The sequence below is a fragment of the Papilio polytes genome, unplaced genomic scaffold (genome assembly GCF_000836215.1).
Source record: "Papilio polytes unplaced genomic scaffold, Ppol_1.0 DF824058.1, whole genome shotgun sequence".
Taxonomy (NCBI): Eukaryota; Metazoa; Arthropoda; class Insecta; order Lepidoptera; family Papilionidae; genus Papilio; species Papilio polytes.
The window spans coordinates 1,314,807-1,386,895 of record NW_013525146.1 but is presented as its reverse complement, the minus strand read 5'-3'; the positions used below and the strand labels follow the sequence as shown (position 1 = coordinate 1,386,895).

General features: G+C 39.2%; 1 protein-coding gene and 6 non-coding genes across 7 annotated transcripts; 5 read left to right on the top strand and 2 right to left on the bottom strand.

Annotated features, from left to right (window-relative positions):
- Positions 1 to 20,221: 20,221 nt before the first annotated feature.
- LOC106100287 (BTB/POZ domain-containing protein 19) lies at positions 20,222 to 33,844 on the bottom strand. Its single transcript, XM_013279108.1, has 10 exons — positions 33,252 to 33,844; positions 26,328 to 26,484; positions 25,876 to 26,038; positions 22,205 to 22,338; positions 21,773 to 21,932; positions 21,555 to 21,696; positions 21,404 to 21,481; positions 21,148 to 21,265; positions 20,901 to 21,073; positions 20,222 to 20,822 (listed from the first exon to the last, which is right to left on the bottom strand). Exons 1-10 carry the CDS (start codon positions 33,440 to 33,442, stop codon positions 20,621 to 20,623), a joined length of 1,518 nt encoding a protein of 505 aa, XP_013134562.1. The 5' UTR covers positions 33,443 to 33,844; the 3' UTR covers positions 20,222 to 20,620.
- On the bottom strand, positions 25,756 to 25,827 carry Trnag-ucc. The gene has a single exon. It is a non-coding gene; the product is annotated as a tRNA-Gly (tRNA).
- On the top strand, positions 33,068 to 33,139 carry Trnae-uuc. Its single transcript has one exon. It is a non-coding gene; the product is annotated as a tRNA-Glu (tRNA).
- A 133-nt stretch (positions 33,845 to 33,977) lies between the features above and the next one.
- Trnan-guu lies at positions 33,978 to 34,051 on the top strand. Its single transcript has one exon. It is a non-coding gene; the product is annotated as a tRNA-Asn (tRNA).
- A 4,704-nt stretch (positions 34,052 to 38,755) lies between these two features.
- Positions 38,756 to 38,827, top strand: Trnag-ucc. Its single transcript has one exon. It is a non-coding gene; the product is annotated as a tRNA-Gly (tRNA).
- A 2,665-nt stretch (positions 38,828 to 41,492) lies between these two features.
- Trnam-cau lies at positions 41,493 to 41,564 on the top strand. The gene has a single exon. It is a non-coding gene; the product is annotated as a tRNA-Met (tRNA).
- Positions 41,565 to 63,624: 22,060 nt separating this feature from the next.
- On the top strand, positions 63,625 to 63,695 carry Trnag-gcc. The gene has a single exon. It is a non-coding gene; the product is annotated as a tRNA-Gly (tRNA).
- Positions 63,696 to 72,089: the final 8,394 nt, after the last annotated feature.

The following is a 72,089-nucleotide window of genomic DNA, read 5'->3' as shown; positions in this document are numbered from 1 at the left end:
ATAAGTTGTAAGTTTTATACTTTTTTCGTAAATAATTTTGCATTCTTCAATAAAATCTTTCAATGGATTTTTCCTTTTGTATATAAATTTTCATTTTTAGTTTTTATTTTAATTTTCTTCATAATCTCGGCAAGCTCCTCCTCCTTCCTGTTCTTCCTTTTCAATAACACTAAACTATATGTTGCAATGTCAAACAGATAATTGCACCAGAATGATTCTGAATAAGCATAAAGTCAATGTATACTGATGTTATAGAAAGAATTTTTTTTTTATGTATTTTAAAACTCCTGGATCGATTTAAAAAAGTCAGTATTAGTAACATAGGCCATATTTTATATTTTTTAATTTCACGCAGCCGAAATCGCGATCACCAGCTAGTTATAATAAAAAGTACTAAAGTTACTACTTGTAATAAGAAAATATCAACACTAATTTCATACTTTGAAATAAAAATTCCATATTAGAACAGTTATGTTCTGCGCGCGCCATATCACTGGGAAAACCGCTTGCTTGCATCCGACATTTTTTGTTGTTGTAAATTAAAATTCAATAAACGGATAAATAGAAAGTTTAAAATAATGTAATAACATTTTATTTAGTGATGTAATTAGCGTGCTGCACCGCGGGCTGCGGCCGAATCTTCCAGAACACGCTAGAATCAAATAGAACCGAGTTTAAGGAGAGCAACGTTGCGGAGCATTGTGCGGATTGAGCGCATACATTAGACATCAACGCCACAACGTGCAGGTGACGTTTGTCCGAATTATTGTTTTATTTTGCAATAAAATTAACGTTTTATTTATATTATTACAACAATCCTTTTTTTATAAACTAATTTTTGTATTTATGATAGGATATACGTTATGTCATAATGATAAATTATTATGAAAGTCCGTACACAGTTACTTTATCCTAGAGTTTGCGTTATTTTTTAGCTTTAACAGCTTAAAAATTGATGTGTTTAGATTTTTACGAATAAATTCAAAATAAAGCGAAGGGTGCAGGGGGGGAGTGGTGAAGGCTTCGCGGCGTGTCACACGAGGCTGCGTCAGTGCGTGACTCAGCGGGCAGCCCGGATTTTTTTTATCGACAGGTTGAAGTAATGTTATGAAAACCTGCAGACGCCGAATGTTATGAAATATATCTGTGCCAACATTATAATAATTGTTTTATTTTTATGAATTTGTTTATATTAGATAATAATAGAGTTTTACGAGAAACGTGCAGAACTGACCCAACGCCTTTCACCCTCATCCTGTTATTTAATTAATTACTCGCGCCCCGATTACTATAGTACAAATAGGACATGCACAAATCATTTCGGTATTGCAATTGGCTATTGAATGTTAAATAAACACTTAAAAGTGAAATGAGTGTAACAAAAAAATTCCATGACTAATAAAATCCGGTCATATACTTTGCGTTTCTTTTTGTTTTTTCGATAAATTGCATAAGATATAATCACGTTAGGAATTACTCAGCAAAAGATGGAACATATGTAGGTGTTTGTGTAGAGTGTCGAGACGAGTGCGGCGAGCATCGGCCCCAACTTCACCAGACAACCACAATCCGTTGATTATATTTTGTATTACGAGTTAAACTATAAATTAGACAGGTTAGTAGGCAGGTACCTTTGGCATTCATAATCCCGAAAATACAGAAAACCAACCACTTGTACGCTAAAGTGTAATCGTCAAAAGACTGTTCTTTTGTAGATTATTAAGAAGAGATTTTAACGTAAAAACTATACTTGAATGTATAATATTGAATCCATTAACTTACAACATTCTTGCCTAGCAATCTAGGTCGATACGTTCCCTTTCCACGGAGTTCTCAATCGTGCTTTGGTCACCGGATGCAGCACCGCCTATATAAAAGCTGACGAAACAACCGACATCGTGGCCTCAGACGTCAAGTTAACGGGAACTCTGGAACTCAGAATCACCGTTTGATTTCATACCGTTGTGAGTCACAGCGGCGTCTCAAGGACTATAAATTTAATAAGTAGTGTCAATATTTCGATAGTGACCTTCCTTTTTTTGTTGTCGTGAATAGAAATGTTTGAATGACTCGTACAAAAGCGTCGCCAGTTGCGGGGGTGTGCGGTTGAAGACTGACCCGACATCATAGCGGGTCACGGCCGCGCACAGGTGCCGAGACGAAGGTGCCTCACGGCTGTGTGTTTTCGTTACCTGACTTGATATTTACTTAATGATAAATCTTAGATGTACGTCTAATGATGAGGCGGCAATTCGTGTTAAGCCGTGAGAGGAGATGCAAATTGAAGAAGAACTTACTAACAAGACGTAAAATAAAATGCTGACAACTAAGAGCGTGCGGAGGATGAGAGTCTGCTAGCACAAGACGCTGTTAATAATTATAATATAATGAACAACATATTTCTGCAACCAATAAACACACCATGGTTCACTTTCATTGAACATTCCCGGAGTGGCCGAGCGCCGAGGGTATGCAGCGCGATTGCCACAGATGTCTACATACTGAGATACAAATTAACCGGTCGTGCAGCTGTCCCGCGCAGGCCACGTGCCTAGTGGGGCAGGCAAGGGCAAAGGCCCCGCGACGTGCGGCCGCGCGCGTGCGCCGCGGCGTGACGTCACGCCGCGTCACGTCGCGTCACACCGCGTCACGTCACACGCCTCCACCGCCGCCTGCTTCTACTGCCACATGTTAGTTATTCCAACAGTTCTATCTTTGTATGCAAATCGACGCCTCTGATAAATAGTAAGCCGCGTCGCTAATTTATAATGTCTACATGTATTTTGTATCTCAAATGATAAACTCATTCAGTAGAATTAGGATTCATTACTTTTATATATTGCACAACTAGATAGGTCATCTGCGCCACAGATTGTCTACATGGTCTAATTTAATATAATTTAACGTCCGGGATACTTGCGTACAAGAACGTACGGCTGTCGGCGCTGGCCCGGCGGCGTCTCGCGGAGGTCCGGCAGTGCGCGCGTCACTCCGGAGACTGCAGCAGGAACGCCTCACATATGTCGGGATCCTGACGCACTGGGTAATTATTACGACGTCTTGTAAAATACAGTCAGTTATTGAGTTTTAGAATGTTTCTTTGTTTATAATGTATTAGAATGATGTAACGAATGTAAATGGTAGATTGTAACTACGGGCGGCGGCGACGGTCGATATGGGATCGGCTGCGGAATTTTCATCACTATTAATTCTCGGTTTTAAATAAAATTATGTTACACTTATTGTATACTGTTAGAAATAGCAAAAGTACGATTAATTACTTAATTATTTTTTATGTAAAAAAGAACTTTGTACCTCTACGATAGGATGTTGGTAAGAATATGTTCAATATTTATGGCCTGTACGAACATTCATTTTTCTTTTCATTTGATTTCATACATACATATAGTGAGTATAATAATTGTAAGTGTGTAGTTTTCACTTGCATCGCGCCCCACATGGCGATGGCTAATGGCGGGAGTAGCGTGTGAAAATAGTTGCGTGGAGATGAGGTGGGCGAGGGGGAGAGCGCAGAGTCGTGGGGTAGGGGGGGCAGGTGAATGACAGGAGCGGTCAGGAGCAGGACAGGTCGGTGGCAAGCCGGGCAACCTATGAATCACATTCCGCCGACACTAAACTCATTGCCTCATTGTACTAGGAAACTATTAAGTAAAGGGCGGTTCAGGCCCTACGTCGAACTCATTGTCTTGCAAAAAATAAGGATTGTTGTTACAAACAAACAATGCTTCTCTTTGTGGTTGCGGCGATTTTAACAGATTAGGAACAATGGGGCAAATGATGTTTGGCAGCTTGGTCGCTAACGGGTGGCAACAGGCCGCACGCCGCGCCGCTCGCCGTGCCAGGTATCAGTAAAAACAACAAAAAGCTCGCAGTGAGCAGTGAGTCACGCACTTAATGTTCACGCGATTACAAACTAATCGATTTACAACGATATTGCTAATGAGTTGCACTTGCCAGCTTTTTGCTCCCTAAGCCGGGTTTTTGTAAAAGTATAATATAGGAATGTTGTCTTAAATAAAAGATAGATAAAACATTTTTAAGAAATAATATAAACGGTTAAGGTGATTTTCACAGTAAATGCTAACAGGCTGCGACCTGCGCGTTGTCTTTGTACGTATGATAAGTAGTATTTGTTTGCAACAGTCATTTAGTATTTGAATAGTGTTGTAATGTAGCTCTCATTATCACATTTGGCGTCTTATTAAAATGTAAGTAAACAACGGGAAAAAATATTGCAGTTTTATTAAATTGAGAGAGTGTTACATATAGTGTGTTGCGGAAAAGATGAGTACGCTCCGCCGCGGTCTATGAATCACCAGACGAGATAAAGGATACACAAAAACTGAATGAATGCTGCAGCGTGCGGGATGCCGCGACGGCTTCAATGGAGGCGGCGGGAAAAACTGGGCGCCGCCGCCGGATGCTGCGCCGTGACGCAGCCCTATTCGGTTCCTGTTAATCGTGTGACGTCACAGGTTTGCTTTGAATGGCACATCGCCTACGTTTAATTAGTGATTTTCACACTTAAAAAATTTTGTAAGCTTCATCTGTATTTAGTATAAATACCATATATTCCACAAAGGCGAGGTATGTATGTAAATAACAAATCATAAATTATTGATCATCTGAAGACGCAAATGAAGCATCATAAAACTGTTTTTTTAATCTACAATTTTATTATTACCGAGTTCGATGAAAATAATGTTGCGTATGAATGAAACCCAGTACGCTAGCAGTAGAGGCGATGTAACAGATGTGTGTACTCACTCTACGCTGCTCTATGCTTGTACACAACATGCGCAATTTGGAATTCATTCATTAATTATGAGATGACAAGTAAGGTTTGTCAAAGTAATTAAATAATCACAGCATGTTAGTAAAGTTAATTTAACATTAGGTACAATTTTATTCTCTGGCGTTAAGACAAATATTGAATAACAACGAGAGGCGTGCAAAATGTCTTTTGGATCTTTGTGTATGTGATTGTGCGCGTCATCAGCTGCTGCGATGTACATATTGTTATTAAAAATCTTGCGTATTTCTCTGTTACACGGACGTTTATGTTAAACTTTAACGTGTGATTTACGCACACGAATAAAAAAGCAGATTTACGCCAAAGATGTTTTCCAATGCGTCTATTTATGTTACTTATACGTATCTCATTTAAAATAAAAAGTTATGTGGACATTAACTTGTGTAACTTAGGTAAAGACAAGTGATATTATTCGACTAAGTAGGGCTTTATATTAAGGAAATAATTGTTCAAAAATATGTTGTATTGCTGACATCCTACTGCACAAAGTAGTGTGTTTACGCTTTACTACATTAATATAGATTAGCAAACTTGTGACTAAACTAACTAAAAAAGTTGTCACTAAACGGTTATGTTGATAAAATTATACTTCAATGTAATAAAGTTGCAAAGTTATTTTTAAAAACTAGGCGCCGCTCGGCCCCGCTCAGCGGCGGGTCAAGGCTGATCAGTAATCAAGGCATTCTAACGCAACAAGTGGATTTCCCGCAGGTGCCTACGCAATCGGGTCTTCAAATATTAGTCTTTTGAGCTTTACGAGACGTCACAACATGCTCTTATGTATTTATGAGCTTTAAATAACATGCGCCGCGTCATTAAATGGATTTCCAGGAGACAGATTCTGCTCGGAAGACTGAAGACAGATTTTTCTACATTTTTTGTGGTATATGAATCTATATCTATACAAATGTTATAAAGAGAAAGGATTTGTATTTTAGTATGTATTTAAATAACTTAAAAACCCACCCAAGTAGTTTCAAAAATTCTTACCCTATTAAAAAGGCAACTTATCACTGAGTAACAAAGGCTATTTTTTTAATTCCATGATAATAATTTTAGACAAGCTGGATACTCAGAAACGACAGTCTTGCTAATAAACAAACTTTGTCTTCTATTCTTAATATTAACCGCAGTGTGTGAAACAATACCACAGTAAACCTCATTGTACTACCAACTTTCAATAAACCGCTAAGTAACATAATGTTCGTAAAACATGGAATTCTTACCACGATTGAGTTGTTTTAGCTCACAATATAAACAATAAGAATCCTTGATTTACGAATATTACATTTATAAAATCTAGGAAAGTTTAAAGTTACATATTACTAAGTAATACTTCAAATAAGTAATTACTTACATATAAAAAGATTCACCTTACTGTCAAGATAGACATGTTAGCAAGGGTAATGAAACAATCAATAAAAGAATAACACTCATACAATACATGAACCAGTGAATGAACGATGTAATGATGAATGATGAATGGTGAATGAATGTCGTTGAACAAGATCAATGTAAGGTATCTGCGGCGCGGCGGGCGATCACTGACCACGAGTGCCGTCGGCTCATTGACTAACTGCACAGGAATGCGAACCTTTTCCCAGATTCAAAAAAAACTTACCGAGAATTGTTGCAATTATTGTTTGCCGACAACCAACTCAATGCTGTATAGAGCTATAAACCCGCCGCGTGTCCCAACATGTTAAATATTATCTCATAACACTTGTTTACCTGTTTTCTTTATAAACAACTGACCACTAATTGATTTATTATTCATGAGTTTGTCTGGGACTTCCTAGGTTATATCTGTTTGCATATTTATTACGTCCATAAATAGATACTTGTTTGGTTTGATTTTATTATAGAATTGAAGAAGTTGGTCGATCGCAATTTATAGAGGATTTGCATTGAGGTCGAGTCGCGGTCGCGGTCGCGGTCGCGGTCGTTATGCGACATGCCCCAACGAACCGGTTATATCGGTGACAGTTATCATCTCTTACTGATATTAGATTTTCATATACTTGTAAATAGCTGCTTTTTTGACCTGACCTTTAACAACTTTGCATAAAGAGAGAGAACTTATACTTGAGCCTTATACGTATACTTAGTTTAAGTTAACAGCGGCTCTTTGTGGCTTATGCCCAGTTAACTTTAGATAGATTGCAACACTGGTTTCGATCACTTGACTGGAATCATGTTGACTGAGTATTACAAAGTAACTATGTGATATTATCGTGTCTATTCAACTTGTTGAGGGCCAATTATGTATGCGAGCGGCAGCAGCGTCGGGGGCTTGGCATGCGGGAGGGACGGCGAGGCGGAGGCCTACGTGACGTCACCCGCGTGTGCCGGGCCCGGGGAGTCACCGGTTGCTCTGCTCCATCAGATACGAGATTACCTCGCGGTCTTGTCTCCGCTTTCCCTTAAGATCGCTATCGAAGAAAACTAATGTTTTATATTTCAAACGATTTCGACTATAAAAAGGGTTATCTATCCAACACCGAAAAAACTAACTTATAATACAAATAAGTTATAGCTCAACGTTCCCGACGGTCTGCTAACATAAACTGAACGGGAACTTTACGGGAACGGATTTAGTAGATACAGACATACTTTGCTCGTAATTTCACTTATGTTGGAATACCATATTATATATAGACCCTAGAGGAAATCAAGGTTAATTACTAAAACAATCCGAGATAAGTATTATACTGGTATAGATAATTATAATTATTTATTATTATTTAATAGTAATATTACCCTGACTGACTAGCAATTTACGAAAGTAAAATAATGTTTTTTTTTAATAAATTTAAATAAAATAAAACAATTCGAACTTGCGCCGAAATGCCGTATGAGAATCGAATGTTCTGTGTTACCTATAGTGATACAAATAACCTGTGAATATTGAAATCAGAAGCTGTTATTTTGATCGATAATTCATAGGTGTGCTTCATCACTTAAGTCATTAAAATTGTAGGCTCTGCATTAACATCATTTGTAACCCTTCATAGCAAAACGATGGCCTCAGCTAAGTATAGGAGGCAGCTATTATTAATATGGTCATGATTGAAGTAGGTTCTCGGTTCTCTACGGTCAAGGCAGTTGCTCTCCCACCTTCCTCTCCAGGCCGACGCTGATCTTGAAAGGCATCGAAAACGTGCGGTTGCGGGGACACATTGTAATCAGCATTACGTATCACACAGGTTGACGCTGCAATGACGTATGCTCCTACTACAGGGTAAATATCCGTTTCTCTTGGAAGGCAATGATTTGTCAATTCTAGAGATTTCCCTTGCAAAAATACTTATGTATGTAATGACCTACAACAATGGCGTCATTTTTTGTATAACAAGTTCCCCATATGTACTAATATGGTAGATGTATAAAATGCATTGACGTAATGTTCGTGGGAATCCTACAGCGGCACGAGCAGCAATTCCAGAGCATGAGTCGTGCGCTCCGTTTCAATGATTCCTGCTATTTTATGATGCAGATCCTACATTATACTTACATCTTACTAATGTTATAAATTCTTATGGATGGATGATTATTAAAGCTTGTAGCCTAAACGGCTGAACGGATTTCGATGAAATTTGGTATAGATGTAAAGGATACTTTTATTTTAAATTCCACGCGGACGCAGTTGCAGGTGAAGGCCAGTGCTCAATAATTAGCTCATAGTTCTGTACAATTAGTGTACATTTTTTCTTTGTCAAAATGTTTTAATTACTTGTATTTGATCAATTTATTTTTTTAAATCTCCATTTTTACACCGTGAAGTCTATAACCTTAGCTTGGGGAAGAGGCAAATGATTATTAGACGGAGATAATTCTGTTTTTATTTAGTAACTGGTATTTCGATGGTTTTGGCAACATCATTAAAAGTTTAAATGTATTCATCGAACACCTGATTGTCTCCGAGTGGTGCACGTGCGAGGCACGCGCGGCGCACGCGGCATGCACGCAATGACTCATCTGAATCTGGCCCACTCTCTCTTACAGTTCAACAAACGTCAGTAGAACTCAAACTCAAATCTAACCAAAATAATAAGTGGGTATGAGATTATGTATGTTTGCTCATGATGCATGCATCCGGATGTATATAACCAGAATGTAATCACATTTCAACTTTGAGTCAACTAGCAGTCAGTTGGGACGAAAGGTTACTCTAGCCTGCATCTGTTGAAGCCAACTATTATAGCAATGGCCGCAGAAAGCTATAAAGTCTATGTAAATTGGGCTTTAAAGCAAGTTAGCTGAACTTTTTACTTTATGCATGTTCGTCACCTAGCGACTCTGTGTACAACTGGCGCTAACATTTACTACAAGGGAAAGTTACCTCACAGCGGTGACGGAGGATGGTCACCTCAGTGATTCGTCATTACTACATATGGGTAATGGGATTGAGTAAATGGTTAATTAAATAAACATCACGTTAAATAACTATGCAGTGAAATCATTGACCGACCGACGATTAATTTAACCAATTGTTTTATACGTAAATAGGTGATTTGTAAAATGAGACCACTTCACAATACAACTTTTACATTCGCCGAATATGAGCAGGGGCACCTCGCGGCTGATTTGTTATGTATTGATAACATTTAACGTTGATTCAAGGAACATAAACTATATGTCCTAGGTAGGCTGGGTATTAAAGTATTATTACAATACAAATTTTTCAGCTTCGTTATGCATTGACTATGTTAATAAATTATAATTACAACTTTACAAGTTCTCACGCTGAAACGGACTTAGGTTGCATCTTACTATCTTACTAATAATATAAATGCGAAAGTTTGGATGAATGGATGGACGTTTGTTGGAGTTTGAAGCCCTTACTGCTGAATTGATCTAGATGAAATTAGGTATAGAGTAGGGGATAGTCTGGAAGAACACATAAACTAACTACACTTGTTTTTTTTTTCAATTTCTCACGGACGGAGTCGCAGGCGAAAACTAGTTTAAGAATTTTCTACTTAAATGTATTAGTTCATTTATATTGTGTCACTGCTGCAGTGGCGCCACCTGAATGCTAATGCGAAGGCCGCATGTATTCATATCGGTGTCGGTAAACCCGCGTGCGTCCTGCGACCGCCGCCCCCCGCCCGCAGCCCGCCGCCCCCTGCCTTCCACACCAAACATTAGAGGAAACGTAAGGTAACAGTGGACGAGGAAGCAGGTAAAGAAATATTGTCTCATTTCGTTTCCAACGCGTCGCGGGGAAACGGCTCGTGACGGGCGCTATGACGCGCGCCGCTTCCACCATGTTATACAACATTATTATCCTCCGCACATACTTGATCAACTTGGCAACGCTGACCGCCCTCGCCGCCGCGCCGCCGCCCCCGCGCCGCGCCGCGCCGCGACGCACCGTCATCGCGTCGTCGTGCTTAATGTTATGTCATAAGTCATGTCTATGTTATGATACTTGAATCATTTCAGATCGGGCTTTGTGACCACTGGAAGTCTAAGAAATTATTAATAAAAAACACAAATTAATCTCCTCTAAAAATCTCGAGAAATGTGTGTGAAATTGTACCACCTCTATGATAATTTTATACATATCCTAGGAAAAAAAAATGCCTATAAAACGAACAAAAAATGTAACTATTTGTGTCACTAACTAACAGTAGCTGCGATTAAAATTCGTTCAGTTAAACCAATGAATATAAGGAATGCGGTTTCCAGTGTGCAATCGCAGCTCACATCCTGCACGCACTATACATTATTGTCGTAGTAGTTATAATAAGCACAAGCGACTTATTTCCTGCTCAGCTGCTTCGATAATTGATTAGTTCTACATAAGGACACGGCCTTGCTCGGTGTCAACAACAAGTGAGCTGACGGCATGCGCCGCGTCTGCCCAGAGACCACGACTCGCTTCCGACACGACTACAAACACCACCAGTAGAAACAGTTTTCCTGTAAAAATATATTTACTGTGTAGCATTAATAAGTGGCGATATTTCGTGTAATGTCAAGTATCGTTGAAGATTTAGACCTAAGCTATTTACGACATGATTACTTCGTCATCTCGTGGTTACAAGATACAAGAGGAAATGATACATGGTCGTATCGTATCGGCATTGCGCGGCGCAAGCGAGCACGCGACGCGGCGTGACGTGCCGACGTCGGCGCCGCGCTGTCTGCGCGCATCGACCCGTCGCCCTCCGCCCGCCGCCCGCCGCCCGCCGCCCGCAGCGACAGCAAGTCAAGTGCGCGCCTCCGCACTAATTAGCTCGTATATTCACCTACACTGCTGTTACTGGATTCAGCATGCCCTAAATTCAAATACTAACTAAACGCAATTATGTACTGGCATTGATATATGCTTTTTTATCATGCGATGATTAATACTGTCCAGGTCAGCGACGTCCTCCTGCCGCATGTTGGTGCCTCACGCGTCGAGGATAACGTGATACTTTTCTGGATGATTAAAAGCTGAATTTTATCAATTCCTAATTAGATAACATACAATTTCTTTAATTATCATTTTTCATTCCAGATAACTGTGATACGAAAAAGATTCAATAAAGCGCGGTACACTCATAGAGGTCGTTAATTTCCCGGTAAATGTAATCGCTTGCGAATTTAAGTTAGCATCATAGTTAACGTGTAACGAAAACTTGTTTCCATTCCACATGAATGGTCGGATATCCCCACATCAGGTTGCGACACGAAAGCTGTCGTACGGTCACGCGAGTGCGGCGTGGCTCGTGGCTCGTGGCTCGAGGCGCACGCTCGACCACACTTTGGAGGAAAGCAATGATTCAGATGGTGTAATGTTACTCAAGGTCTCGCTGCACGCTCACTGACAGCTCATCATTAAGCAGCGATATTTACCACGAGCTGTTGCCCACGACTTCGTCCGCGTGGTATTAGAAAACATATGAACTATATAAATTACAAAAAGTTACGTATCCCTCGGGAACCGGACATTTCTCGGGGATGAACCTCATCCCATGTGTACTCCAGACTTTGTTTTATATCTGTGCCAAATTTCAAAAGGATATGTTGAACCGTTGCAGAATGATCGAGTAAACATTAAAAAACTAAATTAATGAATCCCACAGGAACCGTAACTATTCCCGGAATAAAAAGTACCCTATGTGTTTTCCCAGACTATGCTCTAAACCTGTGCCAAATTTCATGGAGATCCGTTCAGCCGTTTAGGCTACAAACGCTAACAAACATCCATCCATCCATCCATCTAAACTTTCGCATTTATAATATTAGTAAGAAGTAATATTTATATTGGAAACTAACCGTAAGCTAGCGCAGCGTTTGTTGATGTACTTTTATATAATGTTTTAGAATTATTAGTCTGTGTTTCAAACCATTATAACATCGTGCTTTTTACAAGTCTCTGTATCCTACAGTAATATTTGTTTTAATTTTTTGCAAATATTTTGATATTTAAATAATAACAATTATGTATTGTTTTGTATAACATGATATGACGTTCTAGGCTAGCTTTATTTGCTCCCCCTTGCCCCTCCCCCCTGGCAACGCACAATTTACAAGGAGTGACAAGTAATAATAACAAATACTGTGCAACAATAATATGCAATATTGTTGCAATTAAAAATTGCGAAATCTTTTGTAACACAAGCGGGGGACGAGTGGCGGATATCCCAGTCGCAGCGGAACTGGTTCCTCGCGTACGAAATAAAACTTGAATTTGTTTGATTCCACACAACAGTGTGCATGGGTGTTGCCAACTGATGATCTAGGCTAGTTACCATTACTGTAGTCTTATACGTACTTATTGTACGTAGAAATCTAGACAGAGGTGGAGAAAGTTAGAAAACAACAGCTTAATACAAATTATTAGAAGATTTTACGATAAACAAAGTAAACTAATTTTAATCAAGAGAAGTTGCAGAACAAGTACGATAAACAAACATACAAGACATTTGTATAATTTAATGCGGTCATAGAAAATGATCTTCACATAAATGCATACATGTGTGCATTCGGCGTATATGCTCGTCACTTTCACTCATATATTGAGTCATAACTTGAGGATAACAGTATTAGTTATTTATTATAATGTTTGTTGCGGCATTTCCATGTAAGATACGTCAATTTACATTTGTAAATACTCCGAGTCAGACATCGACATATTTGGTACAAGTTAAAACGACGATTTACGCATATTTGTGTTTCATAGAATTTATTAAATGATAAAGTCAATATTATGGTTATCGGTCATTAAATGTGCTCTAATAATGTACTTCTACGAGATATTTATTATTTTATACGAAGAAGATTCTCGATTGGTTTTTTACTGTTAGTTCAGAATGTGTTTCGTGTGTCAGCGATCGCTTCACTAGTTTGTCACCTTATACAACAGAAAATCCAGTAGTGATACTCATATCTTCACCTTATTGATGTCAGCACCGGTTTTTTTTGAAACAATGGAAAAAAAGATTCCATGAAAATCGGTTGACATCAGTATGTCATGAGTAATGTGTGGCGGGGTGTCAGGTGTGCGTGGCTCGGGGGCGGGGGAGGAGGCGGTGCGGGGGGAGGGAGTGTGCATCCCCGACGATGGCTGAGGTCGGTGTTTGGGTTTTACAGATTTTCCAATGAGTCACGCGAGCCGCCACGCGTCGTTTGCGTATCTGCTCGCCAGAGGGCGTTGCATACATTATGTAATTGCATCGGCCGCGAAGCTTGCATTAACTGCACTCCATTTTTAAAAAAATTATATTTTTACTATTGTGCTAAGTTGTTAAGTAGTATAGATTTGTAGAAGAAATTTGCACTCAGAGTCTCCCTTGATCAATTAACGACTTAAAGTACGAACAAAAAAGACGAAACCTAGAAACCGAAAACTCGCCTCAGTCATAACCAAAATTATTCAATTACCTCAAACCATTAAGTCGGAATTAAATTGGAAATCATTGAATTTCGTTCCTGTGTAACGTTAAATATGTCCTTACGCAAGGGCCTGTAACTAAGTTAGATAAGTAAGAAATGTTTTAAAGTAGGTTCGGCCGGATGCTCTGCGGTTTGGTATCGGTTGAGGAAAGCCGCAGCCGCCCACCTCCAGTGAAATTAACTTTATCATGCACCAACATTAGTGATGGCGCGCTCACCGCTTCAACAGTCTGTTGCTGTGTGACTTGTATCAGTAATTTACAACATTAACCGTCCGCTCATGATGTTACCATATCAAATCACAAAGTGCGTAAGTAATTTCCCAGAAATGTTACAGGATAAGTGATGATCAGAAAGTTACATACTAACGTTATATGTAACAAGTTGCGGACGTCATCGCACATCCGCTACATTGCCCACTTTCAAGTTACAGTCAGGACAGGTCAGGAAAATTCCTCGTGGATTGACGTCAGCGACGAACGCTGAAGTAGCGGGGCCGTGTGAAAGCTGTTCCGGCAGCAAGTGCATAGTTAGCTCGCTAGATCGCAGATGGCGCGGTAGGCGCGGGGAGCGAAGGGGCCGCGCGGGCGGTTACTTCCCAGAGGAAGGAAATCATTCCACTGCAATTAGTCTCCGTGGGGTTGTCCCGGTACACGAAGAATTTTCCATACAATTTAATCGGTGTCACGTAAAATACAAACGGCGCCGTTACATGTTCTAAAAGTAGAAAACATTAATTAACTATAATGAAAATTAACAATGTAATAACACAGCTGGTGTAAAATTATATAACTTACCTGTGTCAACATTTTAAATATAAAATTGAGATTTTGTCAAACTAGTTCTAATGTGATTTTATTTTATTTTATCGATGAATGTCAATCAAGTCACGATCTCATCATTCCTGCAGGGTGCTGGCAATCCACAAATCCTATCTCATGAGTCAAAGCGGATCACTCCCACGGGGAGACGACACTGTGGCTCATTGCGGATGCACGGAGCGTCCTCCCCGGCGGCAGCCCCCAGCGCTTGACGCACTAGCCATCATGCCGCTGCGAGCCATCGGCCGCCCACCGCGCTGACAGCTCACAAAGCCGCCGGTCTGCGCACTCACCACCGATATCGATCAATTGCGCACGCGCAACCACGCCGCACGCTGCGCCCGCATGGTGGCCGCGCTCCTCCACCATACAACATGTCCTCCATCGCGGGAATCTGATTTATTAGTTATACGAAGAACATAGAAATATTTGATCAAACGGTTATCAGGTTTGTGTAGCTTCAACATAGATTACATTTTGACTTAAAAATTATACCAGTGAAGTACGCGGCATACTTAGTCATACCCACTGCCTAATAAGAGCCTATGTACGTGGTAAAGACTTTTTATAAAATGTAGACAGTACTTGCATGTTCAAGACACTTTTTTACCTATCTTTTTTCCCAAGTTGTAAATTTTATGAGAAACTTAGTCGGAAAATTGATACGCATGCCAATAACTTAGGTAAACAAAACATATTTAACTAAATGGGTATATAACTTTGTGTCTAAGTAGAAACTTTTTGGAAATGATTACTCAGTTACCCAATGTTTTGTATTCATCGAGTGCACTTTAATATTGCATTTCTGCGAAACTTTTAAGAGAAGGTCGTCGCTAGTTATCTGTGCGCAGGCGCACCCAATGGCCGCTGATCCGCTACATACATACATGTGAAAAATCTGGCACGAAAATTTGCCTCTACATTACCGGTGAACCAACACGCACTAGCAATTCGTATATGTAAAGTGCAGCAAAAGAAGCAATGTAATTCTATCTCGTAATCTTTTCATTATAAAGGTTGAGTCGTGCGAATGCAGCCTTAACCCCGATCTTAGGGCCGGACATGCCGCGCATAAATGCAACAGCTCCACTGCGGTTCGCAGTCCACTGCGGGGTTTCTTCATGCAACTGGAAAGTGAACCTATTGCAGAAAGTCAATGTAAGCGCGGAAGGACACGGCGCGTCCCGCAAAGCTGCGAGGCGCGGCACGGCGCGGCGTGGGAACGTGACTCACCGGAAGTGCTACGAATGCCGCTACGCTCGGCCTACAAAAGCAAATCGTCGCGAAATGCCTGCGAGATGATCTAAGCCTCCGTTAGGGCGGGTCACCGACCGATGGCGTGTTTGTAAACAGAGCGCGTCTCCCTTTGCGGTCGACCGTCCACCGTCAAAATGTCGGCTCGCTGCGGCCCTTGCTATGCTTCACATATAAATTATTACAGAATTCGTTTGCTGCAACTGAATACGAACCACGGCATTTTGCAGACCTAGATAATATTTGAAGTTAGACTCTTGGACTAGGGCCATTTCAGCCCCACATAATTAAGGCTCCGCTTGCGCAAGACGGTGCAAGTAACGCGCGCCACTCTACGTCATTGTCACCTACCACTGACGTCCGCCAGCCGGAGACATATTTGTACAAGGTGTGCCAACAATACGACATACAGTTCCTAGATTTATTGCCGCAAGCGCTAAGAGCAAACACGAGCGGTTACGCACTGTAGCGAGCGTCAGTCGGACGCGCGGAGCGAACAGGATCTTTATGGAGCAAACGACAATGTGTTTCAATATTATGTTATTTACAAAGTATGTTAAATGTTATACAAATACATAGTGAGGTCTGAATTTGTATTGGGACTGCGTAATTGGCTTATTACATTTAGCAAGTCAGCGGAGCGCAGTTGCCGCACCCACGATGTGTCCGTGTGTGCGCCCCGCGCCGCACGCCCGCCATCGCCACCGCACGCGCCTTAAGTGAGCATAATTTAACGCCTTTTTGGATAGTAATGAACAATAAATGTAAGACATTGACGCAAGGACGTCGATAACGGGGGGTGAGGTTAAAGAAAAACCTGCTGGGCTCTCGCTGCAACAGTTTTTTTAATAAACTTTGAATTAGTGTTTATTGTCTTATAAATATTAGGTAAGGATTTTTAATATTATGATGACGTAGAAAGCACCTTTGCAAAGTTTTCTGTCAAACAATACATTTGTCATAAGTATATACATACTCAAACTCTCAGACCATTTGACCTGAGACGCGGCTCACCGCTCGTGTTCCCTTTCCAATGTAACAATAGCGGCCGAAATACTCTACACCTATTATGTTTCAAGAGATACGTGCACGGCGTACAGAGAGCCGGCGCAGCTCTACGTGACCCGCCGCACGATTTTCTTGAGAAGGCACAACAGTTTTTTGTATAGATAAGGCTATGGGCCTTAGCGTCAACTGCCTTTCCGAGTTTTTGCTCACCCCTATCTTTACACTTAATGGCCGACAACCTTCTATAATGACACATGGACTAGGTATCCTTGTATGTTCCCAGCCGTTTTAGTGTCTATCTTTAAATTAGTAACACGGTATATCTCACTTCGGTATTTACTGATGTTGTCGTATTCATTGTACAATTCTCTACATAGCGTGCTAACTGCAAATTGAATCAATTAGAGTGCGTTAGTCTATTAGTCATTGCTGATGTGTCTTCCCAGTGTTCCTGGTAGAAGAGATTGCAGGGCAATGAGTGGTGACTCAGCTGAGACCTCTCCCGACTCGGGGTGGCTTATTGCCGCTGTGTCACTGTCGGATGGCGCGGCACGCACCCCACTCAGCAATCACCGAGCTCAATTGATCGTACGCCTCACTACTCATCGCGTACCTCGAACACTTAATAAAATTCGTAGAGAACGTATATTCAGATATAGAGCTAGCAAGCTACCATATGGTAGTAAGTCGGTGATTCTCGAAATTTTGTTTTGCATACTAACTAGCACGTGCCGCTTGAGTCAGTGCGTGTAAACCCGCACACTTTAGATGTACGATTTGTCACCAATTACCATCACTTGATGGAAATATTATTTTAAAAATCACAAAATTAGTTGTTATAAACTAGGACTTAAATGCACTACCAGTTTGATCTTATCATAGTTAATCAACTTGTAACTTGTCGCGGGCAAAGTCTATTACAAGTTTTCTGGTTTATGTAAATGTAAAAAGCGCTGATCATTCTAACATCAAGAAAATTATTTATCCTGTAATAAGTAGTGGCTCATCAAACATGAAAATAGAACTTCCAGGAAAGGTAAATGTATATTTTAAACATTGTCCTACTAATATAGTATTGAAAACTATGGTAATATTGCGTATTTTGTGGTAAACCCTTTTATAATGGATAATTACACTTACATCATAGTTGTAGCCTAATTTATTTTTTTATCAACCTGCTTTAAATCGGTATACAATAAAAATGTCACATGCATAAAAACCGATAGAAGCCGTATAGATCCTACAATGAGCGGTGGCTGGCGTCAGTATATTCTGACTCAGAGTCGGATAACTTTCTTCTACTAATTAAGTAACACATATTGTACACGATGTAATCCTATACATTCGTTACAGACAACTTAATGACTCACGCATACCTATCTAGGGGATAAGGCTTTGCAGTTAATTAAATTAACATTTAGAACATTAGCGAAATGTACTCGTGAGCGTTATCTAGTTTAGGTCGTTATCCCTGCTGATAATATAGACTAGGTCTAAGAGGAATTAATATGGTCTTATGTGTAGTAATTTACCGTATTATGATTCTCTAGGAGCCCACATCCCATGGCGACAGCCAAGACTCTACTTAAAATATTAAACATTTTTTAAAAACTTGCTTCACCAATTAAATGTTTTAATGGCCGCTAAAAACGGGACTGGAGAAAAATGTACCGAGAATCACACCACCGGAAACGCCGAAATTTTGATTCATCCAGAGTGGACGCGGACATGTGGAAATAAAAAAAATGTATTGGTTGTCAGTAGGTATAGACCTACAATATGAAATTATTTGTTATTATAAAGTAAACTATTAGAATTAACAAGCTAAAATAAACTATATTCGATAGACATAGGGGACTATATTTACGTAAATTGTTTAACTATTTTATTACATTACTTTTTACATAGTTTCGTGGTAGAATTACGCAGTGTGTGATTCGTTATACATGGTATGTGGTCATGGTACAATGGTACGTGGTAACATAGACTAGGATTACGTGGCAGATATTAATTAGCATGCGACGGCAAACGGCAGCCCTCGCCGATGACGCGGCTGCCGCGACTAGCGGTCTGACAAGACACCATATTGCTGGCCATGACGTGTCGCCTTCATATACACCTGAATGATGAACCTTTCGTTACTCTTATTGCTCTTAATGTTGAATATTAGTTTATGATTGCACAATATAAATGTTTTTTAATGTATTTATCCTATAAAATAGGTAAAATATTATGAAATCCAAAGACGCAATACTTAGACAATAGAGATTGCTCTGAAGAAATCCAATGTTCCAAATACAGCCAAACATTTGAAGTAGTATACGTTTGTGTATTTACAAATTTCATACGTTGAATTCATCACCATCAGCCCGTGTTTGTAAATTTCTGTATGTTAAATAGTATTACAAATTTTCATGGATGTAAATTTTGAATTCTTTAACGGAAATTAATTTTAATTTGTCCAACTAGAATGCGGGATTTTATTAAGTTATCAGCGACATTTTTGTAGCCTCACTTGTCACAGACAGGCGACTTGAAAGGTGAACTACGGATATATAGTCGACAAATTATTAATTTCATGGCATTACTTAATTTAGTTAGTTTAACTTCTGCACAAGCACAATCATTCTAACAGATGTATTTTGTTTTACTCTTCTTAACAAATCTCAAATAAATTTGTCAATACAATTTTTTTTATCAAATTGGTACATACAACAAAAGTTAGAATTTCATAACATAATATTAGTAGAACAAAAAAAATATAATTGTATGGAAATGCCGATAGTTAAGCGGCACGCGAGGGGATTCCGCGTCGGCGGCTGGCGGCGCGTGCGCGGGGCGGCCGTACAGCAGTAGGCACGCGCGGCTTGCGCGGGAAATCCACGGGTTTCGCGCCAACACGCCGCCTCCGCCGCTGACAAGTCTGACACAATCACAGGTGACACAGATTGAGAAAAATCATAGAAACTTACGCGTGGTCAGTACCGCGCACAGGTGTGACGCGCCTCGTTGTTGTGCAATAATATGACATAAAAAGCAGATAATCCAAACGGAATAACTACAGACGCAAGCAGAAAACGATAAATTCCACCTCTATACTTACCATGATGCGGGAAACACAACCAATAACTCGATAGTTAACGCTGTAATAGATACGTTGCATCATAGCAAAACTAACTTTACAAATAATTTATCTGAATATATTGTTCGGTCTGTAACAAGTTAAACATAGATATATAGATTTAAACATCAAATTTGTTGCCTTAAAATGGACATATGATGTAATTCAACTATTGGTAGTAGGTTTATTTAATATTGCAGAGTTTGAAAATTAACTAGAGGTAAAATTACAGACCCTGTGTTGTGGAATGTTTAGCTGAAGATAAGGTAATCATTAAAAAAACTAATTATGTGAATCATTATAAAAGTTTAATTTAAGTACGTATTACACGATTTATTTTAGTTATAACTACAGTTACATTACAACCTCACGTCTTTATTTCTTAACATGTAAAGCTTAAATGTATTTGTGCGTTTAGGAACTTAAATATAAATATAATACTACTTTTGTTAGGCATTTCCCTTCGTCAGATTGTTCACAATTGCTGTTCTGGTCCGTTTATTTGACGTAAATAGTTTTGGATATGCAGACTATTAATTGTCAAGTTGTGCAGGTGTCATGGGAATAATTGTAATCTGGATTATGACTCATTGTCAACAAAAGTTGTAAAGACTGAAGTGAATGAGTTCGGAAGAGGGCGGAGATCGAGGGCGCGGGCGAGGGTGCGGGCGAGGGCGAGGGCGGGTGGAGTCAGGGAGCGCACGTGAAGAGCTCGTACTCGCGCACGGTGAAGTTGTAATCCGGAGCGAGGGAGGGCGGGGGCGCGGCGAGGGCTGCGGGGGGCGCGGGGGCGGCGTCCCCGTACGAGTGCAGGTTGCTGTAGCTGTCGCTGTTGGCGTTGCACTGGTGCGACACCAGCAGGTCCGCGCCCGCGCCGAAGATGGGCCCGCAGCTAGACACACATATTGTTAGTAGTCACATTCGCAAAGTTTATATTAGAAATTGTGTCTCGTCGTCGTTGTGTACTCACTCCGGGTGGTGGCAGAGCGCGAAGGGCTTCTTGACGAGGGGGTAGCGCGCGGGGGGCTCGGAGAGAGAGAAAAGCAGCGCGCGCTCGGCGGACACGTAGCCCCCGGCGCCCCCCGCGCCCGCCGCCGCCCAGCCCGCCTCGCAGTACCCGCCGATCACCTCGCCGCGCTGCAGCTGCACAGACCATACGTCAGAGCTGTGTCAGAGCTGTGTCAGTGCAGGCCCGCAGGCCGGAGGCGATCGCCCACCTGCACCAGCAGCAGCACGGGCGCGACGCCGTCGCAGTGCGCGTGGAAGGCGTGCGCGGAGAATGCGTGCGCGGAGGCACGGAACACCAGCCGCCACGACTGCTTGGGGCTGCCGCACCTGCACACATACATACAAATACTCTTTCATTCACATTATGTATTGCGATTGCTACTTGAAAAGAGCTTCATTAGCTACAAGTCTAATTTAACCAGATATTATACGTGATATCGGCAATGATAGCAGCAGAACACTGACCAGGTATTGATGAGGGACTGGAAGGCGCACTTGTCCTGCTGCAGGATCGCCGAGCCCGCGAACAGGTTAACCGCCAGCCTACAACACGCAACATGGGTCTTATTGAAATGTCCACGAAGCAACTCTCGCACACGGAGGAGGGTGCAGTGACCTGGGCTGGGTGCGCTTGTCGGGGTCGGGGCGCGGCGCGGGGCGGGGCGCGGAGTGCAGCGCGGCGCGCCGGTACCGCTCCAGCGACAGCTCCATCGGCACCGCGCCCGTCGGCTCCACCTCTTCCGCGAACACCGCGCTGTCTGTAAACATTCGCCCAGTCAGCAGTCGGTACTCAGCAGATGAGCCAAGTGGCCGGTGTTTGTGTGGGACGTGTACCGATGAGCAGCAGGCGCACATGCTGCATGAGCGGCGCCAGGTGGTGGCAGACGCGCGCGCGCTCCTCCTCCGCCCAGTGCGCGGTGGGCTGCGTCACGCCGGCGCGCTGCTTGGCCCACGCTAGAACGCAACGCCACACCTCCTCCTCCTCCAGGCACAGCTGCACACCACGCATAAACATATGCGCACGTTTGGACACGATGTAATTCTCATTACGTGTAATTAGTAATTTTATATGTTAAACTTGAAAATAAATATCATAAATGTTTACTAAAAGCGCCTTTAAAATTATATTAGCAATCATTTACAGACAGACTCAACTAAAGGAGTCCATATTAATAAAGGTAACTTTGCTATAGCTTTATGCACCTTGGCCAAACCCTACTCGTATTTCAAACCATGTAATATAGCGCAGTTAATTAATAGACGTACAAAGTCTGACGAGATGAGTTTGATGAGCGCCTCCTTGGGCAGGTTGAGGAAGGCGTTAGTCTTGACGCAGTCGGCCGCGTTATCGCCGATGAACGCGATGCAGCGCTCCATAAAGGAGGAAGCGCTCTTGCCGCCTGGAACGACGAAGACAATGCACATTTTAAAAAGTTTCATATTGTTTTGAGTTTTTAAAACAGCACATTCGACTGCCAAGAGGCTCGTGTTGAAACATATTATTTTTCAGACAATGCTAAAAGAAAGAACCAGATACAAGCTTAGTAAGATTATTGTGTGTTACTATACCTAATGTAACATTTTTTACATCGAGCTAGTTCCTCTCTGAAATATTTAATTAGAATATTAGAATTTTTTTTTTTAAATTTGTCAAATATTTTTCACAAGTAGAATAGCTTAATTATTTTTCCATGCGAGTGTTTAATTATTTTTATTGCATATAAAACTGGCACACAAGTATAATATATGGATGGTAGCAGTTAAAAATATAATTTAACAAAAAACTATGTAAACTATGTAATGTGGCAAACGAGCAAGCTGCCTCATGAATCCGCCAAAATGGCGAAGCGAACGCTGCCCATAGACATCCGCAATTGCAGATGTGTTGTCTACCCTTATCCGACGGAGGAGGAGACGCACATAAAAAGGATATTGCCCCTTCCTCTGCATCTCCTCCTCCGTTAAATCCACTTCCCTTTCCCATCCTCTCCTTATAAGAAAAGGGAGGTAAAGAGAAAGGGACTTAAATGATGGCTGTCCTGCTAGTGACTGGCAACAATTAGTGAAAAAAAATCAATGTTCACCCACAATCCACATCCAGCAACTACTTACGGTGAGTTTCTAATGTAAATAGAGATATCACTGCCAACTGTAGAGTAAATATTATCAGTTCAATATAGGGGCTCGGAGCCTATCATAAATTAGTAAAGACTAGGCCTCAGACAACCACGCTGGCCCAATGCTGGCCAAATGCAAAAAAAAATAAAAAGTGGTTAACTATAAACATGACTGTATGTCTACATAAATATATACAGAATGTCTTCCTTCACCCTAAGAAAATCAGATAAATGTGCAAATGAAAATGGAAACACATTGGTAGATGGCAGGATCTAAACCAAATACCTGGAGATAACAAGCCAAGTTCTAAACCCCTGAGCCACTGATGCTCACTAAATATTGCAACGCTTAAATAAGCACATTGCAAACCACTCAGTTCACATTGTTTCAATCCAGCGATCATGAATATTGCTGGACTGGGATAACTTAAACCAAGCATTAGGATACAGTCTACAGAATAAACATTTTCTAGGTTTATTTTTGTTTTGTGACATTTTGTAGTATAGTTATTTATTAAATGTACTTAGACTCAATTAATTCAGTTTGGTTTAATATAAAATATTAAACCAAACAAGTAAACATGAGGTTTATAATTCATTGACAAACTGACATCTAAAGGTACAAACAGAAAAATATTGTTTTTAAATTTAGAGCTAAAATAGCATTTTTATGTTTGGGTTAATCAAATGAAAGTCGTATTGCAAATCTTAGTTTAATGAGGAAACCTGCAGTGTTCAGAACTCACATATAATACCCCACTTGGGTACACAATTTCCTTACAATTCACTTATTGTCTAGGAATGTTCACTTAGTTGGTAATATAACCTACAGTCGTGTTCACACAGACGCGTTAGGATTCACATTCTGAATTAACGTAATATTATCTCCTTTCATCATAATCCTTCCGATTTGTTTCCTATTTTTCGTCTTCATATGAACTTCTTCGGCGTCGTCCAACACAATGTTCATATACTCATCAAATCCCACGATGTGCCCTTCAATTCTTAGGTTTACGTTTTCGTATAACCAGATTTGTACCCGGCTTCTATTTTGTAAATATCTAAATATTAGGTTGATGGGTTGTACCATAACCTTTTGTACCTTCGGTGGGCCTTTGTATGCCATTTTAATTTCTTTATTTGCGTTTAATTTACACAACTAAATAATACCGCTAAAAACCGGGAAATTTTAGCGTCCGTCAAAAATGGAAGCCAAATTACATAGACAACAAGTTTTTGTCTGTGAAACATAGATTATCCTTAGGCAACAGGTTATTAATACAATCATTACTGAATTTTCGGAATCGTATATAATTTCTTATTTTATAATATAGCATTCAGAAAACTCTTATTCGCCCAGTCTATTTGTTTCTAATAATTTTCTAATTAAATGGATATGAATATGACAGCGCTCACCAAAATAATAGCGCCACTCTCGCCGAGTCAAATTATATAGTGGAAGAACTATAAATGTAATATAGTACTGAAAAAGCCAATTAAAAAATAAGTTTTAACATACTTCATAATATAAAAGTTTTTCGTGTTCACCAAGATATGTCGACATATGCATATGTTCGATATTTAAACTTTCATGGGTCTGTGGACGTGACCCGTGTTTAACAATCTGTCAACGTTAAATGTCAATCTGTCAAACCAAAAAAACAACAATGTCTGAAGAGGATGAAACTTGGGCTGCTGATAGAAAAAATAAAGATTTGCGGATGTTTCCAAGTTGTTCAAGTTTTGAAATATCAGATCCGCATGACCCTGTTCTAAGCCGTTTAGCAACGCAGATGTTTAAGCGCACAAATGACTATCTACAAGGAGAAATGACTGGTGGTCAGGACCATTATGTTCTTTTGGAAGAAATTAATAGAATGGTGATAACTAAATATGCAGATCTTCGATCCCTGGCAGTAAATCTGACAAAGTCAATCAATGAGAGCAACGAAAAATATGAAACTGAAATAAAGCCATTATTGCAGCACATTGAAGACATAGACAATGAAATGTCTGTACTTGAGGCCACAGCTTTTCGTTTGGACAGCTATACTAAGCAGCTTTTAGCACGTTTTGTTGAACTTCTGGACGTTGATAACAACAGCAATGAAAAGTAATTTTTGTATTGATATACTGATTTAATATTTTATTACAACACTATTATACTTAAGTTTAATTAAATATGAAGTTGTCTTTGCAATTTTAAACCATCATTTTGTAAATCAATTGTTATTCTGTTGTTAAATAAACACAATGTGATTACAAAATGATAACACTCTTAATTCTCTTCTGCGTAACAATTGTATTGTTAAAATTTAATGCAAATGTCAACTTCATAATTCTAATTTAAGTAATGTTTGTTCTTGTTTTAGGTTTAGCAATAGCTAGTGTTTGTGCAATTTATTGTTTTAATCAATAATTAAATATTGAAATTATAAGAAATATGCTTTATATGTTGTCCGTACAATTAATGTTGCAAAATTTTGTTTTATTTTCCTATTTTTTCATAATTATTTACACTATTTTCTACTTTAGCACATATAGTTACAAACTTATTAAATTTTAAGACTTGCATGATAGCAATAATATGTAAAAGCCAATATGTAGTTTTGTTAGTTACAAAATTTTAGTTACAAAGTTACAAAGTTTGGCAGTCATCAAGTGTAAAAATAATTCATCGAGATTTTCAACAAAAAGGTGTGCGATGGCCGGGAATCGAACCCGGATCAACTGCTTGGAAGGCAACTATGCTGACCATTACACCACCATCGCCCCTGACTACACACGATTAAAAATAAATTAGTTAGTTAAATGACTCACCAGGTCTATCTTGAATATCCATAGCAGCAGCCAGAAGCGTGCACGCACTCTCCACACTTAGTGTAGACGTGACGTGGTCTTCGCAAGCAGAGCGCAGATCCTCCACGCCCAAGTCGGCGGCCAGCGTCATCATCTCAAACACTCCGGAGTCTTGCAACAGAAGCTAAGAAAATGTGCAATAAAACCGATTACCTTTTCATGTTAAAAGATATTGTTTATATTCAATTAAAAAAAGATACTAAGAAATAAATACCGCCATCTATTGTTGAATCTAAAAAACTTGAAAGTTAGCAACTATGCTTCTAGAAGAGATTTAGTAAAGTTATCAACAGATGGCAGTATTATAAAAATTAACAACACGCGAAAAAACTAAGGATATTTTAATTTACCAATGAAGTATTTAAATTAAGGTGAACAATAAGTTAAACGGCAAAAATATTGATTTTACAGACCTTGCCCGTGTAAACGTATTGAATGAAAAGCCGGAATGTTTCAGGCTGCACATGCGGCATGCGGATGGGTGTTGGTTGAGCACCAACAGATGGCGACACGGTGCACCCAGGAATTCGACAAATTTCTCCGCGTTTCGTGTTTTGAAAACTTTTACACCTGTATTTGATAAATATAATATTAACGTTTCTATAATGGCGGATCTCTTGAAAAGCTTGTCATAGAAAAGGCTTCTGTGGAAAGAACCTTTCTTGTTTGCAGATTTCAATATATCAAGTACGAGCGGCGCGCAGCTGTAATTAAAAACCAATAATGTACCGAGGAATTTATAAGTGCACTCTTTAAGAGGGCATCTTCGTTGGTAAAACTTTTCTTGAACTCAGGGTTGCTAGTTGCGGAAAATAAACAATGTGTAAATTTCTTTCATTTATCTAAACTAAATGCTTAGTTTAAACATTAAGTGAGCGTGTTTGGTCCGCACTTATTTAGCCAGGAATTATCAATATTATACATATTGTAATTTTTTAGTGCTATGAGTAATATGTATGTACAAATATCCATCAAAACTTGTATTAAAAGTATTAGTACGATATTATTTTGCAATATTATTGACATCCCTATAGTGCAGTGAGACGGGCTGCAAGATATTAGCGATGTTGGCGTTAGAGGCGCCCTCTGCGCCACCTAGTGCCGCCTAAATATATTAAACTTTCTCCGATACGCTAATAAATTCGCTCATCCTGTTTGCTATGCAAATACGTTTTTAATGACCACTTAATAACTGATCTTTTAAGTTTAAAGAGGTAAGTTTTACGTCTAAGAATATAAAATAAGTATTTGCAACTATATAAAACGTTAGCTTAGGAAATATGACTGTCTGTAGCTACTTACTGATTTTTTTAATACGAGTAATAAAACGGAATATTGAAAGATGTGTCCGCGGGCGCCGGGAGCGGTATCCAATAACCCGGTCCGGCGCCGGCCGACAATATCATAGTTCACAACGCGTGGACAATATTTGCCTGAAGGCAAAAGGTCTCAATATCGCCACCGCTGCCGCGGGGTCCGCTTCCCATCGGCAATGTGCTTTGTCGCCAATACCTTTCACTTGATCAGTAAATACTTCATATTTCTTATAAATATGTCTTGGTGTAGATCTAATGTGTATGATGTGAGTTAATTTATTTCCTGACAATTTTGAACAGCAAGATATTTGGTAGAGTTTGGCCTACATTCTGACAATGCTATTAATCAATGTTATTACCAAAATGTAATTAATTCGCAGGCGACGCCTCATCTCGTCCGATTGCGCGGGAAAATTTGAGCAAGATCATTAATCTTGGGCGGCTGTTTCCTTCGAGACTGATTTGGTATTGTAATCGTTGTTGGCTGTACGTAGCTTACAGTATAGCACAATAAGTTTTATGTTTTGCCAATATCGTGTTCTTCATCACTGAGTAATTAGAACTTTGCAATCGAAACTCCTAGCGCCAATGGGTACAGTGGCAGAAAGTATAACTTTGGTTAATTTCTATAAGTTGTATGTAACACTGGCTGTTTTGAAACACTAAAGTTCAAATAATGAGACGTCAATGTCCTTAAGCATTTAAACTTTTAAGACAATTTCATAACTACTGATTTATTTGTTAAGGTTACGACCTTATGGTTCTCTCATGAAATATAAAATATGAGGAATGTAATTTGGTTAAAAATATGTAAACGAAGTAGGATGGAAGCGCTCTAATACAGTTTGTATCGGTGCTGGGTGCGCGGGGTGCGCGGGGTGCGCGGGGCCGCCATGATGGATGGAGCTCGCTGACAGCACGCAAGTGTCGCCTGTGATTGATATTGACTGTGGTTAATGCTATTCTTAAATTGTGTGGGAAAATGTAAATACGTTATTAGATGAGAAAACATTCTGTTGCTGATCTCTCAGTTGGCCCTACTTTCACAGAACCTTACAGAGTTATAGAGGAGATAGTTAATGTAGTTCAAACATTATGGTTTAGTTTTATGTAAATTGCTTTTTAAACTTTGGACGTCAGTTGTTTTGCCGATGGTTGAGCGCTGTCAGCTTCAGCCGGAAGTATTTCGGGGTGCGGGGTGTGCGGGTCGTGCGGGGTGTGCTGTGTGTGGGGTGCGCGGGGTGTGCCGTGGCGTGCGGCGCGCGACCGCATCATCAATCATGGCCGCCGCTGCACCAAATTATGTTTGAGCTTCTTTGAGCGATCACGTTTAGCGTTTACACAACTTGATTGATAAACAAGCTTTTCTACTTAAATTAATTTTCTTTCAAGTTAATTAGAACACAACATTTATATCGATAATAGACAATAGTGTCGCTAGTTAAACGATATCTACGATTTTATAAATGTAAATTGTCAATGAAAATTTAAAAAAAAATTTGAAAAAAAAATCCATTGGTAAATTTGTTCATAATATCGATTCAATAGTAATAGATACGTTTACAGTTTATAATAAGTTATGAAAATATGTCATCAAGCTTCAGAAAAATAATAATTTGTGATCCAAGAAAATATGAGTTTCAAGGAATCTAATTTTTCATGACTGCACGTGACACGTTACTCTAAATTCTAAAAACATTTCAACTTTATAATTAAGGCATGAATTCACATAAACTTTGTGGTAAACATTCATGTTCTCATTAGGGAATTCCGACGGTTAATATGGTAAACGCTACATATTGTAAACTTCGATAATTCGATTGCATTTGTGTTCACATGCCCGCATTTATGCTACTTTTCTATTATTTATACAGATCGTGTAAATTATAAAACCGCAAACATTATCTCCTTTCAATAGTAACATTAACTACAAAAATCTGTCACTTTTTGTTTGTATTTGTTGGTAAAAGATACAATATAAAAATTGTACATGGCGCGTTACAGAATATATCGCTCTTGTTATAACAATGAACTAGTTAAAAGTAAACGTAGGCCAAACAGTGGTAGTGCCCGCTTTAACATCTTAGCACGAATGGGCCGGCACGCCCGCTGTAATACCACGACCATACAGAAGACAGGCGTGAAATGGAAGCAATTCCGTGTTTCGTCTGATGCGTGTGGTGCCGGAGGCCTAATTTAAGTCCCTTTCTCCTTACCACCCTCTTCTTACAAGGAGGGGTTGGGAAGGGAAGGTGGATTTGACAGTGGAGGAGATGTACAGGAAGGGGCAATATCCTCTTTATGTGCGTCTCCTCCTCCGTCGTATAAGGATAGGCAACGCATCTGCAATTGCGGATGTCTATGGGCAGCGGTCGCTTCGCCATTTTGGCGGATTCTAGTGGCCGCTTGCTCGTTTGTCACCTTATGTTATAAAAAAAAAAAACATTTGTTAAAGTTGTCGTGCAGTGGTGGATCCACTTATATTGACCTATATTCCTACTTCATGTTTAAGCATTAAAATAAAATAAAACAGCAATAGAATTTCTGTTTGTTCTCACATGTACATATCTGTTCGTTTAGTCGAAGTGGGGAGACGAAAAATTTCCAAGATGTATAAAATAAGAAGCAAAATTCAATATTCACGTTGACTACTTCAGTTATCAGTTCTTCAGAAGCGAAAGTATTTACATTATGCGGTTATTATATGTTTTTTTATTGTTATTATATTTCTACATAAACGACTCTAGTTGTCGCTTCTCAATAAAAATATACGATGAAGGGATGTGCGTCAATAGCTTGTAATGTAAATGACAGTTGTAGGCAGAGACATAACATGTCCGAGTTCCTCAGTAGAGGGCGGCGACGGTAATTCAGCACTATTCAGCCGTTTCTGTACGGGGCAAATTACAGACATCGCGGCTATCGTCTAATGATACCGCTGTGACCGACACCTCTGACAACATTACAGCTGTCTACTGCAACGTTAAATTCATAAGGGATCAGCATATTAATTGTTAAATAGTGTATTGTTTTTTCATGTTCATATACAATGTCCCATGCTCTTGGCACGATTCTTTACTATGTTTTACAATTTGTTCTGTCATTAAGACTTTTTATTATTAAATCGGAACAGTAAAACTCATTTACAATGTAAATTATTCAAACACAGCTAGAGGTAGGGAATACATACAGTTTTCAATTAATGCGAGTGACAAACAATGGCCGCCGTCCTTGTCACACTCCAAACTAAAGCGGTGCGGAACTGGAAATAATTACACTTGCGGAAATTGAAATATGTTTTGTAGAGCAAAAAGAAGTTAACCAGTGAACGCGACGCGACGCTCCGGCAAACGAGAAAAGTTCCAGAGTGTGGAGTGCCGACATTCGCACGACTATTCCATTGTTTTTCAATCAGTATGTAGGGCTGTATTTATTATTTTTACACAGATAAAAACTTATTTTTCAAAAATGATTCGTTTGCACTTACTTACATTTTACTTTTCCGATGCTGAGCAAAGATTATAATGTGTTTTAGATCCTACATTTTTGATCTAAGAAATAAAGCAAAAAAAAACATTTTCATAAAAGAAAACATTGATAATTGCAACGGATTTCTAATAATAAATATAGTGCAATTTATGTTAGGTTCTCGTTTCCCTGCCAACGCAAACACGAACAAAACGGCGGAGTCGCAGAGTTAGTGTCGGGAACAGCAACAATGGCGCCGCGACGTCGAAAACATGCAACAATTCCAATTCAATTACAACATTCATTGTGCAACAGCGAACGGATGTCGCAAAAAGCGCGCGAAAACACGTGGCATTGCGTTAGAGAATTTCTTAATGACTTACCCTTGCTTATCATTCTAGAAATCTATGTATTTGCATTACTTTTGCATAGATTTATCTGGTCAGCTATAGTTAATTTACTTTTATGTTTTTAATTTGCTTTACATTAATTCATTTGAAGTCTACTGGACAAAACTTTAAGAACTTTTGTTAGAGCCCAGAACAACGACATCTGTTGACGAACAGCAAAAACAATCTACTCCGGAGTAGTTAAATATTAAATACCTCGAAGAAAACTGGCTTCTAATAGAATAGAATAGAAAAATCTGTGCGAGACTATAATAATCCTTTCGTTTAGTTCCTTTCTTTCTTTTGTTTACTCCTTGGTCGTAGTCGTATTCAATTTGTAATGCGAGGCGACCCCCACCCGCCTTTTAATTGTTTTCAAGTTGAATCTAATCAGGCGAGGCTCAAGGGGAACAAATCGGAGTTCTGAATTACGTGACGTTGTATCTGTACGACTAAGGATTACCTGTTTAATATATGTTTGAATTAATATTAATATTACGTATTTCTAATTTTATTTACTACATTTTAATCTATCAATTACAATGATGTTTTACAGCAAAGCAGCTTTTTCTGCTTTTAAATAGTTTTAAGTCTAAACAGTGTTAATTTAAGCAAGTTTTTCACTGAAACAAATCCTTCAAAAGAGTTATGTGTATGGAAATAGTAGGAACTTCCCCGCGACATGTGCCGTGGGAGGGAAAGCTTCGGCGACGATGCGAAAAAATTAAGTCGATCCAAGTTTTGCCGAAAGTTGACCGGCTCTACCAGCCTAAAGTTTATTGAATTAAAACAAAGCACTGGAAATCGTTCTGAAGAGAATACTAGCGATATTCTGTGGTACATTTATACATTTTTCAAATAAATAACTTTTAAAGATTTGTTTTAAATAGGAAGTGGGATTTGATAATAGATGGCGCTGATTTAAATAGAGAATTTTGATGCTTCAAGTTTGAAATGAATTTTGGCGTAATGAGGAAAGAAGGTTATTGATGTAGAAGGTAAACAATACAGCATCAGCGGCAGCGCGACCGAGGCTGCGGGGGAGGGGGTGCTGGGGCTGATTGATGCGTGAAGTTACGCCGCAACACAACTTTCCCGCCATTAATCTTTGGCGCGGCGATAAGCGCGCCTTCATAAAACTTATTAATGTTCTACGTTGTTGCATTAATTACTACCAAGTTTTTCAACTAATTTTCCAGTTGCCAAGTTTTTCTGCTAATTACTTTTTCTACATCTTCGTATACGTTCACTATTCCCTGTGTCTGACGGAGGTATACTACTCTGAAAAATTATATCCGATAATTAGTATTTTCTAAACAAATATGTAAAAAAGTTATAATAAAAAAAATTGTTTTTGCATTTGCTAATACAAAAACAATTACGTAACGAAAGCATTAGGATAATAAATATGTATCCGAAAAATACTGTGACTAACGCCATCTAGTAAGTCAAATTGATAACATTCTTCAAAGATATCACCAAAAGCCCTCGCGTGATTTTAAATTTAAAAACTTGCGCTCAAATTAGAATTTATGATGTAATGATGAATATTAATTCACAAATTACTCCTTTTACGCCGTCAGGTAGTCAAGCGTTGCTTCATTGGGTAATTACGGGGATTTGACGTACAAGCCTTATAAAATGATAATTTGCATTTGAAAAGTCTGCCAAGGTAAATTTATGTGCATTCATAAAGCGAGATAATTTCTTTGCTCGAATTTCTAAGTAAATAGTTAATTGATTTAAGAGATATGAAAATGCTATAAAATAAGACAATTATTTCGTCTCGCGAAAGATAACATATCAGAGGTATGTTATCTTTCGCGACTTTTATCTGAAAAATTAAATGCTTTCATCTTTTGTTGGGACTGCAATTAAGCAGAATAAAAATATATTTATTTTTAACAATAATAAAACATTATTTTTGTACAAAATTAGATACTGATAAGTCAATAGATTATTTTCATCTTATTAAACATCTCCCGTATGGTCTAGTGGCTAGGATACCTGGCTTTCACCCAGGAGGCTCGGGTTCGATTCCCGGTACGGGAAAATCTTTTTGCACATTTTTTTATTGCAACAAAATTAAAGTTCCTTGAACCGCTATGTTGTTTTGTTTGAGTCACGATATGTAGCTATAAATTTTTAATGATAGAAAACTTACCTAGCAAATAATATTATTTTATGGGCATAAACTTTTTCTTCTGAAGTGCCTAGAATGAAGACGACGTCAGCGGAGTCCTGGTCGTCAGCGAGGCGCTGCAGGTCTCGCAGCAGGCCGGGCAGCCCCGCGCGCTCCGCTGCTGCCGCCGCCGCCGTGCCGCAGCCGCTCGCCACTCGGCTCGCCATCGCCATCACACACTTATGATTTACTTAATCTTAAAACAGTGCTATTTCTGACAGTGTTAGCAACCACTGTTATTAAAGTTTCAAAACTATGTAAACATTTACCGCGTTTGATTTATCACTTACACTAAATGAAAACTTTCAAAACAGATGTGCTCTCACGCAGTTCAATACACAAAAATTCACTGCTCAAATAAGTAAAACGCCAAATAAATACCACTTTCGTAAGCTTAGCTTAGCTCCTAACTTATAAACATAACCTCAAAACGTACGAGAGCTTTGCTCTGAAATAACTCGGAAACAACACAAGACGTTTTTCTACAACCGTGTTGTATAGATTCTTCTGAGATTTAAAAGGCTTTATGTGTTATTTCTTTACACGGCATTTCTGTGTCTTTAGCTCCGGATCGGTCATAAAGGTTCGAAACAGGTTTGTTTTGCTTCTCAGGTAAAATGGGTTTAGCAATACACCTCTCCTTGTCTTTCAAGTTTTGTTATAATACTCCTTGTTTTCAATTATTAATTTTCGAGAGACACCGCACGTGCCTCCGTGGCGCAATTGGCTAGCGCGTTCGGCTGTTAACCGAAAGGTTGGTGGTTCGAGCCCACCCGGGGGCGATTGTTTTTTTGTCAAAAATGCTCAAACGTAACCAACACTTTAAATAAAACTGTCTTCTTTTTTTCTCCTCCACCATCGTTAGAATTGCGTCATTTGGTTTTGTTATATCTCATTGGCCTGGTTAATGTACAATAATTCATCCGTGCGTCTAAATAAACGATACATGATTAATTTGCTTACATTGAGTTTTGATGCAGTGTTCTAACCTTAGAGTGCCCACATGTCGGTACATCGTATTTAGTTATTTAGTATACAAATTGGAATGTTATTTTCATACTTTTGTTACTTTCACAATCTAGATTAGCAGAAAAAAGTATTTTTTAACAATTTTCCAATTAAGTTTCTTCCAAATGTAAACAATGTTAGAATAATAGTTTTCTAGTGTGCAATTCGTGTACCTATATTGTTGGCGCTAGTGTTGAGTACTGACTGACAGTTCGGAAATTGGCGGCCGGCAGCTGTCAGCGCACGACCATAGTATACGATTAGACACATCGTGGTCGGCATTGAACGCGCAGCTCGCAAATAACTCGGGACGGCCGGCGATTACACATGGGTAACACAACTAAAATTAATGACCTGCAGATCAGCTTATCGTTAGCCTGGGTGAAGCTGATCAACGAACTGGCTCGCATATCAGCTCAATTTGTACTTGCATAGATATATGATCACCGTGAGTTGCAAGTCACTGCCTCGGCGGCACCCGTGAGTTGCTAATTTTGTTGTTGAGCCGTAGATCAATGATTCTTGGGTATTTAGATGAGCTGATCTATTAAACCACGTTATTCTACACACGTCTTCATGCGGAGCAACTGCGAGTATCCGAACGTTGCGGCCGCGCTGACACTGAATGCTGGCGACAGCCCACCACAGCTGCTGCACATTCCCGCCAGTTCTGATGTTTCTTTGGTAACAGACGATAGATTGAGTTATTATATTCGTTTGTTATAACGATGCAAGACTCAAAAAAAGTAATAAAAAACGTTAAAATTCTATTTAAAAAAGCGACGATCAAGCAACAGTTCACGTCATTTAAAATGACAGGCAAGTTAGAGACGCAAAGCAATCATTGTTTTTTTATTGCTAGCTTCTTATACTTTAACGAAAAAACATTCCATAGTATCTGTCCGTAACGTAGACGATAAAAACGACTGAAGCAAGAAGAGGCAGTGTGAGGCGAGAATTAACTGCTTTTAGATCTGAAACACAATCGACAATCATAATTTAGTCGGTGTGTTTATTTGTTCAGATGTGTTTATTGGCGGGTAACGGCCTCGTCGACAGCAATATCGCCCCGCACTCGGCCCCCGCCCCCCGCCCCCTCTGTGTTCACTTTGCTTGTCTATGTTCGTGCTTAGTGTTCGCTGGAATGGAAACACAGAGAAATTAGGACCACAATAATTCTTGGCTTTGTTTTCGTGTAGAGATACCATCAATTATGTATTTCTGAGATATGGTTTAATTTGTATCAATTGTTTGAACTATAAGAACAGCTGTGGATGCTCAAGTTTTATTTCAGTCAGTTTAGTTTTTGTCAGAGAATCGAGTGGCCACATCTTGATATTCGATATGACTTTTACCGATTCAACGCGTAGAAGGGTTATGTCGTGAAACCGAGAGGACTTACACCACATTATGTATCACGTATGTACAGTACAAGTCCTGATTTCTACGCGGCACGACCTTGTCCCCCTCGCCTTGCTCTGTTCTAGGGCAATCTAAACTGCCTGCATGACGTATAGATGGCCAGTTGATTGCTGTATTTTTATTGGAGTGTATTTATGAGTTTCAAGGTTATTTGTCTGTGGGTGTCTCGGGGGGGGGGACGAAGGGGAGGGTTTGAAGTGAATTATAGTGTAAGCAGTCCGCAGCCGCCGGCGCAGCGCCTTTCCTAACATTGTTTTGATTTTGTACAATTTATAACATAATTTAATGGTTGTAGATAAATTAACATCAATGTATGTATACAGTATACATTGATAAGGCAAGTTAATTTGGTGAATATGTTTATAATAATATATAAAGATTACAATAACCAGATGTAATTAAACAGTAGCCTTTATAATTAACTTTTATATTGCAACTTTGAAACCCCTATTTAATTCTAATGGTTATTAACTAAGAAATAGTTTGTTCGTTCTCGATATTCGTCAGCGGAAACGCAGTTACACAGAGTGTATTTATTATCATAAAGCTGGACATCGCGACATTAAATTCGTTATGTAAACAGCGCTGATTAGATCAATCAGTGTCAGGGCCCGGTGCGCTTCTGTGTACAGTCACCTTCCTTTGATATGTTATATTATAAATACGAAATACATATAAATGAATATTGAGAACTACAAATTTTGTTGAAGAAAATTTGCAGATGTTTTTATGTGTAGTCAATACCAATTCGCATTACACTAGCGTGGTTAGCTAGGACCTAGTCACACTATCTTGAAGTAGGCCCGAGCCTATTTGTAACCAATTATGACAGCTTCTTTGCAAAAAGACGAGGTTAGGTTCCCTGTGAAGTGGAGGGCAATTTGTAAATAGATCACCGCGTGCGAAGGTGACTGTACATACATGTGTATGTATCGTTCGATATATTTACTGATGATAATTCCTGTACTCAATAGAAGGATTATTTCCTTTCTGGCGACGTATCGCCGTGTTTACTTACACGTGTACTTTTTGATAAGGACACAGATTGGAGGTATCTGTGCGTATCTTTTTTATTTGTTTATCGCGTTTCGTACCGGACATGGACTGGAATTTTGTAACTTAATATTGGTTATTTTGATACTTCGTGTATATTTAGATGAGACAAAATGTTGAAGTTGTACATTGAAAGTAATCTGTTCTATAATTTACATTAAGTTATTAAATATAATTGAAATTTTAATTATCCATTTTAGAGTACGCGCGTAAGTTGTAAATTATACTTGATTTGTAAATAATATAGTAGAATTTACAAGTAAGTTTTAAACATGAATGTTAGATGATTTTATCGTATAAATAAGTGTATCGAAAAGTCATCGAATAGTTCGTTATAACTTGTTATTATAAGTTACTCTTATAGTAGGTAACAGATAAGACGCGTACCTTATCTGAGAGGGCGCTGATAAAATACCGTCGTAAATCATACATCGTTGTTAGCAAACATTCCTATCATATAACACGTGTAACAATAATAACTGTTTGATTGATAATAATCCATGTTTTGAGCTACCTAATATATTCGTAATAAAAAGAGATTTCCTACGCACATGGCCTTAATAGAATCGTGTGTGGATTTAAATTTTCTATTGTTTGACTGAATAAAAAAAAAGAATTATCAAAATCGGTCCACTAGCGGCGGAGTTATGCCGTAACGCACATAAAAAAAACATACAGACAAATTGAGTACCTCCTTCTTTTGGGAAGTCGGTCAAAAATAATACAAAGGTCTTTACTTGCACTACTAAGTCACCTATTATTAGTACAATTTAGACGAAAATGTATAAAGTTGCAAGCGAATTCAACCTATATGGGTTTGATATCTATTTCAAAGAGATATAATAAGATTATTAGTACTCGCGCGACCTCTTCCGTGTCCGCTGCCGCTTGTCACAAAGGCACCAATTGTAACTTTTCAAACGGAATGACACGACGAGACACAGTGCGACACAGTGCGACACGGCGGTACTAGCGATCGCGACTCGCGACGCTTACACACTTCAGCGTGTCCTGGCTTACCTTGCACACAGCACTGCACACTCTCACAGAAGTGACACCTATTTATTTTTTATTAAATTTCGCTTAATTTAATTAATCCCATGATTTCTATTCTGGTAAATTTCTAGAAGCATATCTATCTCTAAGGAGCCGTTGCGACCATGAGTCAATCACATATTTAAGGCTCAGAAGTCGACGATACGTCATTTTTGAATCAGGTCGTTACGACCTTTCTCGTTTATTTTTTTATTAAACGCGACTTTTATTAACTAACATATGACTACATAGCTGACCACGATCAAAGCACGTAAGTTTGCTTCAATCTTTTAAAGACAATAAAAATGATGTCAGCTCTACAAATTGCAACACCGTGTGCAGTCTCACGAGTTGGGGCCTCTTCCCTTTGAGGCGCAGATCAAAGCACACGCGCTTCTATTAGCCCTGATTACAGCGCGCACTCGGCCTCCGCCCCCGGCGCTCCGCCCGCGCTCCCGTCACCTCGCCGCAGCCCGCATTGTCTCCGGCCGTCGCCGCGGCAAGAAGCTGTAGTGTCATCGGCAGTTTAATTAGCCATCCCGTCACATAGTGCGCGCCGCCCGAGCCGCGCCCGACCGCCCGACCGCCCGACACTCACTATCGCAAACTACAGCTTCGCGGATTTTTTTAAAACCCGCCATCGGGCCTCGAGGAGGCTTGTTTTTGCATAACAAAGCTTTGACTTAATTAATCGTTCACGTTTGAGGGCATCCACTGATGTTTTCGAGTTTTCCTTTTGTGTACACAAGTCTGTATGTAGCGGGACATACATAATCTCCGCTCTATACGACACAAGCTTACCTACTTGTCAGTTGTCAAGGATGATCTTACATGCACGGTATCTATAAAATAAGTAAGTTGCTGTGTAGTTTGCACATTCTGTAGCGTATTATGTATTTTAGACATTAAGTCAAATCAGCAAAGTCAATTTTAATTACGAATCTGCTTTAGTTACATGACCGTCAGTGGCGTTGGTGGTGTAATGGTCAGCATAGTTGCCTTCCAAGCAGTTGATCCGGGTTCGATTCCCGGCCAACGCACACTTTTTGTAAAAAAAAGAAAACACCTTACAAAAGCCCTGTCACTGACAAAAACATTTTTTACTCTTCATTTGAATTAAATATTTTTTGGTTAGAACAGATTAATCCGACGGTAATAAAGGATTTTTGTTTAATCCTCTTGAACATGTTATTAAATTATTGGACAAATGTTAATATTTTTATTAAATAAATAACGTGTACTCGTATTTATTTCGTTTGATGATATTACATTTCGGTATTCAACGTTAGTCGATTTAATCAATGTATTGCAGTAAATGTGACAATAGATGGCGCCACATGTACATAACATATCATGAGAAAATATAAAAAGTAAACTTAGAACTACAGATCTTCAACAAGTTAATATTAATTTAATGTTTTTGCAAAATTAACCGGGAAAAGTAAGTTTGTTCATGATTCGACATGATGCATATTCAAAATTACGATAAAGTTTTGATAAACCACAATGCACTTCAGAGAAATAAGAGATAAATATTTATGTTTAATCCATAATAGATGAACTAAACTCTGGTTTCTGTAAGGACTTCGTTTGAGGCGATGTGACAGCATGACTAATGTCCCAAACAAACATTGTTACAATTAATTACCAACATTCCGAGCCAACATTGATGTATAAATATAAATCATTCGGGTGCGGACTCAAGAAGATAACAAAACACATAAGCAATTAGGCTCCAATTGTGCGGAATCCAATGTGTTTGCCAAGGCGCCGGAAATTGTCTCGACTGTCAATATTGGGGGAACAGTGCGTCTTAGGGAACCATCACGAACTCTTGGCCAATGGACCTATATTTGGCCAACATATTGGAGACATTTTGGCCAATGAATAGAAAACAATACATACATATGTCACACATAAACACATAGTGATGGCCAACAATATTGGCCAATAAGTTGGCTAATATTTGGACCAGGCCTAATCCTAGAACCTCAGATACTGCGCGCTATGACTTATATTTGTCTTTATTTGATAGAGAGGCGGTTAGTTCTCCCCAGTTCATAATTGTGCATGATTGTCTTGCCAAAGTTATTGGAAGTTACGTGTGAGACGAGGGGCGGGAGTGAAATATTGATGTGTTTAGTGCCGGATTGGAGGGTGCACAAAACATAACACAATTTCAAAATCTGTAACGGTTTATTGTTTAGATTTATTTATGCAAATTGTACGGTTTCTTTAAAAATATGCATAGTTTTTTCTTTACAATTACAATGACTTTGGGTTAAATTTCCGTTAGCCGTTTATAAAGCGACAAGAAAAGGATATTTTGTATTTCAAATATTTAATAAAAGTCTAATAAAGGTGAATGGGATGTTATCATTTCATTTGAGATATAATGTCAAAGTGGATGTCGTATGTAAAGGATGCAGCTGTGTGCGGTCGTTGACTGAGCGGTGTCTAGTGCCTGATGTCTGGTGTCCATTGCGATGGCAAACAGAGATGCTGCAAATGAACTGAAAGGATGTAGGTCACGCTTGCGGCTACCTGTACCGAAAGACTCTATTCTAGCATCTTACGTTAAGATGTCGACGTGTTTCTATCACTTTCGCGTTATATCTACCGCAATTATCTACTTGATATCTTCGAAGCGACTGTGTGGGTTAGTATTAGTTGAGAATTAGTATTACCAATGTTACAAGTCTAATCTGGTATAGATTTGGAATACTTTTTAGGCTTCAACATAAAAGCTTAAAATTGTATCAATTTATTATATGTTGGAAAAAGTAGTCGAAGACAGATTTTTATTCAAACATTTTTCAGTGTTTTTCACTTGTGTTTTTATCACATGTCATGAGAAGTCAAGATAGGGCCTGCGAGAGGTCCCACAGTTGAGTTTAATTTCCTCAAACAAATAAGAGGTAACGTGCAGCCAAAGGAGTTCTCCCGGAGAGACATTTACACACGGCAAATAACTTTTAAAATTAATCGCATGCTTTATTACAAAATTTTCTTACTTGTGGTTAGTTTCTTAGTTTTGACATTGAAATGAGGCAAACAAGCTGCTGTTTTGTCAATAATTCTGAATTGATAATTACTTTTGAACACAAATTTATATAAAATGGATTTAAATTGAGGTATGTCAAAGTGTATATTAACTGTCGGTTTTTACATTATCCGATGTACTCGAGAATGTGATGTTAAAGCGCTGCGCAGTTACAAGTGAGTTTCATTAGGCAACAGCCTCCGAAACAAAAACGAGTGTACGCAACAATTCGTCCTCGCTACTCCAAGTCCCCCTGCGCCCCCGTGCCCCGTACGCCCTCACCCCGCAACTCGCACCCCCGCCGCTTCGCTTAAAAGCCATTAAGTTTGCCTTTGATGTGCGCCGCCGCGCCGGCTCTGATTGCGCCGCTTCGACTGCCCACTTATAACTATTGCCTATGGTCTTCGGGTGTACACTTACATTTTTCACCGTCCTCGAGGTAAATTGTTTTCTTTTTGCAGCATTTTTTTTAAATAACATATAACGGTTATGGTATTTTGGTCATAGTATATTGTAGATATTGTTAAAACAAGAATTACCATACATTGTAGAAGTACTTAATCTTACATTTTTGACCATGTAAAATTTACTTAAGAAATAAAAAACAAAAATGTTAAGTTGCATGATAAAGACTGTACGTAAATTTTGTCGCACCTAATAAGAGCAGAGTGGCGCAGTGGAAGCGTGCTGGGCCCATAACCCAGAGGTCCGTGGATCGAAACCACGCTCTGCTAGATAACTTTTTGTTCTTTTTTTTAGCGACCATTTTATTGAAATTTGTATTTTTATTGTTATGTTTTGAATAAACGATATTTTGTAAAATGTAATTTATGTAGTTTCTTTTTACAAATTTTTGTTTTTGATTACAATAAATTCTCGTAAGCAAGTAACAACGTTAGAATAATATTATTCTAACACAGTTAGTATGGAATTCCTAGATTGCGGCGCGAACAAAACAACGTTGTGTGCTGTAGTGTAGCGGTGCGACGTCAGACCACTTGAATCTTAAGCTTCAAGTTTCAAAAATCTTGCCGCCTAATTACATTTACTAGACGTGAAAGACAAATAGCGGGTCTGCACAAAGAAGCCGCTCTCTTCAGGCCACCGTCTGTACCGCCGCCGCATCTTAACCAAATGCCGTTTGTGCGCACAGCGGATCTTTTCTAGGACGACGACTTGCGGAAATCATCTAGACAAGTAACTACACAGAATACATAATAACAAAACTACACACGTAAATAACCTTCTCGTTTTTCTACATGATATATCTAAGTTATGACAATCTAACACGTTACTTCCCAACTTTCAGCTATTAACGTTATCACTTATCTATTGTTTTTTCATTGCTAAGAACCTAGAAAATAAAAAAAAGCAATTCTAAGTATACTCAGGTCAAAGTCAAACATGCTCTTTCAGTAATCGGTTTTAATTTCCCCAAACAAGTCGCTGCAGTTTAGTTACGTAGCGTTGTTATCGGCGGGTATCTTTGAAAAAGGCACTATTTCGCGAGTTAAAAATTCCGTAAGCGCGAGGAATGCGCGAGGCGATGCACAGAGAGCCTCATCAGGGATTCCCTTTGCCACCCCCGGCGCCCCGCACCCACACACCGCGCCACCATGCTAACAGCAATATTTCTTAAGATTCGGATATAGTGATATCTTGTTGTGTTGTGGCATAGTACTATGTTCAATTATAAAAAAAATACTTCATAAAGTTAATGTATTTTATACCTACTAGATGGCGCTGTTATGAAAATTAAAACAAACTGATAAGCAATGGAACTGCAATGCTTTTAAAATTAAAATATTTTAACGCGTCGCAAAAACGATTAACTTGCCGACATTATTTTTAAAAATAGACAACTTATATGCTTTTAGTCGTGCAGACCGTAGAGGCGCTATGTCGGCCTTTAATTGTTGACCTGATGTCATATTCTTGCAGAAAAGATGGCTTTCTCACATTTAATATGAAAAACCCGGACATAAGGGAGAAAGTCGAGTTAATAGATATAGTTAGGAAAAACTATGTAAAATCATACAAGAGTCTAATATTAAACTGTTCGCTTTCTCTTCATCTAGTCGGCAACTGTATCACAAACGCCTAATACCCTCTCAAACTACAAAGTTTTCGCGAGCGTCTTCAAGATCGATTCTTTATAGCGCGCTTGAGGCTCCGTGCTCAGGCAGCGGCCTGCACTCCCGCTCCCGCCCCCGCGCCCGCCCTACCTCTCTCTCGCACCCCTACGGCACCACCACTTTCCCTCACCTCGCAAACGTCATTGCGTGGCGCATTGTCTGACCCTCGCCGACAACTCAAATTAAACTTTGTTTAGATCATTCTAAAGTCGTAACTGATTTGCCGCGACTGCGGGGAAAGGAAATTGGCATTTACTTGTAGAGTAGAAAAGCCAGTTTTCCACAGCACAATTCGAAAATGCTATCCGACAGGACGTTAAAGCTAGAGTAACTTTACTGGGGGTTGCATTGTAAATATTTTGTATTGTGTGCGCAGCAAGGTCGAAGGTCGCTGCCGACCCCGTTTTGCAATAGTTGCATTAAGGTTGTCGCTTTGTGCGCGGAGTGGCAGCCGCGGCCGCATTCGCCGGCGTGTGTCGGCACGCGAATGTTTTTGTTACATTTTACAATTTATTTACGAATACAAGACGCAAATTCTTAAAGTGAAGTTCTAGATTCGAACCGCGGACTTCTCGAATAGACTGAGCGAGCGTTGTTGACATTCAGAGGTGTGGTGTGGTTAGAAATAATACAGTTCGTAGTGAGTGCTTTTTGTATTCGAGTAATTTAAACATATGACTAAGTTAACAATACCTTAAGGTGTTTTATAAAATTTTATAGACGACACGAAGTTAACACAGCAAGGGTAAGCTGTATATTCATTTTTCCTACGATTAAATAATACCTTTTTTTCTTGCTGAAATCAAGTTACTTATTGTCGCTCATCTAAGTCACTAATCTTTGTAAGAAAGCTTTAATAGAAGTTTAAAAAAGTAATTGAAAGTAACAATTGTGAGCAGCGGAAAATCCTCGAGTGGCAGGTAGTGCGTGGGTCGTTGACCCCGTTGTCATGGCGACGGCGGTCACCATGTGCGCGGGAAGGCTCTCGAGGGCCCGCCGCTGGGACCACACTGCAGGCACCGATTTAGTGTGTATCAGTTTGATAACTTTACTAAATAAAATGTTTATTAGAATAACAAACGCTGAAAAAAATAATTGAGATAATGATGTCGGATTCATAAGCATAATTCTAAATATGAAAATCATTTTTTTAAGAAAACGATTGTCCTAATCATCAAGTGTACCGAGTTTACCATGAAATTGGCACTTAAAGCCGTTTTATTACGGTATTCCACTGTCTGTTTGTGTCGACAACTAAACGCGTGAATCGTTTTTATTAACTTAAAGTTACTTTATACTTGGCACCAAGCGGCAAGCGTCGCTGTTGTCTATTCCCGGCGCTATTCCAGGATAACAACTTATTTAATGCCTGCCTCTATGACTCTATGCAACAGTAATGTTATTAAAAATTCTATTTGCCGTCCGCAGCGCCCCCGCGCGGCTTTTATTTGCATACGTGCTGTACGTATGTAGACCAGTTTGTTATATGTTCGAGTTACATTTACAGCTTTGGTTATTTTTGGTTGTTGACTTTTAAAAACACTAATTGGATTTTTTATAGTCGCGATGAATTGAATCAATTTCAAGCTATGTTTATTGACTTGAGATTTCTAGTTATATAACATGATATGGAAACAGGGTCGCTTGTAATTTCGGTTTTGTGTTCGATAATGTAGTGGTCTACAAGCGTGTCGTAATATCCCTAATTTGATTATAAACATACACACGTACTCACGAGCACGCTATTAAATGTGTCTCGAGTCAACAGCCTACTATTGTTTAACCGTACTTTTATTGTGGATCGTAAAGTAACGAGCGTTAATTTGTCCTCGCCACAGCGCAGCGGTGTGACCGTCCTTGTTGACATTTTATTACTAAAATGGTGAGACAGGTGATGTCTTTATGGCAGTAAAATTACAGGTATGAAAGGAAAGTTGCAGGGAAAAGATAGTAAAAGAAACCACAAGTTTATTCATTTTTGTAGAGAAAATCTGTTTTTCTTCCCTTGCCAGTCTCTCCATTTCATTTCACTGTTCCTTCCACATATTATAAGTTCTCTTTCAATTCTAATAAATTGGCAGTGAATTTGTATTCATTCTTATTCTTGCTTATTTTTAACGGGAGATAATGTTTGGCATTATAAGAGCTATTTGCTCTTTTGTAATGCGAATACAGGCTTTCGCCCACGACTCCATCCGCGTGGAATTAAGAAAAACAAGAGTGAGTAGCCTAAGTGTTCTTCCAGACTATTCTCTACATCTATACCAAATTTCATTAAAATCTGTTCAGCTGTTTAGGCTACAAACTCTAACAAACATCCATCCATCCATCCAAACTTTCGCATTTATAATATTAGTATGATTCTCTGTATTAACTACCTGATTTCTTTACGTTATTTGTTTGAGTGTTGTGGTGTGCGGAGTGCGAGGTGTTGTGGCGGGGTTGGAGGGCGGGGGTGCAATTGATCGGTAAGCGGAGCCGCCGGCAGTCACCAGCCACTATAGCTTCACACCTCGCCTTGTCACGGTGTCGCCTTACGCGAGGGTGTCGCAAATTAAATTGCTCTTATATTAGGGCCGCCGACAACCCCAACCCCTTAAGCTTACAGTCTTAAACACTACATTTTTTCGCGTGTTTCCTGTCTGTTATAATTCTTTTGTAATTAGCATGAATACGCCATTTTATGTATCAACGTTAGAAACAGAGTATTGTTGTAACTTACTTATTCACTTTGTGTTATGTTTACATCCTTTAAATAGCTTAAAGGCATGAAAACAACAAGGTTAGCATCTTAAGGAAGCGGTATATCTAATATATTGAGGTTTTACCAGCAAATACTTAAAGGAAATTTAAGCAATCGACTAGAAGATTGTACATGCTTAAAAACATGTAATTATCTTAACATTAAATATTATGTATTTGTAAATGTCAGTAATTTATGTGAGCAAAGTTTTATATGACACACTGGGGTGTGCTCGGCGCCCGCGACACTCGTAAATAAATGCAAAAATGTCGTTATGTATGATATAAACAAAGTTGTACGCAATCTCCGCGTTAGTCGGCGACACGTAGCTCATAAATATTGACGATAAAGAAACACTGTTTATTTAACTGAATTATATCACAATAATTATAATTTTGTTTGGTAATTATAACTATTTACATAAACTTTATACGTTGGGACAGGACTTAGTTTGAGAATATAAGGAAGTAAATTCCTTGGCTGTACTAGCTCGTTACATATAGGTGTTTATATGTGACTCTATACAGCTTACATGTAGAGCCATAGTGTTGTATATTACGAAAATGTGTGTTGTAAAATGTACTCAGTTTGAGAGTGCTCCTTAGCCCCTTAAACACACGCAAGGGCTGGCTGGAGTGGTGTTGGAAGGTGCAAATACGTCGCGAGAGATCACCAAGTGTATAATCATTCTACGAAATCTGTATCTATACATTTGCAGTAAGTTTCTCGATGTGTATCAACTTATACTGTGACTATTCAAATATATACCGAGGAGGACAAATGGATTTACGTTAATTGTATTTTAGTTAATAATTGGATAAATGTTAACTTACTCACTATCTAGCAATTATATTTGGACAAAGTTCGAAGATTTTCTAGTTTGTATCCACAATGGAGGCAAAATTAAAAAGCTATGTCACACAGATTGGCGTTTAGGCAATTTAATATTTTAAATTTACACGTTATGTTCCTAAATATTAGTTATATATTCATTTAAAACAATAATTTGTTATTCGAGATGAATGGGTACCATTTTTTTAAAATGTGTTTTCACTTTAGCTCTTCTATTGTAACTTTAAGTTGTGTTTTCTTATCTAAGTTAATAAAAAACTATCAAAACACAGGAAATGACAAAAAATCAGTTAAGTTCCAAGTAAGTGAATCGCTCCAATAACGTTCTGGCAAAGTAACAAACGATCCGCGAAGTAAACACTCACTGGCAAAGTGGCAATCACTTGGCCATCAGCGCATCCCGCGACTCTGCCAACTGGCAACTGCCGGATGAAAGATATTGGCATACAATCGTTGTCATATCATGAATAGGAAACTAGACAAAAGACAGTTAATTTTGTAACGCAAGTGCCAAAATATTACTTAGTAATATTAGAAGTTAGTTACATAAATATGTAGTAGTTAGAGTAGTTACTTCGGTAAACAAATAATATACGATCATCAAAGCGCTCAGGGTGCGCACGAGAGCGGGTTAGTGAATTAAATACCCTAAGTTTGAGGCGTGAGTTAGGCGTTGCGTGTCACAGCGCGTACACTTTTTCCAGCTTCCGAGAGTAATTTCATACATGAGGCTTCGCTTTAATTTTCTTGTGGGCCTAATTATTCGCCGGCTTATTTGCGGTGCGGGGCGCGGCGCGGGGCGCGGCGCGGCGCAGGCGGCGAGGTGCGAAGCCTCCACTCCAGGCCTCACTCTTTGAGGCGCGGAGTGCGTGCCGCGGAGACGGTCGACGGTTAAATTTAATTTAATCTAATTAGGTAGATCCGAGCTCGCTTTTGGACTTTAACGTTTATGTTATAATGCGCTAAATGCCGCGTCTGTCTATCAACTCGATTTTTTTATTTCATTATGTCCTGGGATTTGACTCGTCTTGTTTTGGATTTTTTATTTTTCCTTGTTCTTGAAATGTTTCTTTGTTGATGGTGATTCTCTTAAAAATATTTAACAAACATTCTGAGGTAATCTTTTCGAGTTTGAATGTCAAGTCAACTACAACTGTCTCTTTTAAAAGGTAGAGATCTTTCCTTTCCCACAGTTCTTACGAATGAGGCTTTTGGTTCCTTTGACCTATTTAATATAAAATTTATTGCAAAACATTTGGGTGCGGATCCACTTTAGCAATGCAATTCGTATGTCTTACGCCGCCCGCGCCCCTTGCTCGCCGCGCGTCTTGTCACATCGCAGCGGACGCTCAGCTGCGGATCGCAATTAAACAACTCGCTACGACATTTAATTAAAACCTTCTTTACCAGCCCCCGCCTCAGACCTCCCCTCGGCCCCTTCACACACCGCGAGCGCCTCTCTAAACTAGCCCTTAGTGTTTGCTGAGAAAATGTTATTTAATTAAGAAATTCGTGATTTCATTTTGTCGCCGAAACGGCTTTAATTTTTAATGGCTGTCTTTCTACTAGTGGTCGGTGTTGGAGTTAGTTTTGTTAAGTTGTCCTTTGAGAGCGGCGGACGTCTTGTTGCCACAATGTTGCCGCCGACACTCGCCGCGGCCGCGGAATGCTAGCACGGTTTTAATTAAAAGAAATGTTAAAGTAACGAGCCGCCTTAATCTGCTAATGCGTGTTAATTAATTAATTAATTTCTGTTGCTTGCTAACGGTACTCGTGTAACGTTTCTACTTTTTATAATTTTCCACACACCAACAATTACACACTCTTACTGCTTTTAATTAGGTCTGACTAAGGACTGCTGTAATTCATTAAAACATCCTTTATTGTAAGTTACATCGCATTTCGTTGGTTCAAAAACTTCGCCAAGTATTGTCGAAAGTTTGCACCTAGACGGTATGGAAGTGGAGAAAAAGAAAAATCGCCTTTCTTTTGTGCGGGTCCGTGGAGGTCTCTTAATTAAACAAACGGCGGTTATAACGGGCCCTCCGGCGGACAATAAGCCATTATTGTTTTAAACTGACCTCCGGCGATGAGACTTGTCTTTTTATCCGTCGGTTTTCTTACGCCTCCACTTATTTGGGCACAGGAACAATGATTTTATTAAGGCCTCTTGGCTCCGGCGGCTGACGGCTGGAGGCTGGCGGCTGGCTCGCCCTGTACGTGCCTTCTATTGTTGTTATAATAAGGCGGGGATCTAAGTGGGTTCACTTATTAGATGAAATATTTCTTACTTTGTTTTGTACATTTTCTAAAGGTTTTTGTTTACTCCACAGCAAAATATAAATATTATTATGGTATGTCAATAAATATCCAACAACAACAATAAGTAAAGGTTTTAGTGAGTCTGTTAGCCTCAAAGATGACGTAGTTGTTATTAAAATTGTGTGCATTCGCTATCTGCCGCGCCGCGCCCGCCGTGACGTGCGATGTAGATGTCCGGTCGGAATGCAATTTGGCGCAAATCAAAAATGTCTGACACGAGCGCGAGGTCCGAGGGTCACGTAGCGGCGACAGTGACGTCATCTGCAAATTGCACTTTTGTTACTGAGCCAAAAGCATGTGGCACACTGAGGGAAGCGAGCTATAAAATGTTTTGTTAAATTAATTCATAAGTTACACTGCATATAAATTGATCGTAATAATATAATTAGGTAATAAATGTTTTTTTCCGGTAACACTTTCCGATCGCGTAAAAATTTTCTGCAATCAGAAAAAGTAAAATATTACAATAATGACGAAAAATTAGGACCAACATTTTGTTTATAAGTAAATACAATATAGCAAAGCTAAAAATTAGCTTAGCCTCCTCTAAGCTTGTAGTGTAGCAGTGCCGGGCCAGGGGCGCGCAACCCCACTTCATTAGAGGCTCACCCCAGAGGAGCAGCGCACGTGTGGCAGGCCGCGCGGTTGGTCACCCCTGACACCAGCGCCCTTGGTCCCTGGCGCAGGCACCTTTCAGTTCAATGGCTAAGTGGGGGTTTGTTTTTATACCACGTTGAGGTGACTTAGAATATTACAATAAGAATATAGATGAAAGGTAGTAAGGAGGCACGAAAATTTACTTTACATTAGAAATACTCAAATGCTCGAGACAGTTATCTTTGTCATATGAAATGTTGAATTGGTTTTAATGTTATTCATCCTAAAACAAAGCCTAAGATGCTAATTAACTTAAAGGGTACCAGCTTTTTACTTGTCCTTGCATTTATAAGTTTAGCCTTGCTGTGTTTGAAGATGAATTGAGAGGATATTGTTCCATTATTATGGTCGTAAAATCAAAACCATATTGTTAAAAATGAAACGTTTATGTCATAGTAAATTCTAATAAATGCGAAATGGTATATGCGAAAATAATATGTCTTCATTCGTCGGGTGTAATAGTGGGTGCATAATAATGGAGGGCTCAAGTTACGCTGGTCCCTAGCTGCTGGGAATCATTACAATTACGCCGGAGCTTGACTTGCAAAATTTTTGATTTAAAATACATTTAGGGCTCGAGTTCAGACGAACAATGTACGCAACACCTGGCAGCGAAAACATTACGCGAATAACAAAAGAGGTTCTTTTTAACAGTCACTGTTTAGATGTGAGGAGATAACTGTCGTGTCATGAACAATTCGCATATAAAAGTGTCTTTACAATACAATAGATTATTGTTACAACACGATAATTGTACTATTTCTTATTAAAAGTGTTAACATGAAATATCCATCGCCATATTTGTGTAAAAAAAAAAATGACCATAACTTTATGCCGGAATAATTGTTTTGGTTTCATCTTAAGATATGCTTAATTTAAAAACGAGCGAGATCGTTTGCCTCTTAAATATAACTCGCGGACGGAGGAAAGAAACTTGACGAAACATAAAGACAGATGTTCCCGCAGGAAACTGCCCGAATGGAATCCACAAATATGCAAATAACATGGAAATCGCTTTCCCCTATCCGTCTCTGCACAGCCCCCGCCGAGTCTCCGCGGCGTAATTTTTTTATGTTCGCGCGACCGCCGCGATACGATACTGCTTATTGGCAGCTTTTATATTTTTATTTACCGCTTTATTTGAAGCTGTTCGTTTTTCGCTCACTTTCTTTTATATTTTACATACTAATAAGCTTTATTGCTGCGACTTGTAACTATTGTATTCTTGCTTGGTTATGAATAGATAAGCAAGTCAATATGTATAAAAGTTAATTAGTTGAGTTAATTAAATAATAAAAATTATGTCAATAATCGTCAAGATTCAACTTTTAAGAAGAAACTCAAATTAGGTCAAAACATTTTCCCTTCAGATGACGATACCGAATTACTGACAATTTGCCGAAAATATCTCAGCTTCTATAATTAGTGAGCGAGGTTTCCTTTGACATCGTTTTTGCCTTTGAAGTTTTGATACCGAGATGCCGCCTCCACTGCGGTCTCTGAGTGTTTAAAATATAAGTAATTATTCAATACTTAAAGAAATTGCAGAAACAACCTCGTTATACAACTTAATCCAAACACAGTTAAGAAATTACAGAGATAAGTTAATGTAAAGCACGACGATTTCTTGAAGCTGCTGCCAGAGTCTGCTTAAAGTTGTCGGTGAACTGCGGTTTCTAGATATTGTCTATTAAATCCGTCAATAAATTTTAATATTATTAAATACGTAAATCCATCAATCATTTCGCTACCCGCTATTATTCCCGCCCCCGCTCCGCTCGGCTTTGCTGTACACCGCGGCCGGTGCATTGTGCGGGATCTGCTCACTATGTGCACATCACACGCTCCGACACCTCAACTAAAAGTAAGAGCTATTGTACTTTTGGTGTACACTCCACGACAAAAGTCAAATAAACGTTTGATAAATGTTTTCATTTATTGACTCCTAATCAAATTGTACGCTTAGCTACACTTAATGGTTTTCGTTAAAATGTTCCAAGCGTGAAAATGAGCTTGCCTGGGACATTTTCGGGGCTATAACTGAAACATCTTCACAAGGAAGACTATCATCTCTGTTTTTAAAAAACAATGATATCCATGGTGTCAGGTAACTTTTTAACTTGTAGAACATAATGATATTACCTCGTAAAATCTTGTTCACATATTCGTCTGTTGTGATTTATTTAATACATAAATTCTGATAAACACTTTTGTGTCGGAGTGTACGAGTAACAAGTACTCCATCACAGATATTGGCGCCGCCGCCCATCAGCTGAGTCCGTGTACACAAGGAGCTACGCAAATGTGGAGAGTTATTACGGAACACCTCTGTTCAACTTTTAAGATTTACGTTCATTGTTAATTAAAACTGTTTATTTACAGTAACTTATCTAACTAATATTATAAATGCAAAAGTTTAGATGGATGGATGCACGGACTTCGGTGAAATTTTGTACAGATGTAGAGAATAGCCTGCACGGACTTCGGTGAAATTTTGTACAGATGTAGAGGATAGCCTGGAAGAACATATAGGCTACACACTTTTGTTCATTTAATTCCACGCGGACGCAGTCGCGAGCGAAAGCTAGTTATTTAATAAATAATTACTACTCTAGAGAGAAATGAGTATAAAATATTTCACTTATTTCTTAAATAGTCATTCTAATAAGTAACAATTCTAACACATCGAAGAGTTTTACTGTCGTAATTATAACTATAGTCGAAATTCATTTAACTTATAGTTAAATTTCCTAAGTTAATGTTGAATAAAAATAATGCTTTTTAGAATGCCTTCTCCGAGGTTTTGTTCCATCTACAACCGAAACGATACTACGTGAAAGCCTACGAGCGTGGTGTAGCGGCTACGATGCCCATGGGAGTCTACACCCCACTTCACGTCGCAGATTGTTGATTGTTATGTAAACTGAAGACATAACATACGTAGTCATATAGTATATGTATTTTATATCGATCAAGCAAGAAAGAAAATCGTAATATTTATACAAGCAAAATATAGGTCACCATAACAGTAATTAAGAATACATATATCAAACGTTACAAATCAACTTACAGAATAATGAATATCTTCTTTAGAAGTTTAACGTAGCTATTTTATCTTTTTCGAGCGTAAGTATTTGTTTTAATATGTGGCAGTAGTCGCAAACACGGCTACGATCACTACTAAAAGCTGTTTCCACACTGAATTGTATTAATTCAACGCGGTTTATCTGTCGTCTCCGGTCGCACGCTGCATATTTTAACCTTAACACTGCAGTAAATATGGACTCTATTGCAAAAGAATAAAGGTCATTTTATAAATGACGTTGACAGATTTAGCCCTGGTACGAGAAATAGATGCGTTTCAGCAAGCCTACAAAGTTTGTCGTGCCTCACGTTTGAAACTTATTTTGATAAACATAGCGGTTGTTTTCACGCCGACAATTGAATATAAAAGTTTGTCGGAAATATAAAGCAGGAGGCTTTGTGCCGCGGTCAGCAATAAGAGGAAACGGCGCCATCTGTCGGCCGCTTCGGCTTCCGCCCGCCGACTTTCAGGAGCAGGCTGTGAAATTCTGAATAGGATTATAATGTGGCTTATTATAACAATGTTTGTGTTTTTATACGGGTTTTCCGGCCTGCGGAATTTTCAGCTCATGTGTTTTATATTGTCATAAAAAATATCGAGAATTCGTAATGGAATTGAAATTCTAATTTTTAGACAATTACAACAGTTTTGTATTTGTTTATTCGATAACTTAAGACTTGAATTGACCATTGCAAGTACACTAGTTCATTAAGTAATGTAAATACTAGCAGGACAATTGACTTATTTAAAATCAGTGTAATTAACTTGATTTTAAATTAAATAAGTGCATTTGCCGGGTGGCGGAGGGCAGGGGGCGGGCAGGCAGGGGGTGGGCGCTGCAGAGTGATCTGTTAATTGAGTCGCTCGCAGCTCGCAAGTCGCAGGTGTCCGACACTTTAATATGAAAACTAAATTGTACTAATACTGTCTTCTCATAAAATTTATCTTATCTTCTTATTCGAGTTCCGTTCGCGCGGAGCTCAATTGTCAACTTTCACTTTAACGTACAGCAAGGGATCAACTAAAACACTAAAGAGAAATAAACAGAAGCTGTTCGTACCTCTCGATTTTAGTAAGCTAATGCCAACATAAACTCAGATAGAAACTTTTACACTTAAGTGCCTCGAGTTTTCGTATATTGTTCTTGGAGGATGGTTTTTTCCACTCGCATCGCATTCTATAGTTTTTATGTCTATTTAATATTTTATTTTTTATTGAATGATATAACAATCTGTATTTCATCTTAAAATACAAATAAGGAAGCATCCGTTCTCAAGAATGATATCGGAATATGCGAGAACGGGAGCATGAAATTCTGAGCGCGTTTGCAGGACACGGTTGGCTGGCCGCTACCTCGGTACCTCACTATCCTCTGAGTACTACCGCTACCTCACTGCTCGCTACCTAGATACACCTGTAGCCTCTCCGCTCCGGCGATCGGAAAATAAACTCATGCGATATACCCGCTTCAATGACTTCGACTTATGCTCTAACAATAGCAACACTTGTGTTATACGAACTAACTTTATTTACTTACTGTCTCAAGCCTGCTTTTTCAAACATAACAACAAACATCAGGGTGTAAAATGTCCTTTATACTTCCTGTAATAAATTCGACTCAGTTTTGTCGAATGAGAATTCTCTAAACTATACTAGTTGGAACCACACAACTACCGCGATATATCCAGAGCTTAGAAAAGTAAATACAAGCAAGTGCATACATCGCTGTTCGCAAACAGTCGGCAAACAATCTCATTCTCTATCAAATGACTTTATATTTTGCGGATTAGTTTCTTCCAGTGAACAGAGCTCATAACGCGCGCCGCCCCGGGCAGCTGCGGCGCCGACTGCCTCCCGCACCCTGACCACACGTCGCGTGCCACTGTATGTCACTTTACAATACTTTTTAAAACGAGTATGTCACCGTAAAACTAAACGTAAAAACGACCTTATTTCGAAACTCCAGAAACATTAATTCACCGCACCTGGCTCCAAGTGATCTGTTTTCAGTTATAATTGTAAGAGATTTTAAGAATTTTTTTACAAAACTACTTCAATGGCTAGTAAGATTATTCGATAGAAAAAAAAGGAAATGTAATGTGTTATGAGATAAGGATTAAGAAAAAGAACCGTAAAAGTTAATCATTGAAATAGCTTAGTTTGCATTCAGTTTGCGTTAAACTTTGAAAAGTTTGAATTGAAAGAACTTTAAAATCGACACTTTATCACCTTTGAAAGCAAACTCCTGAAGTTCCGAGTGAGTGCTGCGTTCATTTTGTATTTTATGTCTTATTTGAGATTTGGAAGTTGCAGTTCGCGTACGGAGTTCAGTGCGAGTGAAGTATTATTAAAATTTATAAAGTTCGGCAACTTGAGCGCACGTGTTCGTTTTCTATTTTCATTATGCATCGATTCTGTTGGGCATTTAATAGTTCTTTTTATGTGACATGAAGACAGCTTTACCTACTTTTTTTAGCAGTTTATATTTTAGTAAACTGCAATCTTTACCTTTGGGATCGACGTATTGACATCTGGGTAGCCAATAACACGGTCGCACGTCTCTTGGTATTTGAGAGGCTGCGTTATGAAGGTGGCAGAGTGGAGGTGGCAATACGGAGGGCAAATATTGACCGGACGGAGGACGAGCTGTACTCTTGTAGCCTGCGGGCTACGAGGATGACTGGCTAGTATTGAATCTAGTGATCGATTTCCAAACCCTTTTCGAATTGAAAAAAGAAAATTTGAATTGACCAATGTGGAAGTATTATTGTTACCTCTAGCCTCTAGCTGTTGCCGGACTTTTATTCCTATTTAATTTATTTACAGTTCAGTACAGCAGTTGTAAAGCATAGCTACCTATGTAGTACAAAGTCCAGCCGTCGCGGTGTTGCGGCGTGCGTGTCGCCTGCAAACATCTCATTGTGTGGGGTGTTTGTGGCGACGCGGACGAATCTCCGTTGTCAATATTTGCACGGGAGAGAGGAATCGTATTAAAAAAAACCCTTTAAATTGTCAAATAAAAGTAAATATGTACACTCACGGTAACTGTTAGACAAGTGTATCTATGTCTTACAACGTATAGGATAGCTTGTGTTACTGTAAAGTAAATAAGTATATTAGGTACACCGTCAAGAGTGGCATAGTGTAAGAGTGTATTTAAAAATTTACTATGACGTACAATTTGAGTTTAGAGTCTGAATTTAAGTTTGAAAATGAGACTTTAAGTATACCAGTATACGCAGTTTTTTTACTGTGGTCTTCGTCCCTCCCCTACCTTGCGATAAATTTACGGGAGCGATGCTAGAGTCCTTTCAGTCAGCTCGCTCCCGATCAACAATATCGCAATTTATTCCCAAAAATACTTTTTGGGGGTTTTACCCTCGCAGCCTTTCCTTCTGCGACGTATGGAGGGTTACATCTTGCCATCTCTCTCGAACAAGGGCGATTAAGTGAGTTAATTACAGGCTCGACCAGCGCATGACCGTGGCCCTCCTCTTGTATAATAAAGTTCACACTTAACCCTTTGACTGCTGCCCCTTTTAATATATTGATGTATAATGTACGGGCGATAAGTGTAGTTTGTTTAGACAAACGTTTTATTATATCTTTATTGTTTTAGTGATCATTACAATCATTACAATAACCTGCTTATTTACAATGATTGTGTTTAGTAACAATTTTTGTTTCTTGTTATATTAATAGGTTAAATGTTAATTATAACTACAATGGCTTTGGTTATTTATTTTAAATAATATATGTTGTGGTAAATAATATGACTAGTCAGCGCTACGCACAGAATGTTTTGACGATAGTTCATACTAAAAAAAAGTGAAAGTAGTTACCATAAACACATTAAAAGATTTCCTCAGGACCAACAAACGTTCATATCCTTTAATCACCCTTTTAGTAAGAAGCCCAAATCAAACAAGTTCATAATATGTGTTAAAACCTATCAGCAAAATTTGAATAACAAACACGGGCTATGAAGTATGTGATGTAATTAATCCCCACCGGAGAGGGAACATGGGGGAGGGGGACGGGGATAAATTAGCGTCACGTCGATTAGCGGCGCGATCCCACCACTAACTACCTATAGCTAGAGGTAGATAGCTATGGGTAGGCAGCGTTACCGCAACCACCACGTACCGCAGCTACGCCTGTTTATTAAATTTTAAATAGCTAAAATTACACGAAACAACACATGAGAAACTTTCATAAATATCGTATAGAGATAATTCTATAAATATTAAAATTAATTACTAACTATATTATTATGTGTAGAGAAAAAAATGATCTATGAATCCCAATCCGCATTTATTAGTTTTTTATTCCTTATTCGATACAAAAATAATAATCGAGTATTTAATAAAATCTAGAAACTCGATATTGCGTTCAATCATTTTTAAAACCTCTTAGCGTGTAGTCCAGGGGCGAAATGGAAAATAGTTTCACAGAGCAATTAAAGGGTAGTCGATGCATTAGAAGCATTCCGCCGCGCTTGTGCCGAGCGGGGTGAGCAGTAACTCACTTATGCAGCCGGCACGGTGACTGCGCTCAACAGATTCAATTTGCCCGCTTTTATTGAGTGAAAATTGCTACAGACGGCCCGCCTTTGCCTCTGCCCGACTGGGCCGGCACTTTGCCCGCCTATCGCGTATCGATTTAGACTTTGATTGTACTCGTACTCTCCCTTTGGGACTTCGTTAGCGGATACTGTTTTATATTAAATAGATAATAAGTATTCATTACTTCTGTTCATGACTACTTTCATACTCTAATTGAAATTATTGTAAGCATATTCATATTTATACGAATCCCAATATGACCATACTTTTATGGTTTAAGATAACAAAGTAAACAAGTTCAAAGAATACTCCAACTGTTGTAAATATCTTTGATTGTAATAAAATAATGAAAATATCTTTGTACAAGATAATTCCAAGAGTCGGTAGTCTTAATAAATTAGGGCAATACTTAATTCGGTTCCATAAAAGGCTAGATAAATTATCATACGAACTTTACCAATAAATCGCTAGTTAATTCTGGGCGGGTTTTATTCCTATAAAGCCTGTCGGCCAGCTTATGTAGTACTTCATATTATGTATCCTTTTATTAACTTACTTTCGTAAATAAGATATTCATTGAGATAAAGCTAGAGACGTTACAAACTATTCAATTTTCATTAACAGCAAAACTAATTCCGAATTTTATAACTAACTCACGATTGATACATTATAAAGAATTGTATTGAAAATATAAGGTTCGTCTTCGTGTCTACTTGTAGATGAAGCTAATAAAAACAGCGTTAACTAGTGGAGCCCCGCGGCGCGCTTTGCTGCTTCTTACGATATAACGACCTACCAAACGGGCGTGGACAGCTCAGGGGTTGGACAATAGGGGAAGGACCAAAGGAGATTCATTATTGACTACTTTTAAATTCTCAGATAGTTGCAATATTGACGTAGACTGATGTTTCCAACAACTTGTGTGATAGTTTAGTTTTATACGCACGCTCTTACTTTGCTTAAAAGATCACATCAGAACACTTTTTACGTTTCATTATAATAATAACTAGCATAACAAAAGAAGCACGCTCTCGAACAAAAGCGTTCAATTGCGAAACGATTCATTTAATAGCTATGGTGGCGCCCCACGACTCCGCGCGGTACACTGCGACGGAACAATCACTTGGGAACACTTGGCAATGGCATGGCATTGCCAGTCTATACAATTGCCGTAAAAGTCGTGCCCCTGCACTACTCAGTTGGCACGCGCCGGCGACTGTTTGATGATCTTATGACGCAGGGACCACCCACTGCGTTTAATGACCAAAACTAAACGGATTCCTTCGTACGTTTACGACAACTGTTCTAAGTTTTTTAATATCTGGCTCTAAAATATTATTTAAAACAAATAGCTTTTCTGTATTAACAAAACGTGTAACACATCCAAATTCCTAAGAATACTTCAAAAGTCAAAACGTAAATAACTGTTATAACCTTTTAAAGTTATTTTCTAACTTGCGTATATTTTTGTACAAGACAATATTGATATAACTTAAGATAATCCAAAATATTCAAGTAATGAAATCCCTTCAATGGTGAAATAAGTTAATAAATGTGCGCTTCTGCACTAGAATCGTGGAGATAAAACCCCGATGCATAATCGAATCATAGCTTATATAATTTATGTAACCGAACGCTGCGGCGGCGTGTAGCTGCCAACGAACTAATATAATTACCCGGCACCGCTCGGAACTTAATCAAATGGAATTCTCGCGGCAAATGAAATGTAAAAACGTAGTCGAAACTAACGGCTGGTTATTATGGAAGCCCAACGAGACGCGAACCGTCTCGCTCGGGCGCGAAACGAAATCGAATAAAAAATGTAGCGCCGAATTCGCAGCGAGCCGCGAACGAATGTTCGTCTCGCCGCGTCGCTGAGTCTCTCCCTCGCTCGACTGCCTGCGCCACGTCGCTCTGATAGCGTGTTAAACTTTTATCGGAAGACGGGCGGGAGGGTTTTACATAGTCGCTGCTAGTGATAGCTGTGTATATATAAATACGTATCCTTAAAATAAACATTGTTTTTACATAACTAGAATTTTTCTTATTCTTCTCATTAGTATGATTTTGGAATAGTTGGTACAATGATTAAGTTAATAAGCTTCTTTGCAAGAAAATAAAATTATATGAAACTTGAACACGCGAAAACTCGGCTAACAAACCTTCTAAAGAAGCGAGCCAAGTTAAGTCGAGTTGTCGGATCTCGCGATGAACTCCGCGAAAGTTCTGCTAAATTTTCTATAGAGTCACTCTACAGCGTAGCCGGTCTCGTAGCCGCGTCTCGTAGCGAGTGGCGAGCTTTTCACCTGGCTGCATAGTTAGCTGACTGCCGGCGCTCTGTCCGGCGCAGGTTTGTGTCGCTACAACTATTTTAAACTGTGGCACAGTTATTTACCCACTTCAATAAACTTTTATTTTTAAACAGTGTTTTTGGTTATTGTTACATTTTTTGTATATGTTTTAAGAATTACAATTGTCATAAATAAGACGTTTATGAAACATGTTATGTAGAAAGTGTGACCATTACATTTTATTTTCAAAATAAATCAACCTCTCTACTAAATCAGAAACTAATACAGACAGAATTAGTCTGAATGAGGTTCTGTTAGCAATCCAGACGGGCTTTCTCTCCCACTGGGATGTTCCTCCCACAGATAGAAAATATCGTTCGATGAATTAACACGAAGAATTGCACCTTTTAAAAGATTAACTTTTTAGACCGCCCGCAGAATGTTCCACCCTCATTTCCCGCCACCGCCACCGGCACAGAGGCTGGAATTAAATTCCAATCGAATTACCTTTCAGCTTCCGACGTGCAGGAACGAATCAGACTTATAAAGTTGGCAATAAAGTTTAAATTGCATTAAGATGCAACTGATATTGACCCTCGCGGAATACGTAGATTGTAGATCTACCATGAGCCTCATATATTGTCGGATATGACTAAATTCATAGCGATACACTGTGAAAAAAAGCAAATGTTAGGAACTTATTTAATTAAAAAAAGGATGCGCGGAAATCTTATCTTCAATCCAACTAACATTAGTTGATAGTTGATTCGGTAATTATTAAAAACCAATTTGGATATTTCTTACAGGGAAAGGTGAACAAAAAGCTAAATTGTCCTGCATTCCTACAATTTGATGGTGTCCCTGACGTAGTCGGTGCAACTGAAATCGTATTACAGAGTAGTTCTTGTTTCATAGATTTCTGGACTGGGGTCAGGAAACTCTACCTTTATATACCCCCTCATGTATAATTAGAACAAAAATTATTTTCAATTCGTTGAACAAGACTCAATGAATGGTCAGAAATAATGGAATTCGCTTAAACACTATTCAAAATTTACAAAACTTTAATGATTAGCAATTTCCATCTTAAAAAATAAATAGATACGTAATGGACCTCAATGTGTGCAAGAAATGCTTTAACAAAAATTGCACTTATAATATGTGGACTTAATACAGTTGAGTACATCAATAGAGACAGCTTTATTACGTGTAAGCCTCGTAGCACGTAGAAACTGAGAGCTGTCGAAATGGAATTAGAGGATGTGTGTAGCCGCGGGGCGAGGGCGGGGGCCGCGGGGCTCCCGGGGGACGCGGCCGCCCTATTGGTTTACTGTTTACACGGGACCGATTGCAGCTAGTATTGCAGTGTGGCGGATGGCTTTCCAAAAACTCGTTTTATTCCCGTGTTCCCCCTCTCAAAGTGGTTAAAGCACAAAGTGTGGCCGATATTAGAAACGCTCGCATCCAGTCCGTTCGGTCTGCGCGAAACCGAAGCCTTTGACAAATAGCGTTAAAGCATTTGTCCGATAGAGCATGACTTGCCGTGCTCGAGCTGTCTACATGATTTCATTTTACTTTTACTTTTTAATACATAGTCTAACAGAATCTAAAGTACAATTACTTGTACTTTAGAAAAAAAAAAGGATTTCTTAGGATGTACAGACAACTTAACATCGAGTCTCCCTTTGTGTTGTTATTCATATTGCGACAAAATTAAGTATTAGTCTAAAAAAATTTCAAACAGTTTGTCAAGGTTGTTATGTAATCCTAAAAATTCTGATATTGCCTTAGTAAAGCAGTATGTTCGAAAGATTGTGCTACATCTACGAGTATAGATCAAACTGTGTTAATCAATGTTTTAAGAAAAACGTAAGAATACTCGGAAGGATCGTCAGACTTGAACAGCGTCGTCGGCTCCTGAACGCGGCTGAACGAGTCTGAGCCGCCCGCAGGCTGTAATCAATCAGCGTGTATCCCAGTCGAACCTTCTTTGTGCCAGGATTATCTCCCTGTGTTACTGTACGCCCCTCTAACGTGCCCTAATCAATTCACATGTTCGTGCCTGAATGGTTTCAATTCTGCCTTCTAAGATGTAACGAAAGTGTAGAAAAATCAAGACTGATGTATTAGTAGTTATACCACAAGTTTCTTAAGTGTCAGAGATTAGGTATATATCTCAGGATATAAAGAAAAGGTGACAGTTATCATTTCAGTCCCTAATTCAATATTTTTCTTTATTTATTGTTTTTCGTGGCGAAGTTACGACAATTGAAAGACGCATTAAAAAACAACAAACGGCGACGAATTTTAGAACGGTTAAAGTAAAACCGAAATCACCGAAACGTCGGTATTTCGGGCGGTAACAATAATATAAAACAAAGTTGTTGGCGTGGCCACTACACGCGGCACTCCCGAACACCTCCGTTAAAATTGTAAAGTGGGAGGAAACAAAAAGGCAGCCCCGGCCGAGCACAATGCCGGGAAAAACTCATTTTGTAATGTTTTTTTTCACCTTTCACCCGCAGAAAAGGCATGTGGGTGGTGATGATTCGACCTACGTATTTCTTTTTATGAATTTTCCCAGTGTTCCTTTGAATAGATTATGCGTGGCGTAGACTCGGCTCCCTATGAATAATTGCTGCGGGGAAATGACAAAATTTCTTTCCCTTTTATTTAAGTTTGTAATGCAAGTGCCTCTTTGCAGTACAACTTTCAAGTTCACTCCGCGACGCGGCGCGGTGCGACGCGGTGCGGCGCGGTGCGGGCGGCGCGGCGGCTCGCACACATTCTACTGTCTACACTACATTGGTCCGGATTTGTATACGATTGATAAAATGAATCGAATCATTTCCATTCGTGGATGTAATCTTATGGTTAATTGGTTCATAAAATTGATGAGTTGTATAGTCTCAAAAAATCGCGCATTTAGATGAATGATGACGAGACTAACGGTTGTATTGATATAGAAATTAATTGATACCTTCTTTACTTTTTACCTCAAGTACTCGTTAAAAAGACAGTAAAAAGGGCTTTAACTATTTGACTCGTTAATTATATATGACTTCAATTAGCCGCTTTAATCTATGGCTATAAAATTAGTTAATACCAGCTTATCGGGCCGCGCTGACCGCTCGCCCGCTCGCCCGCGCCTCGCTAACAACACCATAAAGCATTGCCCTTCGTCCTCGCTCGCCAGCAGTAATTGCAGGCGTGTTTATGAGGTGCCGATGCTTTCCCCCGCACGAGTGCGATAATAAATTAACGCCATTTATCATAGAACGAGGTTTCAAAAAAGGTACGTTACAAGTCACTAAAATAAAAAAATAAAATATTGAACTACCTACGTGTATTACCTTGTATGAACTACTCTCTTTACTTAATCCACTTGCTAAAGATAAAACCCAAAAGAAAAACACGTTAAGAGATGACAGCCGACGGCTGAGAGAGTTCCCAGAACGCATCATGCAGTGCAAACAAAATCCTTGCTGCTCCCGTCGGCGCGGAGTTCGGTCCAGCTGCGCGCTCGCACGGGATTACGCCCTGACGCTTGCGCCCTAATCCCCTTCCCCCGACTGCGCCCGAGTGGGGATTCCGGAATTATTAATAGTTCATATCGCAGACAATTTATACAGCTAACTGTAAGCTGTTGTGTTTTGAAAGTTTTTCTGAAGCAAGTTACTTTAACACAAGACAATATAACATATACGATAAAATATCAAACTATGGGTTGAATCGTCGAACCTAAACTTCGTATAACACAACAATATATTTACTAAACTGAAGCCCTCCCGTGCATATCTCTGGAAACTAATTCAAACGTCAGCGAAGTGGACAGATAGAACAGCGAGCAGATTGTAGCCAACATGGCGGCGCCGTCGCACTTCCGGCGCGCGCTATCGCCACGCCGCCGCCACTTCCGCACAGCCTGTGATGGCTGACGTAGCCGTGGCTGTGGCATTAGACGTATTGTGTAATATCCAAACATTGGGTGTCCATTGGTTATAGTTGTAGAGATGTCAGGCCAGCTATACTTACTGACTTGAAAGATCAAATTTGACTAGTGTTTCTGAAATTATAGAAGTCAATTTTAATTTGAATCTCATCTTATGCCAAACTCACAGTTTTTTAATTGTTGGTTTTATAAGCATCGGTGGTTCAGTGGTAGAATGCTCGCCTGCCACGCGGGCGGCCCGGGTTCGATTCCCGGCCGATGCATGGTTCTTTTTTATAGTCTTTACTTTCTTAACGAAAAGTGAGACTTTTTTTTTCAATGTTATCATCAGTACCATTCTATATAGCACTGTTAGTATGCTCTATAGAAGCTTTCTATCTAAACTAACATAATTAAAAAAAAACTTAAAAATTTGCGTGTGAAAAATTGTCTGGCAATTAAAAAGTAAAAGGGTAGTTGGTTAGGTATGTTAGGTACGTTTAGAAGTCACCTACTTTAGTCTCACAGCGTGATAATTACATCGGCATCGAGCGGCGCTCTCCCGCGCTTTCTGCATATACACGTACATGTTGCCAGGTACTACTAGCTCACGGTATGCTCTCGGTATGTTCTAACGAACATTACTTAACATCGCCTTCATATTGCCACATATCTAGTGCAAGAGAAAGCGGGAAGCGGAGCGGTTTACCAATTTCGTTTCAAAGTAAACTCCTCTGATATTAGTTGAGCTTGTTACCAAATAATATTTTTAGGTTGTGATATATAAGATTTAATTTTTTTATGATTTAGAACATTCTGATAGTTTATTTGTATCTACAACATTATCTGTAACCTTAAACTTTGTATCAAGAAAAGAAATAATGATTTGTTTACGTAATTTATACTTAAATTCAAGTTTAATTACATTATCTTTTGCATAAAATTACGGTAAAATAATTTTTAGTAAAAACGCCTTCGCATTCCGACAGCGTTAAGTTCGCTCTTGCTAAACGTTGCCGCGTGAGTCGGCCAGGCGCCGGCTAAGTGGCGTTTAATTAAAAATATGTCAGGATCGAGCCGCGCGGATTACGTGCCGCTATTGCTTCGCGCCCAAATTGGATTTGTGTTGTTCTTCAGGATTTTAACCCCAAGCCTTTATGGGTTTTGGTACTTAAGTAGACCCAGTTAATTTGTTTATGCTAATTCTAGCGCAGCGGTCGGACCTTCGCCCGTTACTCGTATTATTGGGATCGGATTTGTAAACACATCTTTATACATGACTATTAAAAAAGACAATTGCCGAATTACTCAATACTTTTTGGATTTTATAGCTGTTGTAAGCAAGTCGTCGTCTTACATAGCTTATTATTATAATAACAACTTCTGAAAGAGTAAATTGATAATCGTAAAATAAATGATCCTGCAATTGTTAATGCTTAATAAAACATTTTCTTTTAGAAAGCTTCTGTGAATGTGAGCGATTTATGTTAAACAAAGTTAAGAACTATAATTTAGCACCTCAACGAGCTACTTACGGCCATAAACCGCAACCCGAAAATAGTTGTAAGTTGTAACCATTCAATTTGATAGGATCGTAACACCGACAAGCATATAAAAGTTTAACAATGGATAATAAAGTAAAACATGCCGGCAAGAGGTGGGCAGGAGGCGCCCCAAGCACTGGCTAACAATAAAATGACAGTTAAACGGAGGAAATTAAAAGGTAATTACGATTTATGGATTCTAATTTTGTTACACTCAATGTGATGGACGTCGATAAGGTGCTAATATTGGTTTGAAATAAAATCCTCTTCGGATTTACTTTAGGTCGTAATTTCATCAACTTTCATAATAAACGGAAACTCTACTAATTTGCTATTAACTTTAAAACAGGATGAGGAAATGTTTCTGTAAAGTAGTACAGATGCAAATACATTAAGCCAATAATTGGTATAGACAATATTGCATCCGTGAAATTTGACCAAGAAACAAAGTGCGATCTAGTTAAGTGCAAGACTGAGGCGGGATCTGTGAAACAGATAAACGATTGAGGCTAGGCGTCAGGCTGCTGGGCGACTGGGCGATTGGGCGCTTGGGCGTTTGGGCGCTTTGGCGGCTAGGTGCTTTAAATCGTCGCAATCGTCCGTAGCCGCCACTCGCTTGCCGCCCAGCGAGCGCGCCGCCCGCCTAACATGCGATACCTCGCGACAGTCGCGGACTCGATGCGATCGTAACCTTAAAGTTTATTCTCCTACACCCGCTCCGGATCATCGCAGAGTACATCGTAATAATAATAAAAACGATAACCGGTCGAACGTTAAAAATAACGAGCTAGTTAAACAATCGTTAACCAGTTCTTAACTTACTGTTTGGACAACACAAACACGGCGTGCCGATAGACTTACGACTGTTCGTGCGAAGGACTTTGGGTCTTGCAACAGGTGCTGTAAGTGCGAGAGTGGCGTGCGGCTGCTGCCGGCAGCTATCGGGAAGGTGTCGGGCCCGGTAAATATTTACGATACGCAGCGCGAGGGACTACCGTGCGCCGAGCGGCGAGCGCCGCGCAGCGGGGCTCAGGTAACACTGGTCGTTTCTGGTAGTTTTCTTTGAAATTAAGGAATTATCAGGAAAATAAAACTTATTAATATTTTAAATCCTTTACTTTAACTGTGATTTTCATTAAGTTCACATCGGATACCTTTCTTGTTGAAATAAACCTTATCTGCAAATAAAGCTCCTTCTCTTCCAATATATTTTTAAGATTATGCAATTCTTTGGTTATAGAAAACAACATTTCGATTAATTTATGTAAAACGCTTTGTCAGAAACGAGGAGTATAGCTTCCAAGGTCGCCGACCCTGCCGTCTGGTGGAGGGCTGCAGGCGACCGCTCCCTCGGGAGCTCGCTGCACTCCGCCACCTGGAACTTAATCAATTAATGTAGCAATCGATGTTGAACGCAACTAATCAGAATGGAGACATGAAATTACTCAAAACAAACTATTTAAATTGAATCGCAGATTCCAATTCGATGACATTAGAAAGCAGTTTATCTAAATTCATGTATTTATGTTGATAAACTAATTTGAATAAATAAATGAATCTATTTAATTATTGCCGAACATTTAATGTTAGTACTCTTATTATCAATTCGCAGTTTATTAGATGTAGAAAACGTTGTTAGTAGCGGGACTAAAAATCCGTTAACATCAAACCATTTGACATTAAATAGATAAAGATTTTTCTATAATGACTACGGGATAATATCTTAAACTTTTAATTCACTGTATTGAACACATTATCGTAGTTTTTTCTGCTTTACTATTCAAATAAACGTTTAAAATATAATGACAAAGAAAAGTAAATCAGGTCGTGTAGTAGTAGTTGATCAGACGTGAGACATCACGCCACCCCGCGGCTGCGGAGGTAAACAATAACGTGGAATGAAAATTGCTATGTTAAATGAGGCTTTTGTACTCTCGCAGGCTACGGCGCGCTAACACAAACCGCGTAAACATATTAGTTGTTTCCTTAACTGACGTTTATTAAAGATGCTGGTTGCAGGTAAATTATGTTTGTTTTTAACAGAACTATGTATTCATGTGAATAGCTATTAGGTTAAATGTTAAATAGTTTTATATCACTGTCTAAGTCTACGTCTTGTTTATTAAAGTTGCATGTATGCTCACATTTCAGTGACAAGTCAAAGTTCCTCCGAGTATAATCAAATCACTCATCTCCTAAACGAAAGATTCCCCAAACTTTATACGGGATTAGAATTCCTCGGGCTGTCCAATCAGCCGCCATTGTGCGGCCGCGGTCCGCGCAATTAAATTACACGCCCGGCCTCCGCACGCTCTCTGAATGTGTAAAGTGTTCCGAGTGGGGCTGTGATGGAACTGTTATTGCTTTCCTCTACACTTGTGGATCGCTTTCTGATAGACTCCTTAATACTAATTATCCTCCTTGATAGCTGCGAACTTTATCTCTTGGCAAGAAAAAGTATATGATCTAAAAACACCCGAAACAAGTTAAAATATTTTTAACATAGGACCAATATCGAACAACTTAACATTGTATTTGTTGAAATAAACAGAGTAAAGTGATTTCCATTGAATATGTTCAGTGCAGAGTGAAAATAAAACGCGCAAAAAAAATACCTTTTCAAATCAGTATGGAATTGAGATTAAAGAGGTTGTCGTTATGTTAGTCTGAACAAGTAATACATACATTTGCAGAATTATCCGAGATATTGTCCCCGTTTCCCGCACGTAGCGTCACTTTGGGAGTCGCCTCCGCGCGCAATCTCTTTCAGGTTGACAAGTCGCGTACAGCGATAGCTATCATCATTCAAACGAAGCAATTTATGCATGACGTAACAATATTTTCACCATCTGCTCTCTTCAAATACTCACACGTCAGAAAATTCATTTTGAATGATATTTGTTTTGGTATTGGCGTGTCTATCGCCAGCAACGAGCCCGGTAATCCGGACAATAGATGTGGCAATCCATCTGCGAATACTCCCGTGCCCGCATATCTATGGTGAGGCGGAGACAATGCAATTTGTTATCTAAAGCCTAGGCGTTAAGTGTCACCGGCAGTCGGCGAGGGAGGACAAACACACGCCGTTATAATTGGACAGTTATGACGGACGAGGTGTACGGTTAACGCAGATGCCGCGGTATACCGAGCCGTATGATCGCTCCGACTGGTTCGTAGTTCCAAGTCCGCCGATTTATTTCATTTCATCAATAAATTTGGAAATTTCCAGCGAACCGTATGTTTTAAACGTTTGGACATTGTTTGTTTAATGATTTCTGTCGGCTTTTGACGGACTTTTTAACTCTAATTGGGAGCATGATTTTAAGCCTGATTTTTCTATTCGAGTATCGAATGTTTGAATACAACGTTCCGGATGACTGCAAAATTTAAATGCATGTTTTGTTCAGCAACATATGTAGGGAAAACTTTTGTTTGCGTTGATTGTGCAAATACAGGACATTTTTTTATCAAAGTATGATTACGTACGAAATTGATACATGTGTGAATTAGTTTCCATTGTCTTTTATAACATCTCTTATGATGTTTTTAGTGGTCTCATGCGTCCGCACAGTTCAAGTCAATGCATTGTTTATTCCTTTTTGTGAATGTCAAATCCATATCTTAGTTATAATATGAAGATGTTGAATTTCTTGTTAGATGTCAACAGCGGGTGCGTAACTTGTATTAGCCCCCGACTTGCCAGTTGCAAGGTGGCGATGTTGCGAGGGACAAAGCTATTATCACAACGAGCTGTCAAGAAACCGAGCGAAATCGAATCGAACTTATTATAATATAAATCGAAAATACCCCGTGACTGACGGGCGTATATTCACGCCGGCAATTAAAAGGGGTGGACGGCGAGGGTGGAGCTGTCATCCGTCACGCGGGATTACTGGGGACACTATTATTATTAGCAGCCGCCGATAACCGGTTTAATCCGGTTTTTGTTCGACAATTTTCGGACTGTGATTCGCATCGTGATGCCTTTTGTGTGCCGTGAAACACATTTTATACTTGCCGTAATTTGTAACGTAATTTGTACGAAACATATGAAAAACAAGGTCTTGTCGGGAGGGATACATAAGTTTCATATTTGAACAATAAGAGAACACTCAAAAAAATTATCGACACCCGGCACTGGAGCCTTTAATTGGACCGAAAAATAATTGTTAAATACGACATGATATCGAACAGTGTCTGATAGATATTAATTTAAAATGTTATTGTGTTGGAGAGCCCTCTGGCGGCGGGCGCGGCACACGCGAGGTGCAAATTGAGCCGCGCCGGTACATCGTTAGCATCTCTGCAATTACGTAACTTATATTGTTTACAATAACCGTCTGTGACAAAATTTTAACGGGCGTAATTAAAACTGAGAGCGCTAGGTGTTACGCCGTGATAGGGGTGCCATTGTCATGATTACGTGGAAATAATTGAGCTTCACTTGAATGTGGAGTGAGGAGGAACTGATGCTCGTTGTTTGGCATTCCGAGTGGCGCGGAACTGGAATTCCGCGTTGTCTGCGGCCGCCGCTGTGTGCCGCTGTTGTGCTGTGGCTCGTTATTGCGAAGTGAAATCGATGATTCATTTGTCGCGAGGGTTTATCAATTTAACTGTTACACCAGTCTATTGTAATCTGACTACTTATGTTGAACTTGAAGTAACTTTTATACAATGAGAAATACCTTGAAGTATAGTTAATTTAATTTAAAGCATGGCATTCACTACTTTCTCTTCGCTGATTTATCATTTCGGTGTAGTATCAAATGGAAAAAGTCAAATGTTTCATAAAATGTTAAATCAAAGAGCGCTCGTGTCTCCCTTATCCTATTTATTAGAGGGCTAACATTATTTAGGCAATAAATCCAATAAGTTCGGATGTAAGTCGAACAAGCAATAAAACTTGAATCAGAGAAGTAAATTGAAATAAAAAACATTTACCGTAGCGGCGGCGGCGGCGGCGCGCCCGCGAAACGTCGCAATTTCCTCGCCGCTGATAAACCAATAAAATTGGAGATATTTGAAGACGAGCTTAGGAACTGCCACGGTTAGAAATTGGATACCTAAACTATTATTATGTGGTTTAATATATAAGCAGAAGTTTGTAGATGATTTGCATTACAAGATTTAGATAAATTCTTAGCAATGTCTTCTTTTTTAAACCGGGCAAAGAAATGGTTGAAAGTGATCCACAATGGTCAATCACAAAGGGTCGTTAAGTTGTTCCGAGCTCAGTCACTCCCGCCTCAGCCCTCCGAGGGCTCAGTCCGAAGCGCAATGGACCGTACGACTGGGATTGCTTCATTTGCGAGCCCTTTATAACACGCCTTACACGTTTCAACACTTCTTTATACTGCCCTAGCTCCGGCTACAATTCTTTAAGAATGTACATTGAACCTGACTATTTGAAGCCACGTTTTAGTTTAAAAAGAATACGGAAAATTGTCTAACTGTTAAATACTTGATCATTTAAATGTGAAGCGTGAAGTGCTACTTATTGTGTTCAGAACTGAATGCTCTTTTAGTCCTCACATGCCTATACAACTAACGTGTTGGTGTGTTGTTGTGAGACCTATAATGTCATTAAAAGATTTTAGAATTTTCTAGAATTCTCGAGTCGCACCGCTCCGCTGCAAAGAACTCCGCAGCTATTACCGGAAAAAAGAGAAAAAATTAAACACATCGCGTGTCCATTCGTTCCTCATTCGCGTCCCCACAGAACATCTGCCATATTCCTTGCGATCGTTTGTCATGCGGCGAGGGGCGGGGGCTGCGGAGGGGGATATGCCGAGTTTTCACTTTTTTCCGCTTCTCCCTTGAATAGGCCCGCGTGTGAATAATTTAACTCCGCCTTCGTCCTTTTTGCGGCGGTTAAAAAATGAACCGACGACCGCGTACAGCTGAGTGCCACCATGAAACTTTGAGTGTAGCCGGCGCTTTTAGGTGACAGTATAAGTTGTAACTTGGCGTTGAACATATTTGGATATAATAATAAAAATATCCTGTTTTCGCGTGCGAGAAGCCGCCTATTTTGGATAGGCTAAAGCTTGAGCTTCTTTCTGTTTCTATTCTAATTTTATACTGTTTTATCGTTAGCTTTTAAGTGATTCTATTCACGGAAATAAGTAATGTAATCTCAAATTATGATGACATTTACAGGGCACTGTAATTTATAATGACATTATTACAATACCTTAAGTTAGACATAGAGTACGGATAGCCTAGACTAGGGAGTCGGTGTCTCCCTCGTCTCAGTAATGTGGCCAGTGATATCCATCCATTAGGCTGGAGGCTTACGGCGCGGCGCGTTATTAATGGCGCTCTCGAGCGAGACCCTGCGAGATCCTGCGGGAGTTACGGGGGAGGGACTCTGCGTGAGGGGGGGGGGACAAAAAGGTGCGCTTTTGAACAGCCTTGTAAGACGCAACGCGATAGCTTTGATGGAGAGGCAAATCAATTTTGTTAGCATTCTGCTATGATTTTCTTTGTATGTTTTTTAATTTTTTTATGGTTATTTTAATTTTCTTAATATAACTAATGCTGCTATTGAAGTATAATAAAAAAATCTAAGTATTTTAATTATAATTATTCTGCTTACGTGCGTAATATTATCGTTTAATTGTGATCAAAATTAAAGGCAAAGTAATTTGCAGTGTATTCTATGTGATTTTAATTAGAACATTGATGTATATTCACCCTGTGTCCCGCGGGGGGCGAGCAGGGCTCCGGGATTTACCGCCTTACTGCCGCGGAAAATTATTCCCTACTGCTGATTTACTACCCACGTGTTTTTACCTGCATTATTTAGTACAACTGCATTCAATTGTAGTTTTTATTGCAAGAAACGTAGGTCTGTTTTAGCGTGTTGTTGGGAACATTTAGTAGTTTGTCTGATGCAGTAATTACATACAGTCGGGAACTTTAATTTGTTGTGGAGATTCAACGTATATCTGTTTTTGTCGCTTTGTCTAAATGAAAAGTGCTTACTGGTATTCAGAATACAACGCTGTGAAGATTGTATTTTTTTATTGCGAATAATTAATTGCGAGAATTTCTAGAAATAAATAAGACTAAAATCTTTAAAAATCAAACTTCGACTCTTGTTCTTTCAAACAAAATATCAATATAACTGTT

What these genes read in the sequence shown, in the direction of transcription:
- LOC106100287 (XM_013279108.1), bottom strand. Translation starts at nt 33,442, where the DNA reads ATGGCGATGGCGAGCCGAGTGGCGAGCGGCTGCGGCACGGCGGCGGCG. An exon ending in CCGTGCTGCTGCTGGTGCAG is followed by an intron (nt 21,074 to 21,147) that starts GTGGGCGATCGC and finishes TGGTCTGTGCAG; the next exon opens with CTGCAGCGCGGCGAGGTGAT. An exon ending in GCGCTCTGCCACCACCCGGA is followed by an intron (nt 20,823 to 20,900) that starts GTGAGTACACAA and finishes ATGTGTGTCTAG; the next exon opens with CTGCGGGCCCATCTTCGGCG.